This window comes from Ovis canadensis, chromosome 16 (genome assembly GCF_042477335.2).
Source record: "Ovis canadensis isolate MfBH-ARS-UI-01 breed Bighorn chromosome 16, ARS-UI_OviCan_v2, whole genome shotgun sequence".
NCBI classification, from domain to species: Eukaryota; Metazoa; Chordata; class Mammalia; order Artiodactyla; family Bovidae; genus Ovis; species Ovis canadensis.
Window position 1 is genome coordinate 54,084,329 of NC_091260.1, and position 68,674 is coordinate 54,153,002.

General features: G+C 41.1%; 2 long non-coding RNA genes across 2 annotated transcripts; both read left to right on the top strand.

The window, feature by feature from the left end:
* Positions 1-11,064: 11,064 nt before the first annotated feature.
* Positions 11,065-28,275, top strand: LOC138421638 (uncharacterized). The gene is made up of 2 exons (XR_011249567.1): positions 11,065-11,153; positions 26,656-28,275. It is a non-coding gene; the product is annotated as an uncharacterized lncRNA (long non-coding RNA).
* Positions 28,276-38,836: 10,561 nt separating this feature from the next.
* On the top strand, positions 38,837-60,218 carry LOC138421639 (uncharacterized). Its single transcript, XR_011249568.1, has 2 exons — positions 38,837-39,072; positions 59,485-60,218. It is a non-coding gene; the product is annotated as an uncharacterized lncRNA (long non-coding RNA).
* Positions 60,219-68,674: the final 8,456 nt, after the last annotated feature.

The window sequence follows — 68,674 nt, forward strand, 5'->3', positions numbered from 1 at the left end:
GATCCTTCCTTAAAGTTCAAAATTCAGATTTTTTGTGAGAATAAAAGAAAGAGAAATCACATGAATAGTGGTCTAAATTCCTAGGGACTGTCTCTAAATAAATATCACCATTCAGTAGTGATATATTATTAATAGTTTATTTTATTATTTGGATTACATCTCTAGTTTTCATTGCAGTAATTCCTACAGATATGGGATATTTTTCTTTAGTGTTTATGAATTGCTGTATGATGTTTATCTCACAGCTGATCTCAATATATTTTCTTATGGGCAATATAGAATTTGTATTTTCCTTTCCCAACAGGTTGCACAAATATGTGGAGGGATGTAGGGGCTTTCAAAATGTCCGATAGCATGTTTTCATTTTTGTTCCCTTTGGGAGTCTAAATTCATAGCTAAAAGAGATCACAAAGAAATTGCTTATTTATATCTGTCCGTCCTTTTATAAAGACCCTGATGCTGGGAAAGATTGAAGACAAAAGGAGAAGGGGACGGCAGAGGATAAGATGATGGTTAGATACCATTACTGACTCATAGGATATGAATCTGAGCAAACTCCAGAATAGCGAAGGAAGAGGAGCCTGGTGTGCTGCAGTCTATGGTGTCACAGAGTCAGACACAACTTACAACCCTTTTATATTTTAAACTTTCAGATTAGCAAATCAAAAATACATAATAAAATTATTACTATTAATGATCTCACTTTGTGATAGACTTGTCTTTCGTACTGTCAATAATTACCCTACAGTATGGTGCTGCTACAGTATGAGTTACATTCAAATCTTTGAATAAAATATGTTTCTGCTACTCTTCCTTTATACTTTCAGATCTTGGCATTAAAGACATTTCTTAACTCTAGGGTATATGCATATTTTCATGACTATTTTTTCTTTCAGTATTCACCATACCTCTCAGAGTGACTTTGAACTCAGTAAGAAATGGAATTGCTCTCCTTTGGGAAGGATTCAGACTCTAGATGTTAATTCTCTTAAGTCTGCTTTCTTCTACATCACCTGCATCTTCCAGGAATATCCTATGCTTTATATATCTCACATATTAATGGCCAAATAAAAGGACATCGAGTTAGCTCACAAGCCCAAATATCTTTATTCAGCTGAAAAAAAAAATCAGATTTAGAATGAAGCACTGAAAAATATGTTAAATATCATCTCAAGCAGTATGATGACTTCTGCTATTCCTACTCACAGACTCAACTTATTTTTTTAACTGACCCTTCTTGGTGTCTTACTTGCTTATTAGCATATAGTGTTCTCCATATATCATCTCATTTGACTGCAGTACAGTTCTCTAATTTGTAAGGAAAACATAATACAATGTTTAGGGGCCTGGGCTTTGCACTAAAACTGATTACTCTGATTTACCTCTGATTACTTCTGTGAACTTAAGCAAATTAAGTTCACTGAGCTCAGTTTTATCATTGTAAAGTAAGAATAATACTGTCGTTAAGTCACTTCAGTCGTGTTCGACTCTGTGCGACCCCATAGACAGCAGCCCACCAGGCTCTCTCATCCCTGGGATTCTTCAGGCAAGAACACTGGAGTGGGTTGCCATTTCCTTCTCCAATGCATGAAAGTGAAAAGTGAAAGTGAAGTCGCTCAGTCGTATCCGACTCTTAGCGACCCCATGGACTGCAGCCTACCAGGCTCCTCCGTCCATGGGATTTTCCAGGCAAGAGTACTGGAGGGGGCTGCCATTGCCTTAACCCTGAATAACTATTAAGAGAGTTAGATGAAGTAAAATGCATGGATAACAACGGCTACATCTGTTGAAGCTGAGGTTTGGTTATATCTATATGTAAATATTCTCAATATGTACACTGACTTCAAGCAGTGTGACTTTTTCATTTGAACATATTTTGGAACCCTATGCATCTTGGTACCATGAGATTGGCCTCCTGCCTTTTTCTAAGGGTCATATAATATTTCATAGCATAAATGCTCAAATTTGGTTTTGTGTTTATGTTTTTGCTTTTGCTTTTATTTTTGGCTATTCCCCTATGGATGGCCATTTAGGTTGCTTCCAACATCTTTGCTATTACAGCAATATTATGATGAACCTCAAATATATTCCCTCACACATTTGTGATTGCCTTTACTAAGGTAAATGCCAATTTCTGGGCCATATGATATGTGCATTTTTAATTTCAATAGATAATATCAAACTGCTCACCATAAAGACTCTTCAAAAATTCATTTCACTTCATCTTTAACAGTATGTCAAATATCATATAATTATCAAAATTTTAGACTGAATACTCAACAAACTAGGAAGAGAAGGAACATAGCTCAACATACTAAAAACTATTTATGAAAAGACCACAGCTAATATCATAGCTAATTGTGAAAGACTGAAAGCTTTTCCTTTAATAGAGCAAGACAATATGGCCTCTATTCATCATAATATTGGAATTCTTAGCCAGAGCAGTTAGGCATGATAAAGAAATAAAAAACTTCCAAATGGGAAAGGAAGAAGTAAAATTATCTATGTTCAGAGATGACATGATCTTATACATAGAAAACCCCAACAATTTCACAAAAAAATTCTAAAGAGATTCCACACACAAAAATACAATAATCAACAAATACAACAAAGTTTTAGGATACAAAATCAACATGGAAAAATATAGTTGCCTTCCTCTACACTTACAATGAATAATCCAAAAAGGAATTAAGAAAACAGTCCCACTTATGATGGCATCAAAAAGAAGGAAATTCTTAGGAATAAATCTAACCAAAAAAGTGAAAGACATACACTAAAAATTATAAAACATTGCTGAAAAAAGTAAAGAAACACAAATAGAAAAATACCTCATGTTCATGGATTGAAAGATTTAATATTATCAAGATGTCTGTACTACCCAAATTGATTTACAGCCCTATCAAATTCAAGCCCTATCAGAATCTTAGTGACCTTTATTGGAGAATACAAAAATTCATCTTAAAATTCATGTGAATTCTCAAGAGATCCTGAATAGTCAAAACAATTCTGGAAAAGGAAAACAAAGTTGGAGGGCTCACACTTCCTGATTTGAAAATATTATAAAGCTACAATGGGCTTCCCAGGTGGTGCTAGTGGTAAAGAACCCACCCGCCAATGCAGGAGTCGTAAGAGGTACAGTTTCGATCCCTGGGTCAGGAAAAGTCTCTGGAGGAGGGCACAGCAATACACTCCAGTATTCTTGCCTGGAAAATCCCATGGATGAATAAGCCTGGAAGGCTACAGTCCATAGGGTCACAAAGAGTTGGACACGACTGAAGCAACTTAGCATATACACAGACACATAAAGCTACAGTAATTAAAGCAATATGGTACTAACACAAAGACAGACTAGAATAGAATAGCATACAGAACCCAAAAATAAATCCTTGTGTCTGTGATCAAGTGATCTTTAACCAAGGGGGCAAGACCACTCAATGGGGAAAGGGCAGTCTCTTCAACAAATGATACTGGGAAAACTAGACATCCACATCTAAAAGGATGACATTGGACCCTTATCTAAAACCATATACATATGTTAACTCAAAACAGTAAAGACCTAAATATAATACTTAAAATTGTAACTCATAAAAGAAAATAGAGAGGGAAAGCTTCATGGCATTGGACTTGGCAATGATTTCTTGGATATGGCAATGAAAGTGAAGACAACAAAGGCAAAAACAGGCAAATGAGACTACATCAAACCTAAAAACTTTGTTACAATTAACAGTGAAAAAGTAGCCTACAGAATGGAGAAAATATTTGCAAATCATATTAATATATCTAAGTGGCTTATATCCAGAATACATAAAGAACTCCTACAACTCAACCACAAACATCAAATAACCCAGTTCAGAATGGCAATATGAATCCACTTATATGAAATATTCAAAGAAGTTAATATCTCAGGGATAAAAAGTAGAATGGTGGTTGCCTAGGGCTGAGGGAAGGGGAGAATAGGAAGTTATTTAATGGTTATAAAGTTTTAGGTTTGCAAGATGAAAAGTATTCTGAAGGTGGAAGGTGGTCTTGGTTATACAACAATATCAATGTACTTAATACCACTGAAGTATGCACTTTAAAATGGTTGAGAGGATAATTTTTATGCTATGTGTATTTCACCACCCTAATAAAAATTATCAAAGGACTTAAATAGTCATTTCTTCAAAGACCAATGACCAATAAAAACATAAAAAGACTGAAAGATGTTCACATTGTCAGGTAGCATAAACATTTTTTGTTGTTCAATCGCTCAAGTTTTGTCTGACTCTTTGCCACCCCATGAACTGCAGCACACCAGGTTTCCCTATCCTTCACTGTCTCCCAGAGTTTGCTCAAACTTATGTCCACTGAGTCAATGATGACATCCAACCATTTCATCCTCTGTTGTCCCTTTCTCCTCCTGCCCTCAATCTTTCCCAGCCTCAGAGTCTTTCCAATGAGTAGCTCTTCAATCAAGTAGCCAAAGTATTGGATCTTCAGCTTCAGTATCAGTCCTTCCTGTGAATATTCAGGGTTGATTTCTTTTAGGATTGACTGGTTTGGTCGCCTTGCTGTCCAAAGGACACTCAAAAGTCTTCTCCAGCACCACAGTTTGAAACTGTCAATCCTTTGGTGCTCAGACTTCTTTATGGTCCAACTCTCACATCTGTACATTTTTTAGAGGACTTTTAATTAGGATCCCACTGATTTTATTGATTAACTTGAGGAAAATCCACAACTTTATGATACTGAATTATTCCATTCACAAACGTGGTATATAGCTTTTTTTCCAGATCTTCTATCATAGTCTTCAAAAAAGTTTTTTAGTTGTTTTCTGTATAAATTTTCTTGAACACTTATTGTTAGACTTAATCCTAGGCACTGTGGAGTCATTGTTATTAATGAATGAGATCTTTTTTTCTATTATATTTTCTAATTCTTTATGGATGGTACATCAGTTCAGTTCAATCACTCAGTTGTGTCCAGCTCTTTGCGACCCCATTGACTGCAGCATGCCAGGCTTCCCTGTCCATTACCAACTCCCAGAGCCTGCTCAAACCCATGTCCATTGAGTCAGTGATGCCATCCAACCATCTCATCCTCTGTTGTCCTCTTCTCCTCCTGCCTTCAATCTTCCCCAGCATCAGGGTCTTCTCAAATGCATCAGTCCCTCACATCAGGTGGCCAAATTGTTGGAGCTTCAATTTCAGCATCAGTCTTTCCAATGAATATTCAGAACTGATTTTCTTTAGGACTGTCTGGTTTGATCTCCTTGCAGTCCAAGGGACTCTCAACAGTATTCTCCAACACCACAATTCAAAAGCATTAATTCTTTGGCACTCAGCTTTCTTCAAAGTCCAACTCTCACATCCAAGCATGACTACTAGAAAAACCATAGCTTTGACTAGACAGACCTTTGTTGGCAAACTAATGTCTCTGCTTTTTAAAATGCTGTCTAGGTTGATCAAGCTTTTCTTCCAAGGAGCAAGCGTCTCTTAATTTCATGGCTGCAGTCACCGTCTGAAGTGATTTTGGAGCCCAAGAAAATAAAGTCTCTCACTGTTTCCACTGTTTCCCCATCTATTTGCCATGAAGTGATGGGACCAAATGCCATGATCTTAGCTTTTTGAATGTTTAGTTTTAAGCCAGCTTTTTCACTCTCCTCTTTCACTTTCAAGAAGCTCTTTAGTTCCTCTTCACTTTCAGCCATAAGGGTGGTGTCATTTGCATATCTGAGGTTATTGATATTTCTCCTGGCAATCTTCATTCCAGCTTGTGCTTCACCTAGCCCAGCATTTTGCATGATGTACTCTGCATATAAGTTAAATAAGGAAAGTGACAATATACAGCCTTGACGTACTCCTTTCCCAATTTGGGACCAGTCTGTTGTTCCATGTCCAGAGCTAACTGTTGCTTCTTGACCTGCATACATATTTCTCAGGAGGCAGATAAGGTAGTCTGGTATTCCCACCTCTGGAAGAATTTTCCACAGGTTGTTGTGATCCACACAGTCAAAGGTTTTAGCATAATCAATAAAGCAGAAGTAGATATTTTTCTGGAACTCACTTGCTTTTTCGACAATCCAGTGGATGTTGGCAATTTGATCTCTGGTTCCTCTGCCTTTTCTAAATCCAGCTTGAACATCTGGAAGTTCACAGTTCATGTACGGTTGAAGCCTGGTTTGGAGAATTTTGAGCATTACTTTACTAGCGTGTGAGATGAATGCAATTATGTGGTAGTTTGAGCATTCTTTGACATTGCCTTTCTTTGGGATTGGAGTGACCTTTTCCAGTCCTGTGGCCACTGCTGAGTTTTCCAAATTTGCTGGCATATTGAGTGCAGCACTTTCACAGCATCATCTTTCAGGATTTGAAACAGCTCAACTGGAATTCCATCACCTCCACAAGCTTTGTCATAGTGATGCTTCCTAAAGCTGACTTGACTTCACATTCCAGGATGTCTGGCTGTAGATGAGTGATCACACCATCGTGGTATCTGGGTCATGAAGATCTTTTTTGTACAGTTCTTCTGTGTATTCTTGCCACTTCTTCGTAATATCTTCTTCTTCTGTTAGGTCCATATAATTTCGGTCCTTTATTGTGCCCATCTTTGCATGAAATGTTCCCTTGGTATCTCTGATTTTCTTGAAGAGATCTCTAGTCTTTCCCATTCTGTTGTTTTCCTCTATTTCTTTGCATTGATCACTGAAGAAGGCTTTCTTATCTCTTCTTGCTATTCTTTGGAACTCTGCATTCAAATGGGTATATCTTTCCTTTTCTCCTTTGCCTTTCACTTCTCTTCTTTTCTCAACTATTTGTAAGGCCTCCTCAGACAACCATTTTGCCTTTTTGCATTTCTTTTCCTTGGGGATGGTCTTGATCACTGCCTCCTGTAAAATGTCATGAACCTTCACCCATAGTTCTTCATGCACTCCGTCCAATTTGCCTTGATTCATGGACCTAACATTCCAGGTTCCTATGCAATACTGCTCTTTATAGCATTGGTCTTTACTTCCATCACCAGTCACATCCGCAATTGGACGTTGTTTTCACTTCAGCTCCACCTCTTCCTTCTTTCTGGAGTTATTTCTCCACTCTTCTCCAGTACCATATTGGGCACCTACTGACCTGGGGAGTTCATCTTTCAGTGTCCTATCCTTTTACCTTTTTATATTGTTCATGGGGTTCTCTAGGCAAAAATACTGAAGTGGTTTGCCATTCCCTTCTCCAGTGGACCACATTTTGTCAGAACTCTCCACCATGACCTATCCATCTTGGGTGGCCCTACATGGCAAGGCTCATAGTTTCATTGAGTTAGACAAGGCTGTGGTACACGTGATCAGTTTGATTAGTTTTCTCTGATTGTGGTTCTCATTCTGTCTGCCCTCTAATGGATAAGGATAAGAGACTTATGGAAGCTTCCTGATGGGAGAGACTGACTGGGGGAAAGTGGATCTTGTTTTGATGGACGGAGCTATGCTCAGTAAATCTTTAATCCAATTTTCTGTTGATGGGCAGGGCTGGTTCATATTGCTTTTTATGTATTTAACTTGTTTTCTGAGTAATTCACTATATTCCCTTATTAGTTCTAATAATTTGTTTCCCAGATGGACGTTAATACCAAAGGTCTCACACGACAGCAGTCAAGGGGCCAGTAGGCTTCATTCTCATTGGGAGGCTTAACTGAAAAAGTATCTGCTTCCAACCTCACTCAGATTTAGTTCAGTCGCTCAATTATGTCTGATTCTTTGTGACCCCATGAACTGCAGCATGCTAGGCTTCCCTGTCCATCATCAACTCCTGGAGCTTGATCAAACTCATGTCCATCGAGTTGGTGATGCCATCCAACCATCTCATCCTCTGTCGTCCCCTTCTCCTCCTGCCTTCACTCTTTCCCAGCATCAGGGTCTTTTCCAGTGAGTCAGCTCTTCACATCAGGTGGCCAAAGTATTGGAGTTTCAGCTTCAGGCCTTCCAATGAATATTCAGGACTGATGTCCTTCAGGACTGATTGGTTTGATCTCCTTGCAGTCCAAGGGACTCTCAAGAGTCTTCTCCAACACCATTCAAAAGCATCAGTTCTTCGGCGTTCAGCTTTCTTTATAGTCCAACTCTCACATCCATGCATGACTACTGGGAAAACTATAGCTTTGACTAGATGGACCTTTGTCGGAAAAGTAATGTCTCTGCTTTTTAATACACTGTCTAGGTTGATAATAGCTTTTCTTCCAAGGAGCAAGCATCTTTTAATTTCATGGCTGCAATCACCATCTGCAGTGATTTGAGCAAAAAAAATAAAATAAAATAAAGTCAGTCCCTGTTTCAATTGTTTCCCCATCTATTTGCCATGAAGCAATGGGACCAGATGCCATGATCTTAGTTTTCTGAATGTTGAGTTTTAAGCCAGCTTTTTAACTCCCTTCTTTCACTTTCATCAACAGGCTCTTTTAGTTCTTCTCTTTCTGACATAAGGGTGGTGTCACTCAGGTTGGTAGAATTCATCTCCTTGTGGTTGTAGAACTGAGGGTTCAGGTTCCCATTGACTGTCAGGTAAAAGACCCTGAACTCTGAGATGCTGCCTGCAGTTTCTATAGGCTGTCCACACATTTTTTTCTAACATAATCACTCACTTGAATGTCTAGTAAAGATCTGCTAGTAAGACAGAGTCACATATAGTGTAATATAGTTATGGGAGTAACATCTATTCACTTTTACTATATTCTGTTAGTCAGAAACAAATCACAGATCCTGCCTACATCCAAGAGAAGGGAATGACATGACGGCGTGAACACCAAACACCAAGATTATTATAAAAAGGACCACCTTAGTCTCTCTCTACCTTAGCCTGTATCTAGTATCAAATTATTATAATATGTAAATATTTCCTGTTTAGCTTAGAATTTAGATAATATTTTGTAAATATATTAAGTGTATTTAAGGATTATGTGTAGTCAAGTTTGAAATTTTACATTCAATTACCAGATCAAGTTTATTCAAATCTTTTCTATACTTATTCACCTTTTTTGCTTGATCTATGAGTTTTTGAGAGATTCTATAAAGGTGTTTAATTATTAATGTCAATTTACAAAGTTATCATGGTAGTCTTTTTTTTTTTTTGGCTTGTAAGTACTTTTGAGGTCATGTGGTAAAATATAGTTTAGAGTAGCTATATCTTCGTGGTGAGATTATTCCTTCTGTCTGAACTCTCTCCCTCTGTCTCTTTTAATACTCCTAGTCCATGCATTTGCTTTTGCCTGGTGTTAATATTACTACACTAGGTTTTTTATTCCTTTTTGTTACAAGAAAATATGGGTATATTAATTTATTAGCAATTTTATTTCAGTTGTTTTTTTAATCAAAGGTTTATATATTATTCAATGAGTCAAATAGTTCCACCACACTTATTATGAAGCTCTAAGTTCCCCCAACATCCCCACTATCCACATACACTATTTTATGGGTTCAAGAGGCAAATCTTTTCAATTATTTATTATTCAATGGCATCCTCATAATACTACTTCTTGACATTTTTAAATCATAAAAATGAAAATATTTCCCTTCACAAACACAACCACACACCCCATCCCCACCAGTAGAATACACCTTAGTTCCACTTTTCCTAATACAGCTAGACCATAATATTCCTTGAATCAATAATTAATGCCTACATTATTCTGCTAATGTAAATGCCACTTACAACTGAGATATATATTATGCTATCAGGAGCTTTCCTTATTTGGGACTGCTTTTAATTTTTCCTTTCTTTTTTTTTTTTAAGGGAGTCTGTTTATAAGCACACCACTTACTTACAAATGTAAGTGATTATGACAACTGTTTTTATTGCTGTACCCTCCTTGATATTCTCATGGCCTAATAAATAGCTCAACCGTAACACTGATAATATTGTAACATTATTATATAATAAAACATGAACTCCTTGAGACACGGGCTGTGTCTTGTTCATGGAGATATGTCTCCCCTGCCTCCTACTGCCCTCAATACCTAATCAACTGGCACTTATTTAATTCCATTTTTGTTGAAAAGGAGGCAAAATTTTTTGCTTTTAGTAGTTGGAGACAAGCATAGGGAGAGGAGAGTTGAGGGAAACGGTTAGGAAAGAAGTAACACATGAGTGGAGGATAGAGGAGACTTGAGTGCTTCAGTCCATGGGGTCACAAGAGTCAGACATGACTTAGCGACTGAACAACAACACATGAAACTTTTTGAGAAGAATATCCTGAATAGCTGCCTTTAATCAAGAGTTATCTATGAGCTAGGCATCATTTTAGGTGAGGTGTAGATATTATATCATCCCCATGAGGTAGGTATTATTATCACCATTTCACAGATGAGAAAAAGATGTCCAGAGTTAAACAATGTACCCTCCATCTCATGGGCTGAGGTTCAAATCTGATCAAAGCTTGTGTTGTTAAGCCATATCACTACACTGAGGGAGTAGCAACCACAGTTATCTACAGGCATGTCGATTGTTAAAAATTTGAGTGAAACAAGTCCATTCAAATGAAGAGGGAAGAGTGAGGACTATAGCAATTTGAAGCTAGAATTTTGGATTTTTTTTTTTTTTCCGCTGCTGCTAAGTCGCTGCAGTCATATCCGACTCTGTGCGACCCCCATAGATAGCAGCCCACCAGGCTCCGCTGTCCCTGGGATTCTCCAGGCAAGAACACTGGAGTGGGTTGCCATTTCCTTCTCCAATGCATGAAAGGGAAAAGTGAAAGTGAAGTCGCTGTCATATCCGATTCTTCCAGACCCGACCCCATGGACTGCAGCCTACCAGGCTCCTCTGTCCATGGGATTTTCCAGGCAAGAGTACTGGAGTGGGGTGCCATCGCCTTCTCCTTTTTTTCCCATGAGAAGCTGTAATTTTGCCTCCTGAATTGCAAATGTTGTTTACTAGTTTTAATTTAAAATGTAAAGACTCGAGATAAAACATCTGCAAACAGGCTATCAGTTGGCAAATTTTAATGAATTGCCTTCCCCAAAATAAGTTTTGAGCAGCCAGGGGGCAGCAGGAGCGTGTCATGGAGTTTGAAATGGATAGACTGGAAGGCGAGTCTAGCGCACTCGGCAGTTTTGCAGAGAGCAGACGCAGGAAGCCGGGAGGTCCAGCTATCACGTTGCAGAGCAAAGGCCCACAGAGCTGGAGGAGGATGAGGTAAGGCCCCACTGTTGGTGCACATTCCGTCTTCTCCAGGCATCCCTCGGGAGGGCACATTCCTCATGGTCAAGTGGCTGAGCTGTTGACTTAAAAGATTCTTAGAATATTCTGTTCAGTACCCCAGTGGGTTTTTCTTGCCTTGGACACAATATCTTAATAACTAGGCAATGCCTTGGACTGTGGGACCTCCATAATAGTGAATAGGAAGACTTTCATAACTCTGGGCCCCTATGCAGAGTTCCTGGGGCCTGGCAAGTCCCTTTAGGTCCCGTATCTGTTGATGTCTTTTTCCCATCCCAGAGAAGAGTGCTGGTCACACCACCAAGTCACGGGCTAACTCTGCATTCTTTCTCATAAATTTTAGCTTCTGCAGAAAATTGGAAAATTGATTCTTGTTCATATAGAATCTTCAGTTTCTTTTTCAATTAAGTTTTTTTTTTTTTTAAGTTACTTATGGTCACCTCTCGGAAATCTAAATAATCAATAAAGATATCCCTCCATGAATGCAGCAGGCTCCCTGAGATTCTTTAAAGGTTTTGGATTACAACCAGTGGAAAGATGATGATGCAAAGAGAAGCTTTCCACATATACAGATGTAAGAAACAATCAACAGATTGAGATTTGACTGTGAGTTGTGAAAAGAAAGGGTCTAGAGGTGATCATGGAGAAGGAAACAGCCACCCACTCCAGTGTTCTTGCCTGGAGAATCCCATGGACAGCGGAGCCTGGTGGGCTGCCGTCTATGGCGTTGCACAGAGTCAGACACAACTGACACAAATTAGCAGCAGCAGCAGAGGTGATCAACTACTTCTCTCATTAAGGGGCTGGTCACAAAACCCATCTGGACAGTCAGTTGGCAAGTGTATTTCAAAAAATTTCTCTCCTTTTCCTAATATCCTCTCTCCCTACCATCCCCACTCAAAAAAAATACCCCAGCTGAAAATCTTCTTGGTAAAAGGAAAGAGAGAGGAAAAAGTCAGCCTAGGGTAGCAAGGCTATGCATTAGCCAAGCTGGACACAAAGCGAAGATTGAAATTGCTCCTAGAAAAGATGTGAAAAGGTCCTTTACTGTTTACTGCAATATCATTGTGACTTGGTTGTGTTCTAATAGTCCCCTGGGGAAATGATAACTATAGATACAGTGCTCCATGGAGCAATGCTTCTGTTGTTCCCCTACTGCACAAGGCTTCTCAGAGATGGTGCCCTGGAGCTATAACCCTCATTTCTTTGGAACATTCACAATCAACACTAAAGTGCTAGCAGATAAAGATCCCAGAGATATTGTGCTACTTTCTCAATGAAAATAAGTTGAGGCTACGCTAAGTTCCATTGCAGAACAGAGCACAGTATAATACCTTCTTTGATGCATTTTTTCCTTCCACCATGGGCATGTAACATATGAATAGTCCCCAACATATGCGTGCTCTGCTCTTCCTCAGTTCTCTCGGGCCCTCTTCCATCCCATCTTCCTGTTCCGGTGCATAGCAGACAATAACCAGGCAGTGCTCTGTCCCTGCTGCCCCTGTGCATACTCCTACCCCGCGGGCTTACAGCAGCTGCAGCAGCAGTACTTTAATTTTTTTTAATTGGAAGATAAATTGATTTTCAATGTTGTGTTGGTTTCTGTCATATATCAACATGAATCAGCCATAGGTATAACATATGTCCCCTCCCTCAGTACTCTTACTGATGACTGTCTTTTACAGACTCCCCTACTCTCAGCTTCAGCTACATTCTCTCTTTTAATCCTCACACCAATCCTGTTGTTCTTACTTTCAACCACTAAGTGTTTTTTGTTTTTTGTTTTTTGTTTTTGTGTGGGGTGGGTATTTATTTTTTATTGAAATATAGTTGACATAATATATAGGTTTCAGGTGTATAACATAGTGATTCAATTTTTTTTTTTTACTCCTTCAACAAATTCACTTTATTTTTTTATATTTCTATTTTTTTTAATTTTTATTTTATATTGGCTCAGACAGTAAAGAATCTGCCCACAATGCAGAAGACCCAGGTTTTATCCCTAGATTGGGAAGATCCCCTGGAGAAGGGAATGACAACCCACTCCAGTATTCTTGCCTGGCGAATTCTGTGGACAGAGGAGCCTGGTGAGTTGCAGTCCATGGGGTCACAAAGAGTTGGACATTACTGAGAACCTAACACACACAGCCAATTAACAATGTTGTGATAGTTTCAGGTAGACAGTAGAGGTACTCAGCCATATACATACATATATTCATTCTCCCCCAAACTCCTCTCCCACCCAGGCTGCCACACAACATTGAGCAGAGTTCCCTGTGCTATACAGTAGGTCCTTGTTGGTTATCCATTTTAAATATAGCAGAATATACATGTTGATCCCAAACTCCCTAACCATCTCATTCATCCATTCTTCCCTCCTGGCGAGAAGTTCATTCTCTAAGTCTGTGGATCATCAAATGATTTTTATGCTTTACTTTGTTGATAATGGTTTATCAGAATGACTGATTTACAGATACTGAACCATCTTTGCATCCCTGAAATAAATCCTACTTGATAATGGTATATGATGCTTTTGATGTATTGTTGAAATCAGTTTGTTAATATTTTGTTAAGGATTTTTTTCATCTATGTTCATCAGGGACGAATTTCTCTTTTTGTTTGTTTGTGGTGCCTTTGTCTGGTTTTGGTATTAGGGTAATACTGCCTTTATAGAATGAGTTTGGAAATGCTCCTTCTTCACGTCTATATGGCAAAGATTTTGTCATTTTACAGATGAAAAAAAATTAAGTCATAGAAGTAAAGGGAACAATTTGTCCAGAATTACAATTAGTCCAGAATGTAAATACAAGACAATTTAGATTTCAAATCATTGCTCTTCCCATCAGCTTGCACCGGACTATTCACACACTCAGCTCTTCCTTTCTTTTATACATCTCCAGCTCACTCATTAAGCATGTTCTCTTTTTTCAATTAATTTTATTGAAGTTGACTATGTGGATCACAATAAACTGTGGAAAATTCTGAAAGAGATGGGAATACGAGACCACCTAACCTGCCTCTTGAGAAATCTGTATGCAGGTCAGGAAGCAACAGTTAGAACTGGACATGGAACAACAGACTGGTTCCAAATAGGAAAAGAAGTACGTCAAGGCTGTATATTGTCACCCTGCTTATTGAACTTATATGCAGAGTACATCATGAGAAATGCTGGACTGGAAGAAACACAAGCTGGAATCAAGATTGCCGGGAGAAATATCAATCACCTCAGATATGCAGATGACACCACTCTTATGGCAGAAAGTGAAGAGGAGCTTAAAAGCCTCTTGATGAAAGTGAAAGAGGAGAGCAAAAAAGTTGGCTTAAAGCTCAACATTCAGAAAATGAAGATCATGGCATCTGGTCCCATCACTTCATGGGAAATAGATGGGGAAACAGTGGAAATAGTGTCAGACTTTATTTTTTTAGGCTCCAAAATCCCTGCAGATGGTGATTGCAGCCATGAAATTAAAAGACGCTTACTCCTTGGAAGAAAAGTTATGACCAACCTAGATAGTATATTCAAAAGCAGAGACATTACTTTGCCGACTAAGGTCCGTCTAGTCAAGGCTATGGTTTTTCCAGTGGTCATGTATGGATGTGAGAGTTGGACTGTGAAGAAAGCTGAGCGCCGAAGAATTGATGCTTTTGAAGTATGGTGTTGGAGAAGACTCTTGAGAGTCCCTTGGACTGCAAGGAGATCCAACCAGTCCATTCTGAAGGAGATCAGCCCTGGGATTTCTTTGGAAGGAATGATGCTAAAGCTGAAGCTCCAGTACTTTGGCCACCTCATGCGAAGAGTTGACTCATTGGAAAAAACTGTGAAGCTGGGAGGGATTGGGGGCAGGAGGAGAAGGGGATGACCGAGGATGAGATGGCTGGATGGCATCACGGACTCGATGGACGTGAGTCTGAGTGAACTCTGGGAGATGGTGATGAACAGGAAGGCCTGGCGTGCTAAGATTCATGGGGTTGCAAAGAGTCGGACACAACTGAGTGACTGAACTGAACTGAGAGTTGATTTACAATGCCATGTTAATTTCTGCTGTACTGCAAAACTACTCAGTTATATATACATATATATTTTTTCATATTCTTTTCTGCTATAGTTTGTCACAGGATATTGAATATAGTTGCAAGTGCTATACAGTAGGATCTTGTTTATCTATTTGATAAATAATAGCTTGCATCAAGCATGCTGTCTTTTTAAGCCACACTTTCTGTGACCCCTTTCTCTTTGCTTCCTCTTGCCCATTTTCGTGTTAAAAAATCTTTTAAACATGTTAAAAAAAATTTTCCCAATCATTTTTTTCTTGACTTGTTTGATATGTGAAAAAGTAGTAGTAGGCAGGTACCTATCAAATGAAACAAAAGTTGTGCCTTTACAAGTAAAATGTAGACATAATAAGCAACACCACTATTCAAGGATTTAGGAATATCCAAAATTCCTCCAGAATTTCTACAGGAATGTGTATCCATTTTCTCTTTCTCAAATGAAACATTTTTTTTTCCCTTAACCATCAGCAGTAAACAGTGCTATTTTCAGTTTGATCTAGTTTTCACTCTAAAATTGGAATGTTTGGAGTTGAAGAGACTTTTCCAGGCTGACCTGGGAACCCAAACACAAAACATGCTATGGAAAGCCAGGAAAAGGAAGCTCTGATTAAGTCAGGACAACAGTCTCCCCTCTCCCATAACCTTATTCATCAAAGGGTTGTGGCTTATTTTTTTCACGAGGGTAATTATCTCAATGTGTTTATCCTCCTATACCATTCAGTTGCCTGCCTGCTTGATCAATGAATGCATTATTCATATTCCTTCCCTTAGTTTCTTGTTATTCTTCATTATTTCAGTCTCACTGTCAATTGTCCACACAGCATAAAGTGGGTACATGACGTTTTTGGGTAATTGAGAGATGAGATGAGATCCAGGATTTTACTTCTCGTATCTTGACTCATTCCTTAGTTTAGTGTTAGGAAGACATGCTTTGGTGTCCTTAGAAACTACATTTTACCCTAAATATATTTTTATTAAAAGTCTCATTTATTTATAAATTCAGTGTCTACCTTTTGGGCCCTTTCTGTGGTGTGCCAAATGGTCCTTGCTCAGAAATAGAGTCCTGACCTAGGATTTATGAAAACTGGATCTGATTTTGTGTTAAAACCATTTGTGTGACCTTGGGCAATAAAATAATTCTGTAATCCTCCCTACGAGTGAGACACAGTTACTTTCCTCAAAGAGAACTTGGCACCGTGAACTTTCATTTGTTTCAGCCTCTGCCCTCATACTAAAACAGCTTATACTTTATGTGGGGAGATTAAATGCAGACAGAAAAAAAAACGGAGGACAAGTCAATGCAAACTATAATCAAATAAATATTGTCACGTATCTAAGTTCAGTACAGTTCAGTCGCTCAGTCGTGTCCTGCTGGGATCCAGCCCCGGTGGATCCAGGGTGATTCAAAGGTGGGGACAGAGTCGGCGTCCTTGGAAAAATACATATTTAATTACAGATATATAGAGAGATTAGAAACGGATAGTGTATCAGGAAAATTAGTGGAGAAAAAGAGGCTGAATAACTTGGTTTATATGGAATAGCATCCATGCTCCAGATGGGAATTCAGCCAGAGAAATGGGGAGCAAGAAAGAAAAGACATGGGGGAATCAGTCTTTCCAGAAACTGATCCCGATTTCTTTATTTTTAAGTTTGCTTATATACCTTTTGTTACACATAGGGATGAATACAGAGTCACATGGGGGTCAGCAGTCCTGACCTTTATCAAAATCAGGTACTTCACATATATGTATAAAAAAAAGGTCTTAAGGGTTTTACATCATCTTCTGGGCATGAGACCTGCTGACATTTTACGACCCTTTCTTTCTAATAACGAAAAAACTCATTTTTTCCAAGGGTGATTTTTCTTAAACCAGGCACCACCCTCCAAATAAAGTTACATTCCTATAGGGTGAGGGTGTAGTGAGTTACAGTCAAGAAAGGAATTTATTTAACCCAAGGTTAACATGATTAATCTTAAAGGTTAATACTTATTTCTCCTATATGCTTAAAGGTTAATACTTATTTCTCCTATATGCTAGTTATATTCATTATAAGGACAGGGAATATGGAGATTTAGCAGCAAACATCAGCCCAACAAACGAAAATCCTTTCCCCAATGTTCCCCTTAAGATCTATTTAGTCTTAAGATAGTGATAGTTACATTTGTGCATAGGAAGGACACAGTGATTTATAACAAAGTACAGTGATCTATTGCAAAAGAGAAAATCCATTAACTCAAAAAGTCTAGTATTGCTAACCTTAAAAACTACTATATTTCCTTTTCTATATTCCAAATACATTGATTAATATATTCCCAGGTGCCTAAGGATATGGAGGCCTGGCGGCAATCATTGACTCAACAATGAGAAAAGCCCTATGCTAATTAAGATTCTCAAAATACTCCAAAACTCTGTGCTGTTCATGGTTGAGAGGTAGTAAACAATCATGTGCTGTAGTGGCAGGAGTATGGATAATCCTGTCACACAAGCTAGTCTGTCAGCAGAGAGGTTTGACCTGAGACACCCTTGTCACACCCAGGGCAGGGAATTAGCAGCAATTATTGGCACAACAAATGAAAAAACCCTTCACCAATATAATTCCTAACCAACCCACTATACTGACAATTTCCAACTTCCCAAAGGAATTTGCCTTTAGTAAGTCTAAAACATCTTGTGCCTCTCAGGTTGGGAGGCTGTAAACAATCACATGTGGCCGGACGAACCTATACAGGTGGGCTAGATAACCTTCATAGGAGTCCGTAAGCTGAAACACTCTTGTCATGCCCAGGAATTTTTATTGACTTGGAGCTGCACGTTTACTCCTTCTCCGAGAGAAATGGTGATGGGGGAGAGCCCCCTGTAAAGTCAGAGGTGTAGGTGAGAGCATGAAACAGACTCTAGTTTGGGGGGTAGATGCTCGGGAACAGGGGGTTTCCTGAGGCTTGATCACGCCTTTGCGTATGCCAAGCCTTCTTCCTCATGACCTTTGCCATGGGCAGAGTTCCTCACGCTGGCCCCAAGCAGTGTTCAACCTTTGCGACCCCATGGACAGCAGCACACCAGGCCTCCTGGTCCATTACCAACTCCTGGAGTTTACCCAAACTCATGTCCATTGAGTCAGTGATGCCATCCAACCATTGCATCCTCTGTCGTCCCCTTCTCCTCCTGCCTTCAATCTTTCTCAGCATCAGGGTCTTTTCAAATGAGTCAGTTCTTCACATCAGCTGGCCAAAGTATTGGAGTTTCAGCTTCAACATCAGTCCTTCCAATGAACACTCAGGACTGATCTCCTTTAGGATGGACTGGTTGGATCTCCTTGCAGTCCAAGGGACTCTCAAGGGTCGTCTCCATGCCACAGTTCAAAAGCATCAATTCTTTGGTGCTCAGCTTTCTTTATAGTCCAACTTTCACATCCATACATGACTACTGGGAAAACCATAGCCTTTACTAGATGGACCTTTGTTGGCAACGTAATGTCTCTGCTTTTTAATATGCTGTCTAGGTTGGTCATAACTTTCCTTCCAAGGAGTAAGCATGTTTTAATTTCATGGCTGCAATCACCATCTGCAGTGATTTTGGAGCCCCCCAAAACAAAGTCTGACACTGTTTCCACTGTTTCCCCATCTATTTGCCATGAACTGATGGGGCCAGATGTCATGATCTTAGTTTTCTGAATGTTGAGTTTTAAGCCAACTTTTCACTCTCCTTTTTCACTTTCAAGAGGCTCTTTAGTTCTTCTTCACTTTCTGCCATAGGGATGGTGTCATCTGCATATCTGAGGTTATTGATATTTCTCCCAGCAATCCTGATTCCAGCTTGTGCTTCATCCAGCCCAATGTTTCTCATGTATCTAAAAATGCTATCAAAAGTCAGAAAATGGATATTCATGTAGACAAACATTGTTGGCAATGATTTAATGGAGCAGAAGTGGTTAAGATGAGTCTAAGAACATGGATAGGTGTGTTAGTCTGCTCCAGCCATCATAACAAAGCACCATATATACTGGGTAGCTTAAACAACAGGAATTTATTTCTCACAAATCCAGAAGCTAGATCAAGGTGCCAGCTGATTTAGCTCCAGATAAAGTCAATCTTCCTGGCTTGTAGCTTTCTCGATGTGTGCTCACATGACCTTTGCTGGGTGCTTGAGCAAGAACGGAAAGAGAGAGCAAGTTCTCTGTTGTCACTACTTATAAGGACCAGTCCAGTGGGATTATGACCTTTATGAGCTAGTTTAATCTTAATCACTTCTTTAGAGGCGCCTTCTCCAAATATAGCCACACTTCATGCTAGGGTTTCAACATATGAATCTGGCAGGGGGTCACAAACATTCATTCCATAGCAGTAGGATATGACCAAAGAATGTGGGGAAAAGTGATCTGAACCAAGAAAAATAAGGAGTTAGGGAAAGCATATATATATATAAATGACAATTTTTAGAGTTTGATTATAGTTTGCATTGACTTGTTCTCTGGTTTTTGTTATGTGCATTTAATCTCCCCACATAAAGTATGGCATTAATTATTTCTAAACAAATAGCTATTGAGCACTTGCTCAGGGCCATGCACTGTTCCTGGCATATGGGCCACCCTCATGGGGTCACTGAGTGTTGGACACAACTGAGCAGCTTCACTTTCACTTTTCACTTTCATGCATTGGAGAAGGAAATGGCAACCCTCTCCAGTGTTCTTTCCTGGAGAATCCCGGGGACAACAGAGCCAGGTGGGCTGCTGTCTGGAGTCGCACAGAGTCGGACACGACTGAAGTGACTTAGCAGCAGGAGCAGCATGGAGTTATTTCCAGCAAATGGCAACACACATATACATATTAAGGCAATTATTTAGAAATGTTATCAGATGTGAGTACTATGAAGCCAAGAAGAAAGTCAAGCCAGAGATGGGAGTCAAGGGTAGACATGGTGAAGGGGAGAGCTGAGATGTTGCATTAGGGTGGGCAACCTAGGCTTCCTGAAAAGAAGAGCACTGAGCGAAGATGAGGCTGATAGTGAAGCGCATAAGTCAAGGGAAGTGTTCCAGACAGAGGGAAGATAACATGAAAGCCTGAAAAGCAGACAATTCTTGACATTCAAGAAAGAATGAAGACGCCAGTGTGGCCAGAGGGGAGTGAGTGAGGGCAGGGTGTGAGACGGTCAGAACGGGTCTCAGCCACTGAAAGGACTTTGCGAGCCAATGCAGGGTTTGAGCCAACAAGATCCAGCTCTTTCAAGGCTCACTGTAGCTGATGCACCTAGAGTTAGGAGCTGGGAGGCCACTAATTTTTTATTGCATTAACCAGACTGGACATAATGGTGCTTCAGACCAAGGTGGTTGTAAGGCCGTGGGAGCAGTGATCTGATTCTGGATGTATGTTGACAGTGATGCCAAGAGAACTGGCTGTGATTTTGCGTATGATATTTACATACAGCACTAGGCTCATCTCCCTGTAGTCAGAGCACTTCTACCTCCCTACTCCCACTCCACTGCTGTTACTTTGCAGGTGGGAAATGCAGGACTCAGAGAACCTCACTGAGTTATCAGAGGTCTTTGTTAAAGGATTAAGAACCAGAATTGTTTCTGTTTGCAATATAAATATACATGTAAGTTCATCTTACCTTGGTTTAGTGTTCTCTATGCTGTTAAATATGAAAGATCCTCAATCACTTCTTGAAAAAGTGCAGCTCAACTCTCCCTATTTCCCTTTTTTCCATTTATTTTTCTCCCAAGCAGTTGCCAACATCACACATGTACTTGTATATTTATCATCTATCTCCCACACTAGAATATAAGCAGCAGTTTTTCTCACTTGTTCATTGCTGTATCTCTCCAGCCTGGAAAAGTGCCTGGTAGATGTAAATTGGTATTAAATGAATGTGCTCATGCCTGACTGTGTGGAATAAAGAAGGAGCAGGGGTGGAGAAGAGAATGAAAGAAGAGAGGAGGGGAAGGAGAGGAGGAGGAGAAAGAAAAGGAAATTAAGCGACAAAGCTGCTTTAGAAGCACACATTCCTCAGTACTAAGAGACTCAGGAAATTGGTGTCTCGGGGGTAAAAAAACCACCTGTGAATGCAGGAGACACGTGACATGGTGTTCAATCCCTAGGTCAGGAAGATCTGCTGGAGAAGGAAATGGCAACCGATTCCAGTATCCTTTCCTGGGAAATCCCATGGACAAAGGCCCTAGGTGGGCTATAGTTCATGGTGTTGCAGAGTCGAGAACACGACTGAGCACACACACATAGGAAATTCAGATTCTCCAGCTTTTTAGGTCTCGTGTATCCACACACATATACACAAGCAAATAATAGAGTTAAAATTTAAATGTAATAAAAAATAAATGAGAGAATCATTAGTTTTTAAAAAACAAAATTCAGGGACTTCCCTGGTGGTCCAGTAGCTAAGACTCTGCTCTCCCAGTGCAGGGGATCCAGATTTGATGCCTGGTCAGGGAACTAGACCCCACATGCCACAACTAAAAATTCTTGCATGCTGCAACAAAGATAGACGATCTCACATGCCACAGCTAAGACCCAGTGCAACCAAATAAACAGCTTTTTTTTTTTTTTTTTTTTAGTTAGGGTGATAAGCCTTCAAGAAAAAAAAAAAATCTTTAAAAAAAATCAACTTTTTATATATTCTTTTCCCAAAAATGATATTGAGCCTGCACACATTTTCTTTACTCAAGATTTGAAAGCCTGCCAACTTCCACTGGGAAGGAGAAGAAATCTATGGTAAGAGTAGCAAAGCTATGACATAGATTGTTTTTAATGAGTATTGAGCAAATAAGTAAGTGACAACATTCTTCCCAATAATGCTACACTTGTGGTTTATAATTCTAAAGCCCCTCACAGAAGAAAATGTGCTACATGCTTATGTATAAACTGAAAAAGAGCTGAAATTTCAGGTCACAAGGTCACAACTCTGAAAGCTGGCCTTTCCAACCCACAGCGTCTAATTAATCAAAATGCAGTATGGCCAGCAGGCATGGGAGTGATTTTCTGCTACTGAATCAGCATCACTGTCTCTTGCAACTCTTCCCAGATCTGGGCACAGTTTGAATTGTTTGATAACATACTCTTGGAAACAATAAGTAAATATTTTCAATTAAACTATATTTCAGTTCACCACTTACAAATCATTTTTTAATGTATTTTACCCATTCAGTGGACTAAGTGGAGCTCCCTTCACAAGGAGGGAGGCAAATTACTTAAACTCAAGTCTTTCCATGGTCCCTGTGCCCAGTTTCTTCCATTCACCACTTGAGACCTTTCTCCGCCCTTCTCCACTCTCTTCTCCCACTCTGCCCACTGTGCCTGAAAAGCCCTTGGCCTGCAGCAACCAACTCCTGGGATTCTGGCTTCTTACTGGGCCCAGCCAATGTGAAGGAGGCAGGGTGGGCAACAGAGAGTGGGCCCTTCATCTTTATTTCTCCTGCTCCCTTCCTACCAGATCTCAGCGAATGAGCTCTGTCCCTCTAGCCAACATACTTCCTTTCCAGTGAGTGTTAGTGTTGGTTGCTCAGTAGTGTCCAATTCTGTGTGACCCCATGGATTATAGCCCACCAGACTCCTCTGTTCATGGGATTCTCCAGGCAAGAATACTACAGAGGGTTGCCATTCTCTTCTCCAGCAGATCTTTCCAACCCAGGGATAGAATCCAGGTCTCCTGCATTGCAAGTGTATTCCTTACCCCCTGAATTATCCTCTGTATTCCAGACACGGCCTCTTCCCTCTCTCCTTCTGTCCTAGAGATGGTAACATGTCAATAGCCCCAAATATTGCAGTTGTTTTCCTTGAACTTGGCTCTTGCTTTGTAAATAGTCCTTTTATTGAACTCTCCTCAAATCACCTGAATGTGTCCTCTATTTCCTGCTAAGGGCTTCCCTGATGGCTCAGTGGTAAAGAATCTGCCAGCAATGTGGGAGACCTGGGTTCTATCCCTGGGTTGGGAAGATCCCCTGGAGAATGGAATGGCAACCCACTCCAATATTCTTGCCTGGAGAATTCCATGGACAGACCATGGGATCACAAAGAGCTGGACATGACTGAGTGACTTAACACTTTCACTTTTCTGTTTCCTGCTAAAAACCCAGTAATACACACACTTAATAAGTAACAGTAGGACCTGCACCCGGGTCTGTTAACTCCCCAACCAGACCTCTTAACCTGGCCTGTAGTCAAGGCTGTCAGGTGGTGAACCTGACTGCCCCTTTCATCTTCTAACAATGCCTTATCTGCAAACACAGATCCTGTTTCAGCCCTAGGGTTTGGATGCAGGATGAGGCTAGTGGAAACTGAGAAGGAACTGATTATTCTGGAGGAACCACCATTCCCATTCTGTTTCAGGTCAGGGGTGTAAATCAGCCTCACCTGAGATACCCAGGAGGGAAGGATTTCAGAGCCTCAGGCTTTTGCTCTTTCACCACACCAGCCAAGCTCATAAAACTGTGCTCTTCTCTATATGAGGCAAAAGCAAGTAAGACAATTTAATCTGCCTCTGAGGAATCAGAAAGAAGGTAGCTACAGTAGCAGCTGTCAGACACAAAATGGTCTTCTGGTAAACCAGGTATGCAAGCACAGTCCTGTGCTGTGACAGAGTCAAGCTCAGCACTGAAGGAGGCCACTGAGCATGTTCATGCCTGACAGGAGTTTCATTTCTTGATAAGTATCCCTGTCCTGTCAGGTTGGACTGAGAAAGAGCATTACTCCAGACACCTACGTCTTCTCAAGCGTCTATTTAGATGACAGTTTAGATATACTAAGGATGGCTGACTGTGGCCTTTAATTCTGGTTAATAGCTTGATTTTACTTGAACCATGTAAAATTTGTTTGTCAAAATTTTTTTTTTCCTCATTAGACAAAGGCCTCAAGTTAAACGTGCTTGATTTAGACCACTGAAGTGTTAAGTGTTTGTCACTATGAGAAAGAGGCTACACACTTGGGCCCTTCTGTTTCCCTAGACATGCCCTTGAGCTCTCCTCACTGCCTGCAGAAATTTAAAGATAAAATTCCACGTGGAACATTTTGCTCTCTTCCAGGGAGTGAAATGAGAACACCAGGGGAAAGGGAAAGCAGCTTTGGCCAGGGAGGAGCCCTATGAGGGTCAGAGTTGAGAAAAACCTCAGTTCCTCAGTGCTGTTGCTATAGATTTAAAATATATAGCCATGAAGGGTTTTGGCTGATTTCCCAGGGGCATATACACTCCAAATTCCTAGCTCGTCTATCAAGAGCTGTACATTGTTTAATGTTGCTTAAGACAAGCAGGGTGCTGCCAATACGTCCTTCCCTTCAGGGAGTGCTTTTCTCCTTGAATGTTTTCATCTTGGCTTGGTGGAGGCAAAGGCCATAAGAAGGAATCAAGTGCTTTGCTCTGGGTGTCACCACGCCCTGACTGCTTCTCCTGATCCTATACCTCATAACATATAGAAACGAGTCTTTTTATTCATTCTTTCTCTTACTAAGCCTTTAAGGATTATATTTGTTCCAAATACTCAGCTTAGAGGACTTCGGCAAGTGGGAGAGGTCAACAAGTCAACACAAGACTATAATCCAAGCTGATTATTGCTGAGAGATTTAGAACAACATGTTTTGGGGTTATTTTTCAACAATCTTGTCTACAACTAAATTATTAACTCATCTTTGTGATCTGACTTCTTATACTCTTCACAGTGTCCCCAGTATAAAGATGTCTCCTTTAGCTCAGTCCTCTCCAGGAAAGAGCATTATCCTCTATTCTTTCTAATGAATGGGCCTAGAAACTCTAAGTGTATCTTACACAAAGCTGTTTGCTCTATCACAGTTCCATTATGGGCTTCCCTGGTAGCTCAACTAATAAAGAATCCACCTGCAATGCAGGAGACCCCAGTTCAATTCCTGGGTTGGGAAGTTCCCCTGGAGAAGGGATAGGCCACCCACTCCAGTATTCTTGCCTGGAGAATCCCCAAGGACAGAGGAGTCTGGTGGACTACAGTCCATGAGGTCACAAAGAGTCAGACACGACTGACCAACACGGCACAAACCACACCACAGTTTCACTATAGTTGCTGTTTCATAAAGATCATTGGGAGATTTTGACTCTCTTCTCCAAGGTACCATGCCATTCCAAATAGCTAAGAAGCACAAAGGCTTTTGTGCCATGGAATTCATTCAAGAGGAGGGGAGGACTTTTCTCTTGAAGGATTTTATGTAGAATATTGAAGATGTGAACTCAGTCACTGGCCCCTAAGCAAGGGGTTCTTTCAAAACAGGAAGGACTGGCAGCTAAATGTTCTCTTAGTTAAATCCTCTGAAAGTATAAACACAGGAATTCCACTTCCTTATCAATTTACTTATCTCCAACGCCTCTGACTGATAAAGGAGGTGATCTCACATCGTTGATTGAGATGGGTAACTCAAGCTCTCTTGCAACAAGGCTTTATTTGGAATATGTTAGAGGAAAGAAAAAGGAAAGTCAGTGGTTTAGAACAATTATGGAGAAACCACCAATGAAGCTGGCATTTCTTTATTAAAGAGTTGGCTTCAACTGGGCCAGAGATTAATTGACTGGAAGGAGGAATGGCCTCATCAGCTTTCACTCTGATGTCATAAAGCTACTGTTGCTTGCTTCTCCCTCTGTCAAACAAAGGGACTCCACGCTCTTGGCAGGTCCACTTTTTTATTCTCACCACCGAAAGCCCTCATGCATTTAAATGTCAAGACCTCTGAAAAGGTACCTCAGCACTGCTAAACCAGGAAGGACCAGGAAGAGGGAGAGCAAACAGACGCTTATCTGCAGGACCAGAGGAACAAATTGGTCCCTGGCCTGTACCTGAGTGTGCAGTTGAGCCAGGCATCACAAGGACTCTGTCTGGCAGGAGGCCACAGTGCAGCCCTCTGTGGAGCCCTGCACCCTGAAAGAGTTCATTCACTCCACATGGGTGAGCAATTTCCTCCCAAGTGGCTACTCACCAATGGCAGACTCAATTACTGGCAAGATTGATGGGTCTGCCCAGCCTGCAGAATCTACCATAGTTCTCTTTTGTTCTTTGAAGAGAAATCTTCACACACAACAGCTGAAGCTCTGGGACAAATCTCATGTCGAATAATGGAATAATTCCTCTAAATGGAAAAAAAAAAAGGGAAACAAAGGGGCAAATCGCAATAAAGATTGCAGAAAGTGACTCAGGAAGCACTGACTCCCACATCTCCCTCCTACACACACACACACACATACACACACACACACACACACACACACACACACACACTCCAGAAGGGCAATAACTCCTAGGGCCAAGAGTTGAAAACCCTTTCTTACCAGTGTGGGAAAAGCCATCCACTCTGCCCACAGGAATGCCCTGAGCTCTGTGTTCTTTCTCTGTCTTCCTAGCACAGGCTTTCTGCTGCCTGGATCTGAACCTAAGGGGTTTTTTGCTTTTATCTGATTTTATCTAGAATAACTTCTTGGTAAAGCTGAGGAGCAACCCCACATCCAAGGAGCAGTGGCTGTGCAGGCACAGGAGAGCCGAGAGGAGCTACTCCACGTTCAAGGTCAGGAGGGGTGGCAGTGAGGAGATACCCCTCATCCAAGGTAAGGCGCAGTGGCTGCGCTTTGCTGGAGCAGCCGTGAAGAGATATCCCACATCCAAGGTAAGAGAAACCCAAGTAAGATGGTAGATGTTGCGAGAGGGCATCAGAGGGCAGACACACTGAAACCATAATCACAGAAAACTAGTCAATCTAATCACACGGACCACAGCCTTGTCTAACTCAATGAAACTAAGCCATGCCATGTGGGGCCACCCAAGATGGGCGGGTCATGGTGGAGATGCCTGACAGAATGTGGTCCACTGGAGAAGGGAATGGCAAACCACTTCAGTATTCTTGCCTTGAGAACCCCATGAACAGTATGAAAAGGCAAAATGATAGGATACTGAAAGAGGAACTCCCCAGGTCAGTAGGTGCCCAATATGCTACTGGAGATCAGTGGAGAAATAACTCCAGAAAGAATGAAGGGATGGAGCCAAAGCAAAAACAATACCCAGTTGTGGATGGGACTGGTGATAGAAGCAAGATCTGATGCTGTAAAGAGCAATATTGCATAGGAACCTGGAATGTCAGGTCCATGAATCAAGGCAAATTGGAAGTGGTCAAATGAGATGGCAAGGGTGAACTTCGACATTCTAGGAATCAGAGAACTAAAATGGACTGAAATGGGTGAATTTAACTCAGATGACCATTATACATACTACTGCGGGCAGGAATCCCTCAGAAGAAATGGAGTAGCCATCATGGTCAACAGAAGAGTCCGAAATGCAGTACTTGGATGCAATCTCAAAAATGACAGAATGATCTCTGTTCGTCTCCAAGGCAAACCATTCGATACCACAGTACTCCAAGTCTATGCCCCAACCAGTAACGCTGAAGAAGCTGAAGTTGAACGGTTCTATGAAGACCTACAAGAACTACCACCCAAAAAAGATGTCCTTTTCACTATAAGGGACGGGAATGCAAAAGTAGGAAGTCAAGAAACACCTGGAGTAACAGGCAAATTTGGCCTTGGAATGCGGAATGAAGCAGGGCAAAGACTAATAGAGTTTTGCCAAGAAAATGCACTGGTCATAGCAAACACTCTCTTCCAACAACACAAGAGAAGACTCTACACATGGACATCACCAGATGGTCAACACCGAAATCAGACTGATAATATTCTTTGCAAACAAAGATGGAGAAACTCTATACAGTCAGCAAAAACAAGACCGGGAGCTGACTGTGGCTCAGATCATGAACTCTTTATTGCCAAATTCAGACTTAAATTGAAGAAAGTAGGGAAAACCAATAGACCATTCAGGTATGACCTAAATCAAATCCCTCATGATTATACAGTGGAAGTGAGAAATAGATTTAAGGGACTAGATCTGATAGATAGAGTGCCTGATGAACTATGAATGGAGGTTTGTGACACTGTACAGGAGACAGGGATCGAGACCATTCCCATGGAAAAGAAATGCAAAAAAGCAAAATGGCTATCTGGAGAGGCCTTGCAAATACCTGTGAAAAGAAGAGAGGCGAAAAGCAAAGGAGAAAAGGAAAGATATAAGCATCTGAATGCAGAGTTCCAAAGAATAGCAAGGAGAGATAAGAAAGTCTCCTTCAGCAATCAATGTAAAAAAATAGTGGAAAACAACAGAATGGGAAAGACTAGAGATCTCTTCAAGAAAATTAGAGATACCAAGGAAATATTTCATGCAAAGATGGGCTTGATAAAGGACAGAAATGGTATGGACCTAACAGAAACAGAAGATATTAAGAAGAGGTGGCAAGAATACACAGAAGAACTGTACAAAAAAGAGCTTCATGGCCAAGATAATCACAATGGTGTGATCACTCACCTAGAACCAGACATTCTGGCATGTGAAGTCAAGTGGGCCTTAGGAAGCATCACTAAGTACAAAGCTAGTGGAGGTGATGGAATTCCAGTTGAGCTGTTTCAAATCCTGAAAGATGATTCTGTGAAAGTGCTGCACTCAATATGCCAGCAAATTTGGAAAACTCAGCAGTGGCCACAGGACTGGAAAAGGTCAGTGTTCATTCCAATCCCAAAGAAAGGCAATGCCAAAGAATGCTCAAACTACCACACAATTGCACTCATCTCACATGCTAGGAAAGTAATGCTCAAAATTCTCCAAGCCAGGCTTCAGCAATATGTGAACCATGAACATCCAGATGTTCAAGCTGGATTTAGAAAAGGCAGAGGAACCAGAGATCAAATTGCCAACATCCACTGGATCATGGAAAAAGCAAGAGAGTTCCAGAAAAACATCTATTTCTGCTTTATTGACTATGCCAAAGCCTTTGACTGTGTGGAACACAATAAACTGGAAAATTCTGAAAGAGATGGGAATACCAGACCACCTGACCTGCCTCTTGAGAAACCTATATGCAGGTCAGGAAGCAACAGTTAGAACTGGACATTGGAACAACAGACTGGTTCCAAATAGGAAAAGGAGTACGTCAAGGCTGTATATTGTCACCCTGCTTGTTTAACTTGTATGCAGAGTACATCATGAGAAACACTGGACTGGAAGAAGCACAAGGTGGAATCAAGATTGCCAGGAGAAATATCAATCACCTCAGATATGCAGATGACACCACCCTTATGGCAGAAAGTGAAGAGGAGCTAAAAAGCCTCTTGATGAAAGTGAAAGAGGAGAGTGAAAAAGTTGGCTTAAAGCTCAACATTCAGAAAACGAAGATCATGGCATCTGGTCCCATCACTTCATGGGAAATAGATGGGGAAACAATGTCAGAGTTTATTTTGGGGAGCTCCAAAATCACTGCAGGTGGTGTTTGCAGCCATGAAATTAAAAGACGCTTACTCCTTGGAAGGAAAGTTATGACCAACCTAGATAGCATATTCAAAAGCAGAGACATTACTTTACCAACAAAGGTCCATCTGGTTTTTCCAGTAGTAGTGTATGGATGTGAGAGTTGGACTGTGAAGAAAGCTGAGCGCTGAAGAATTGATGCTTTTGAACTGTGGTGTTGGAGAAGACTCTTGAGAGTCCCTTGGACTGCAAGGAGATCCAGCCCTGGGTGTTCTTTGGAAGGAATGATGCTAAAGCTGAAACTCCAGTACTTTGGCCTCCTCATGTGAAGAGTTGACCCATTGGAAAAGACTTTGATGCTGGGAAGGATTGGGGTCAGGAGTAGAAGGGGACAACAAAGGTTGAGATGGATGGATGGCATCACCGACTCGATGGACGTGAGTTTGGGTGAACTCCAGGAGCTGGTGATGGACAGGGAGGCCTGGCGTGCTACAATTCATGGGATCTCAAAGAGTCGGGCACAACTGAGCGACTGAACTGAAAGCTGTATTGGACCCAAAGCCTCCTGAATTTCACCTACTAGCTTTTTTCTTCCAGAGACAGCTAATATAATTTATGGTTCCAGATGCAAAGTGGGTTCCTTGTCCACAAAAGCAGAAGAAAAAGATGTTTCTTCTGTGGTCTCTCTTGCATTCTGTTAAGGTGGGTTGTTTTTTTGTTTTTTTGTTCTTTTTGCATGTGCAACCCTGCAGTTTGAGGTGAATAGAGAGCCGCATAGGTGTCTAGAGCCTCGTCCCACAATATGGGTTGCGAATGCTGACCCCTAAACCTCTCTCCACCACATCCATGCGCCCACCAGAGGTAGAAGACAGAAGCAATAACTGGGCCATCTTAGGGAGTGGGAGGCCCCAAACTTGTCCAACAGAGGTGGCAGGAGATAGGAGCACAAGTAAATCAAGGCTCTAAGCCCCCTGTGGAGGCTCCATGATCCCACTGAACTTCACTTACAAAACACAAATTATAACAGAAAATTAAGGGTTTCAAGATGGCGACCACATGCGGAGAAAAGGGAACCCGCTTAGACTGTTGGTGGGAATGCAAACAGTAGAGCCACTATAGAGAACAGTGTGGAGATTCCTTAAAAAACTGGAAATAGAACTGCCATACAACCCAGAAATCCCACTGCTGGGCATACACACTGAGGAAACCAGAATTGAAAGAGACATGTGTACTCCAGTGTTCATCACAGCACTCTTTACAATAGCCAGGACATGGAAGCAACCTAGATGTCCATTGGCAGACAAATGGATAAGAAAGCTATGGTACGTACACACAATGGAATATTACTCAGCATTAAAAAGAATGCATTTGAATCAGTTCTAATGAGGTGGATGAAACTGGAGCCTATTATACAGAGTGAAGTAAGTCAGAAAGAAAAACACCAATACAGTATATTAATGCATGTATATGCAATTTAGAAAGATGGTAAAAATGACCCTATATGTGAGACGGCAAAAGAGACACAGATGTAAAGAACAGTCTTTTGGACTGTGGGAGAAGGCGAGGGTGGGATGATTTGAGAGAATAGCATTGAGACATGTATATTATCATATGTGAAATAGACGACCAGTCCAGGTTCAATGCATGAGACAGGGTGGTCAGGGATGGCGCACTGGGATGACACTGAGGGATGGGATGGGGAGGGAGGTGGGATGTTCAGGATGGGGACACACATGAGTACATCTACCCTCTGTTTATCTAAATCCATATGTTTAGAGAAGCTTGCAATTTTTAGCTTCACATCTATATTTCCCATATTAGAAGGAAACAGGGCTGGCTTCGTGAGTTGGTGCCCATGGCTGATTCATGTCAATGTATGGCAAAAACCACTACAATATTGTAAAATAATTAGCCTCCAATTAAAGTAAATTAATTAATTTTTAAAAACAAAATAAAATGAAAATACCTAACCAAAACCCTCTGGGGAGCTTGAAGTTGTTTAGAGCATGAGGCACCCATCTCCTTGCTTGGCCCTGCTCCAAACTCCAGTGTTTTGATTTGTTTGGCCTCATGTGCCTCAAACACACACACTTGGGCTACCATCATGACCTCATCTAATCCTAACTATGTCTCCAAAGCCTCTCCTCCTAACACTATCACTTTGTGGAGTTGAGTTTCAATATAAGAATTTTAGCAGGACAGAAACATTCAGTCTGTAGCAACTTGGAATCTAAAATAGTCAAATAGTTTCAAGGAATCTAAAATAGTCAAACTCATAGAAACAAAGAATAAAATGCAGCTTTCAAGGGTCTTAGGGGGAGGAGGAAATTGGGAGATGCTGCTCAAGGGTAAAAAAATTCAGTTATTTTATACAATTTTTGTTGTAATAAATATTAAAGTCCAGAAAGCAAAAAAAAAAAAAAAAAAAAGATGATGACCACAGAGCAGTAAACTCCAAGCCAGAGCCCGCGTGTGAATGCATGATCTTGCGTAACTGCACTGGGCACCAACTCATGAAACCAGCCCTGTTTCCTTCTAATATGGGAAATATAGATGTGAAGCTAAAAATTGCAAGCTTCTCTAAACATATGGATTTGGATAAACAGAGGGTACATGCACTCATGTGTATAGAACTGACTCTCTCCAGTATTGTTCTCTTAAACTAGTTGCTCACGTGTAGGATTACTGAGACAAAGGTAGAAACATTATTGGGCCTCTGGCTGCGTACTGACAGATTACTTTGATGAAGTGTGTGGTGACTTCCAGCAAATCCCATCAATAGGTTGCTTTGGCATGGGGGATGGGGTGGGGATTACTTCTCAATTTTTAAAAACCAACATTTTTTAAATTAAAGCATGCTATTTAGTGATGTCATGCAGCAGACTATTTTAAAATGTCACCCTTCATGTTGATCTTAATGCATCCAGCATAAAAGGAAAGGAGAGAGGAAAAACAAGAGAAAAAAACAAAAGGGATAGAAAAATGAAACCTCATCAGGAAAGTATCTTACCTCCAGTCATCATTGCAAAATGTTGTAGTTGGATCTATCACTTGTTATTGTAATCGGGCAAATGCATCTGGTCTCATACCTTCATTATCAGTATTCATCCTAAGTCCTGTCTCACTTGCTGCTTTTACTGTGGTTATTTTTATGTATTTTTATCCCCCCATCTTTTCACCCTCAAAAAAATTATAAGCCCCCTGGATTTTCTGCTGTTCTGCATGATCCCACAATGCTTGGCACAGTGACAGGTACATAGTTGTCACCAGACTTTCTGAAAGGGTCAGGAAAATTCAAACAGCTTATGTAAGTTGAAGTCCCCCACCCTAACCTCTCATCCTCATGTGTAGCTATTTCTTAATTTATGAGTTTTAGGCAGAATTATATCATAGTCATGAATGAAAAGATAAAGATTCAAATTCAGAAATATATATATACACAGAAACACACAAGAGAATGACATTTTATGAAACTGAAATACTTGCAGTATTCAGAGCACACAATAGTGGCATTTTTACCAAAATTGCTTCCTAATTAATATCTAAATTTAGGAAATTTAATATGTCATGAAGAAGAGCTTTTAATTGGCAGATAAAACTATGAATATATTCTGACTCTTGCGACCTGTAGCCTGTGGACTGTAGCCTGCCAGGCTCCTCTGTCCATGGGATTCTCCAGGCAAGAATACTGGAGTGGGTTGCCATTTCCTTCTCCAGTGGATCTTCCCAATCAAGGGATCGAACCCAGGTCTCCCGCATTGTAAGCAGATGCTTTTACCATCTGAGCCACCAGGGAAGTCTATGAATATATTAAAAGTTTATAAATACAGTATACATTAAAAAGTTATAAATATTATGTTGAAGCTAACAGAAAATTAAGTTAAACATATGTATGTAAAAATATTTTAAATTGAAATGCTTCCCTTTCTGTTTTTCTTAAACCAGAGTTGAAACCAGCAATAATAAATGTAGACAACTGAATATAAGACACTATACAAATGGAGAAAAAATGTTTTTAAGGCGATTCACCAAACAGTGCAGTTACTACATACAAGTGTCCTGGCCATTTTGAAACTCTGAATATAAATATTGATGTAAATACAGTATAGACAGATATAAAGATATATTATGGATAATTGAAAGGATTATCATCACTGTGTTCTCTGAAAACAGGAGGTAATGTAAAAATACTAACACAAGGTTTATTGAACACTTTTCGTGTGAAAGGTTTGCTAGATTATTTAATTCTTCCAACAATCCTAAGGAAATAGAGACTGTTACCTGCTGTTTTGCAGAGGAGGAAACTGAGACTCAAGAAAGTGAACTAAGGGACTTCCCTGAAAGTCCGTTGGTTGAGACTCTGCCTTCCAATGCAGGGGGTGTGGGTTCAATCCTTGGTTGGGGAGCTAATATCCCATGTGCCTTGTGGCCAAAAAGCAAAACAAAAAGAAAAGCTCATAAAATAGAAGCAATATTATAACAAAAATTCAATGAAGATTTTAAGAAAATAGTCCACATTAAAAAAGAAACAAAAACTTTAAGTGAACTAAGCTAGTAAGCAGGGGAACCAGAACATGAACCCAAGCAACCAAGTCTTGCTTTAGCATCTACATTTGTCTACCTTGCATGGATTCACTATCCTTAAAGCTTGGACCATGCCTCCAACTGCTTCTTAACTTGGAAGCTGACTCGTGGGGCTTGCTAGATTTAGCACATTAAAAATAGAGCATATTCAGTTGAAATTGAACTTCAGATAAGCAATGAAATTTTTTTTGTACAAGTATGTTCCATTGTTCAGGACATACTTATATCAAAAATGACTCATTGTTTACTTAAAATTCAAATGTAACGTGGTGTCCTATATTTTATCTGGCAATCCTACCAGCTTGCCATCTCCCAGGACCTCTGAGTAACCATCACAGTTTCTGAAATGACAGCAATGTGGCTTTTTGAGAAAGATAGAAGAGAAATTATAGGTTAAAGTTGGCATCAGGGATAAGGACAGACCCTGTTTCCATAGACAAAATCCCCACTTAATAGCAGCCAGAATGAGCATCCCTCTTAAGCCTGCAGATTGGGTCAAATAGCCTCATTGAACCTGTCCTCTCCTAGACCCTGTAAAGCTTAATCAATGTTTACAGAATGAGGGCCTTCTGACCTTCAGACTTCTTACCTTGTAAATAATGATAATTTTTCACTGTGTTGTTTTGAAGGTCAAGTGAGGTTGTGTATGTAAACATTTACTATAAAGGATGTTTTGAGACTCATGTTTTCGGACATATGAAATTAAGAGGTTATGTCATTTTTTTTTCCAAGAACCAAGAATAAATACTGTTAATCCAAACCACTTTCAGTGAACATGTAAACCAGGAAGCCTAGTATTTAAACAGATTAAGATAAAAACTAACATACTTGAAAGCGTATTTTTTAAAAAGGCAGATTTAAATTCTGAAATCAGCTGTACAAATGACTTGGGATCTGCTCAAGCAGTTATGTACAAGCAAAAATAGCCCTTTTAATTCTTTATTTCCATTATAACAGAGTCAACTATTTTTAAATAATATGCTATCAAAAGCAAGTAATATTAATAAACATCATCGTTTGTTTCTTTTTACCTGAAGAGTTACCAAAACACAATTACATACAACAAAGATTTCATTAAAGATGCTAGCCAAGAGTAACATGGAAAGTTCAGTTCAGCCGCTCAGTCATGTCTGCCTCTGCGACCCCAGGGATGTAGCATGCCAGGCTTCCCTGTCAATCACCAGCTCCCAAAGCTTGCTCACACTCATGTCCATTGAGTCGATGACTGGCATCAACATGGGAAGAGGAAAAGTAAATATGTTACACATATACAAGGTGATAGTGAGACAAGGAATTTTGAATGAATATTTTAATTTACCAACTTTTTTCAGATTTTTGCTCAAGTTCTTATCTTTTAGAAAAGTCTTAGTTTTAAAGAAATCTCCTCCATCTTACAAATGGGGATTTCAACTCTGTTCTGCCCAGAAGGAAACATATTTATTAAAAAAAAAAAAAAAAACTATGAAGAAAAGTTAGTTGAACAGAAATCTCAAATATTCAAGTTGGGTTGATCAGCAGAAACAATTTGTTCCTCCAGATTCCTTTGTAGGCCACCATACCTCAGTCTGACCAGGGTTAGTCTATGTGAAATCTAACTTCTTGCACTAGAGATTTCTGAAAGAGTTCTTAAGGAACTCTAGGGAGTTTGAGGAGAAATGATGAGAAATGGCTGAAGCCTGTGGACCAGAATGTAGTCCTGTGGCTTCAAGAAGTATGCAACTGAGGAGATAGGGTTGTAAGAAAAAGAACAGAGACCTTGCAAGGCAGGAAAATCTGAATTCTTGCCCTACCTCCACTGCTAACTTGCTGTGTGATGCTGGGCATATCACTCAATCCTTCTGAGCCTCCATTTTCCTATCTTCAAAATGGAGATGGTAACACCTCACAGGGGTGTTCTGAGGAGGAAATGAGATCAAAAACATACCTTTTAAAGTTGGATGGTTGTTATAAACACCATTCTTGCAATACTCATAAGGGAGTAGAACCTAAAGCCTAGCTGCTCAGGAAAGAGGGGGTTCCGTGAAGGGAAATATAAGAAGCAGAATTCAAAACTTTCTACAGTTGAGTACATATGGGTACAAAGAAACCAAGGATGGAAAGGTGACACAGAGGGCAGAAAAAGAATGATAGTTCCCGAAATTTCTGATGTTAACTGGGATGTACCTGCGTGCATGCATGCTCAGTTACTTCAGTCGTGTCCAGCTCTTTGTGACCCTATGGACTGTAGCCCACCAACCTCCTCTGTCCATGAGATTCTCCAGACGAGAATACTGGAGAGGGTGCCATGCCCTCCTCTGAGGGCTCTTCCAGACTCAGGGATCAAACCCAAGTCTCTTTCCTCTCCTGTATTGGCAGGCAGGTTCTTTACCACTCGTGCCACCTGGGGGCCTGTTAACTAGGACATAGACCTGGATATTATTGTAAAGACTTCCAATGTCTGTGCACTCAACACTGAAGTCAACATACGTGTAGCTGGTCTCACAAGATCTCTTCACACAATTATACCCCCATTTGTGCTGTGCCTGAGAGTTGAGTGGAAACAACCCAAGACAGGAGCAGTGACTCAGGAGAGAAGAAAGGCCATGGGTTTGAAGGAGAAATATATGATTGGATGTGATAGAGGAAACTTTCCCTAGTGTCAACCAAACCAGATAGATGCATTCTGCCTGCATGAGTTCACATTTTGCAACGGCTCCAAATTGGAAACAGTTGGCAGACAGGAAATCAAGTCAAATCAAATCAAATCAAATTATGTGTTCAGTCTTGCTCTTTCCTCTGCTGCCCTGCAGGTAAGAATGAGGAATGAATGAGATACCAGGTACTGATGCCCCAAATTCAGTGGATGTGTTAAAGTTCATCAGTGTGATTTACTTGAAGTCCCCTCCTCCATTTGGCTTAGGGTGAAAGAGAGTATTCTCTGCCCACTACCCCAGGACAGGGGTTATCCCCATCATGCAAAAGTCTTCTCCAGGGATGTGCTTCTGCTAATCTTGTCAATCTCCTCATTAATCCATAGCATTTTCAATATATATATATATAACCTCTTATATAGCAAATTTGGATCACTCACTTTGCAAGTCCAGCAAAAACGGTCTGATAGCCTTACTTTAGAATATAGGCATTCACATCTATTGTTTCATTCTTGATTTTATGATCCTCTAGGAAAACTGAGACATCAAGAAAATTCTCAGTTAACATCCCACTTCATTAGTATATTGACGGAAAAATTTAAAGGAATATGCACAGAGCCATGTATAGTGATTTTCAAGGAAGTGGAGGTAATCAAAAGAGACTTTAACTTTCTGCATGACAGTTCTACTAAGTTCAGATTTGGAGGTGTATGTCTAACTTTTGCAATATGAAAAAAGTCATTAATATAAATGTCCCCAAGTTCTTAGGTCAAGATATTCACAGGGAAAGTTGAATTAAATATAAAGTCCAAGGAGATGATGGACTCTGGTTTCAAGGCATGATTAAGCTGTAGATTCAAAAGATGACATCAGCTCCCTGCCCTCTCTCCCTCCAAAGTTTGGCTTTGCCTTCCTCTGAGTTGGCTCCATGCCCAGGCAGACTATCTCTGTGTGGAAACAAATGGGCCTCCCAGAAGTTTCGAGTTCAGCTGTGAGCGCCAGGAATACCGGGTTTCTTGGTGCTCACCAAGTTGGGAATAGGGGGAGTCTCTCCTTCATAGAACTCATGTTCATCTCCCCCACCCCCAGGGTTCTCAGTAGTCCTGCTGGGACCTCTGGACCTATCGTTATGTCCAGGGAGTAGAGCACTTTGATTAGCCAGCCTGAGTGAAGTGGCTACCAAGTGATAAGATGTTATAGACTTTATGGTCTTCTTAAACTCAAGAACACCAGTAACTGAGATGAAATTGAATTGACTTGCTCATCCCATAAGGTTACTACCCTTGCTGAACCAGAGATTCAAATTAGTAGTAACCACTTTACTTATATTATTTGATTTGATTTCAGGAAACCCTTTGATGTAGGGCAGTGGTTCTCAAAGTATGGTCTCCACAATGGTAGCATCCCCTGAAAACTTGCTAGAAACGCATGTCCTTGGGTTCCCCCCAAGACTTACTGGGCCAGCAATCTGTGTTTCAGCAAGTTCTCCAGCTGCTTCTGATGCATACTAAAGTCTGGGGACCACTGATGTAGGAGACATTACCACTAAAGAATTTATTATATGATATCAGATATGGGATCTTTGAGGTCCCTTATAGCTAAAATGTCTATAATATATTCTTCACAGTTATCAAAGGTTTGGTATTCAGAGAAGCTTAACCCAGGCACACCTTGGATACAGTGAGATTCCATGTCAGATGCTAGTCCTCTGACTGAAGCTAAAGCCAGAAGCAAATGGCCCACCCAGACCTTTCCCCAATGCCACTCCATCCTATGAAAAACAATGAAAGGCATAGCCAAGTCAAGGACACCATCAGAAAGCAATCAGCAAAACAGGCAGAAGAGACAAGAGCTTTAAACTTGAGATGCTTTCATCAAAACATCATGTTCCTTCTCTCTGCTTCACCCAGCAGTTTCTGACGGAAGTGAAATCCTTCTCTCGGCTTCCAAGAAAGATTTATGACTGAAAAAGAACAGATTTTACCTGGCAGTGGGTGCATGCAAGGTTTGTTCTCCTTCATGGCAGGCCCAATTGCTCTTTATTTTGCAGATGCTAATATTAGACTCAGTTAATCATTGCACATTCCTTTTATTAGGTGAGGAGCTACATTCTTGAAACCACTCTCAGGAAAACAATCCTTCCTTTCCAGACCACCCTGAGTTGTAGACTTGGGTTTTCGGCAGCAGGAGCACCACTGGGCCATGTGGCAGACGTCTGGGCAACCCAGAGACATCTGTTCCTCAGCCTCAACCCTTTGCAAGTGGTTCGGGAACTTCCTCTTTTCTTGTTCATTTGGCCCAAGGTTGCTCCTTCTACAAACATCCAGAAGGTATTAGTACCACCAGAATATCAGACTTTATTGCCTCTTTCCTTATGGGCAAACTGGCCTGTGATGAGGGCAAGCCTGTTGGCATAGGATATATTCAATCTACTTTATTTGAAGGCCCTAATTCAGACAAGTTACAACCATCTGAGTTTTGTGCAAAAGCTAAAATAGTTTGGTTAGCTCTCAGTGAATATGTCTTGATTCTAAAAGTCATTTCTAAGTTGATTATTGGCAAATTAGGAGTCAATTTGCCCTAGAAACATTGTGGTTAGATTCTGAGCCAACCCCCAGAATGCTTCCTTAACTCATTTTGTGCCTGGAGTGTAGCAGTCCATTAAGAGCACCATGAAATCTCATCACCACGTTCAACACTGCTTTTGAAATAAAAACATGGCAAGTTCCAACTCAGGACATCAGGAAGCAGTTGCTGGGACTCTCCTGTTCCACCATGGTAGTCTGTGGGACTCTCAGCAGTAAGGTGGGGATCCCAAAAAGCAGAAATGGGATCCCACAGGGAGACTTGGGGTGATGGCAGCAACAGAAGCTTTGGGCTTCAGGCAGCGGCAGACATCCATTATTTCACATGATGGTCCCCATCCTTGCTGAATAAAACAGTGGAGGAAATGGAGATTCAGGAAACAGGAGGAGGGAAAGGTGGCCTCTCACAGAAGCGGTGATGCCCCGCAGGGAGATCAGCCTCTGGCTTGGCCTCCAAAACAGGAAATACTTCAGAGTCCTGAATTAGGAAGTGGTCCATATGATGACCACAGCAGAACAAAAGAGCATGCTAACAATAAGGTCCTACTTCACACACACATACACACACACACACACCCCAAAAAAAAGATTTATAACTGGCAGATCAATTCAAAATATAAATGCTTCACTACGCTTGAAACTAATTCATCCCCTTAAATCTTTTAGCACCTACTTCTCTGCCCACCCCAAGTTTCCATGATCAGACCTCACCCAGTGACGATTTACTGAGTACTTGCTCTGTGCCAAGACCAACCTCATGTATCTACTATTAGTTTGCACAACCTGCAGAACATTTGCTGTGCCTTGAATATAGACTCATTTGCCTCGTTTTTTTCCCACATAACACCTTCGGGGCCTTCTCCTCTCCTTTGTTCTTTCTTTTACCCCCCTAAATTCACTCCATCTGACCATCTCTCCTAGGGAGACTTGTGGATTCTGCTCATTAAGAATCCCACTCCTTGTCATACCCCAGATGGAGAAGATCCTCTCTGCTCCCCAAACAAGGAAGCAGACCTCAGTCCCCGCTGCAGCCTGATGGTGAAGCAAGACAAACAAAGCCTGCCTCTGTTTCTGTCTGGATTCTCTTCTATAGGCTCTAACCACACTTACTTCTTTATACTCGCTTTCTTTTCCTTCCTTCCATTTTTTCCCTTGTATCCTTTTCTTTCCCTTCTCTCTCATTCTTCCTTCCTTCCTTCCTTTCAGCCTTTATCCTTGGAATCCATGCATTCTGCTAAGCGGTGTTGGGGAGTGGGTGAAACGTTACGAGTACACACATCCAATTACATACAGAAGCGATGCGGAGGTTAGGCTCCAAGTGATGAAAATAAGAATCCAGAATTACATTCCCAAAATAATCCTACTTGAAAGACTCCTTACAGGCATTCATGGAAGTTTCCAGCCTCTTAGAGTTCGTTTACATTTCATAGCTTTTACTTAATTTTCTTCAACTGTCTCTCCAAACATACTTCTTGGGTTCATAAATCATTTCCAGTGAAACTTGGATCATTTCTGATATAATTTCTATAACTTTGCTAGAATCTGAGACAATTCATTTCTTTTTTTAAATTTTTATTTCATATTGGAGTATCATTGATTAGCAGTATTGTATTAGTTTCAGATGCACAGTAAAGTGATTCAGTAATGCATATACATGTATCTATTCTTCTTCAAATTCTTTTCCCATTTAGGTTATTACAGAGTTTTGAGCAGAGTTCCCTGTGTGACCATTCATTTCTAAGTGAAAGTGAAAGTTGCTCAGTCACGTCCAACTCTTTGCAACCCCATGGGCTATACAGTCCATGGAATTCTCCAGGCCAAAATACTGGAGTGGTAGTCTTTCCCTTCTCCAGGGGATCTTCCCAACCCAGGGATCAAACCCAGGTCTCCTGCATTCCAGGCAGTTTCTTTACCAGCTGAGCCACAAGGGAAGCCCAAGAATACTGGAGTGGGTAGCCTATCCCTTATCCAGGGGATCTTCCTGGCCCAGGAATCAAATTGGGGTCTCCTACATTGGCAACTCACTCCAGCACTCTTGCCTGGAAAACCCCATGGACGGAGGAGCCTGGTAGGCTGCAGTCCATGGGATCACTAAGAGTTGAACACGACTGAGCAACTTCACTTTCACTTTTCACTTTCATTCATTGGAGAAGGAAATGGCAACCCACTCCAGTGTTCTTGCCTGGAGAATCCCAGGGACGGGGGAGCCTGGTGGGCTGCCGTCTATGGGATCGCACAGAGTCAGACACGACTGAAGCGACTTAACAGCAACAGCAGCAGCATTGCAGGCAAATTCTTTACCAACTGAGCTACCAGGGAAGCCCTATTTCTAAGCAAACCTCTACTTAAAAGGTTGTCTTTTCCATCTCTCAGTCAGCATTGTCAGCAGCGATCATCCTGCCTCTTGATAATCATGATGGTCTGAATCTCCTTAAAATATTAATAGTGGTCCCTGCAACCCTGCTTGCTACTTTTAATTTCATTGCTTCTATATAAGCATTTATTCATTAAACTATAAACAAATCTGTTCGAATTGCATGGGGCCAAATGTGAGAGAAATGCTGTAACATGCTATATTCCCAGCCCTCTCCAATCTTGTCCTTATAAGTTAAAAAAAAAAAGTCTTTCATACTGAAATTTAGATAACAGGTAAGACTTAAAGACAGCATAGACCTAGAGAGCATATTACAAGGCAAAGTCTTCACTTTGCTGACAAAATTCCGTATATTCAAATAATTTTTCCATTTGTCATGTATGGATGTGAGAGTTGGATCATAATGAAGGCTGAGTACTGAAGAATTGATGTTTTCGAATTGTGGTGCTGGAGAAGACTCTGGAGAGTCCCTTGGACTGCAAGAACATCAAACCAGTCAATCCTTAAGGAAATAAACCCCGAATACTCATTGCTAAAAGAATGCTAAATGATGCTAAAGCTGGAGCTCCAATACTTTGGCCACCTGATGCTAAGAGCTCACTGATTGGAAAACACTCTGATGCTGAGAAAGATTGAAGGCAAAAGAAGAGGGCAGCAGAAGATGAGATGGTTAGATAGCATCACCTACTCAGTGGGCATGAACTTGAACAAACTCTAGGAGATAGATAGTGGAGGACAGGGAAGCCTGATGTGCCACAGTCCATGGAATCATGAAGAGTCAGACACAATTTAGTGAGTGAACATTAACAAAGCTTAGCAGTGACTTTTTCCAGTATATGGAATTTTCACTGGGGCCAATGTAAGGTGGAATTTCTGGAAGGGAGCATCCAGGTATGTTCTGAAGCTCATGAAATATTAATATTATAACATTAAGGTAACCACTTACTGCCCTGGTCTGAGGGCTCTGAGAAATCAGATGAATTGCTCACCACCATGGCTCCTTGGTGGCTCAGACAGTAAAGAGACTGTCTGCAATGCAGGGGATCCAGGTTCGATCTCTGCGGTGGTAAGATCCCCTGGAGAAGGGCATGGCAACCCACTCCAGTATTCTTGCCTGGAGAATTCCATGGACAGAGGAGCCTGGCAGGCTACAGTTCATGGGGTCGCAAAGAGTCAAACACAACTGAGTGACTAACCCTGCTTCCTGAAATTCCAGGGTTTTCTTTTTATAATTTTTATTGGAGTACAGTTGACTTACAATGTGGTATTAGTTTCAGGTGTACAGCAAAGTGAATCAGTTTTATGTGTGTATGTGTGTGTTTCCATTCTTTTTCAGATTCTTTTCCCATACAGGTTATTACAGAATATTGAGTTGAGTGCTCTATGCCCAATATATTGTATAGTAGGTCCTTATTAGCTATCTATTTTGTATATGGTAAAGTGTATGTGTTAATCCCAGTCTCCTAATTTATCACTTTCCCCATGTTTCCCCTTTGGTAACTATAAATTTGATTTTGAGGTCTCTAAGTCTATGTTTTACAAATAAGTTCACTTGTATCATTTTTATTAAATTCTATGTATAGGTGATATCATGTGATATCTGTCTTTCTCTGTCTGACTTACTTCACTTAGAATGATAATCTCTAGGTCCACTCATGTTGCTGAAAGAGGCATTATTTTGTTCTTTTTTATGACTGAGTTAGTATTCTATCTTATATAGGTACCACATCTTCTTTATCCATTCCTCTGCTGATAGACATTTAGGTTACTTCCTAAATGTCTTGGCTATTGTAAATACTGCTGCAATGAACACTGGGGTGCATGTGTCTTTTTGAAGTATGATTTTCTCTGGATATGTGCCCAGGAGTGGGATTGCTAGATCATATGGTAGCTCTATTTTTAGTTTTAAAAGGAACATCCATACTGTTCTCCATAATGGTTGTACCAGTTTACATTCCTACCAACAGTGTAGGGTGGTTCCTTTTCCTCCACACCCTCTCCAACATTTACTGTTTGTAGATTTTATGATGATGACCAGTCTTACCAGTGTGAGGTGGTACCTCATTGTAGTCTCAATTTGCATTTTTCTCCCTTGGACTGCAAGGATATCCAACCAGTCCATTCTAAAGGAGATCAGCCCTGAGTGTTCTTTGGAAGGAATGATGCTAAAGCTGAAATTCCAGTTCTTTGGCCACCTCATGCGAAGAGTTGACTCATTGGAAAAGACTCTGATGCTGGGAGGGATTGGGGGCAGGAGGAGAAGGGGACGACACAGGATGAGATGGCTGGATGGTATCACCGACTCAATGGATGTGAGTCTGGGTGAACTCCGGGAGTTGGTGATGGACAGGGAGGCCTGGTGTGCTGCGATTCATGGGGTTTCGAAGAGTCGGACATGACTGAGCGACTGAACTGAACTGAACTGAACTGAACAATTAGTGATGTTGAATCCATGTGATTTTTAGCCATCTGTATGTCTTCTTTGGAGATATGTCTGTTTAGATCTTCTGCCCAGTTTTTGATTGGGTTATTTGTCTTTTTTTATATTAAGCTGCATGAGCTCTTTGTATATTTTGGAGATTAATACCTTGTCAGTTGCTTCACTTGCAAATATTTCCTCCCATTCTGAGGTCAATACCACTGATGAACATAGATGCAAAAATTCTCAACAAAATACTAGCTAACCCAATCCAACAGTACATTAAAAAGATAATACCCATGATCAAGTAGGACTTATCCCAGGAATGCAAAGATTCTTCAACATGCATAATTTGATACACTACATCAACAAATTAAAGAATACAAAAAGATTATCTCAATAGGTCCAGAAAAAGCTTGTGACAAAATTCAACACCCATTTATGATAAAAAAAAAAACTCTCCAGAAAGTGGGTAGAAGGAACCTACCTCAACATAAGAAAGACCATGTATGACAAACCTACAGCTAAAATGATTCTCAACAGAGAAAAGCAGAAAGAATTTCCTCTAAAATCAGAAATAAAACCAATGTGCCCACTCTCACCTCCATTATTCTATACAGTTTTGAAAGTCCCAGCCATGGAAATCAGAGAAGAAAAAGAAATTAAAGGGATTCAAGTTGGAAATGGCAACCCACTCCAGTACTCTTGCCTGGAAAATCCCATGGACAGAGGAGCCTGGTAGGCTGCAGTCCATGGGGTCGCTAAGAGTTGGACATGACTGAGTGACTTTACTTTCACTTTTCACTTTCATGCATCCAAGAAGGAAATGGCAACCCACTCCAGTATTTCTGCCTGGAGAATCCCAGGAACAGAGGAGCCTAGTGGGCTGCCGTCTATGGGGTCAAACAGAATCGGACATGACTGAAGCGACTTAGCAGCAGTAGCAGCAAGTTGGAAAAGAAGTAAAACGTCACTGTTTGCAGATAACATGATTCTATACATAGAAAATCCTAAAGATGCTACCAGAAAACTACTAGAGCTCTTCAGTGAATGTGGTAAAGTTTCAGGATACAAAATTAATACAAAAAGATCTCTTGCATTTATAAACACTAACAACAAAGGATCAGAAAGAAAAATGGAGGAAACAATCTTATTTACCATCACAACAAAAATAATAAAATACCTAGGAATAAACCTACATAAGGAGACAAAAGGATCTGTACTCAGAAAACTATAAGATGATGATGAAAGAAATCAAAGATGACACAAACAGATGGAGAGATATACCACGTTCTTGGATTGAAGAATCAATATTGTCAAAATAACCATACTATTCAAAGAAATCTACAGATTCAATGCAATCCCTATCAAATTACCAGTGGCATTTTTTTCATGGAACTAGAACAAAAAAAAAATTGCAATTTGTATGGAAACATAAAAGACCTCTTTTACTAGGGCTTCCCTAGTGGCTCAGATGGTAAAGAATCTGCCTATAATGCAGGAGACCCAGGTTCAATCCCTGGGTTGAGAAGACCCCTGGAGAAGAGAATGGCAACCCACTCCAGTATCCTGGGTAGAAAATCCCATGGACAGAAGAGCCTGGTGGGCCACAGTCTGGGGTCACAAAGAGTTGGACATGATTGAGCAACTAACACAGACATAAAAGACCTCAAATAGCCAAAGCAATCTTGAGAAAGTAAAATGGAGATGGGAGGAATCAAATGCCTGAACTTCAGACTATACTGCAAAGCTACAGTAATCCAAACAGTATGGTGTTGTCACCAAAACCAAAATATAGATCAATGGAGCAGGATAGAAAGTCCAGAGATAACCCCACACACCTGTGGTCAGCTATTCTATGACAAAAGAGGTGAGAGTATACAGTGGAGAAAAGATAGTCTCTTCAACAAGTTGTGCTGGGGAAACTGGATAGCTATATGTAAAAGAATGAAATAAAAACACTCCCTAATACCATATACAAAAATAAACTCAAAATGGATTAAAGACCTAAATGTAAGGATGAATATTGTAAAACTCTTAGAGGAAAACATAGGCAGCACACACTCTGACATAAATCACAGCAATATCTTTTTTCATCTACCTCTTTTGTTGTTGCTGTCCAATCACTAAATCATGTCAGACTCACTGTGACCCCATGAACTGTAGCATGCCAGGCTTCCCTGTCCTTCACTATCTCTGGGAGTTTGGTCAAACACATGTCCATTGAGTTGATGATACCATCCAACCATCTCATCCTCTGCCATACCCTTCTCCTCTGTCTTTCAATCTTTCCCACTATCATGGTCTTTTCCAATGAGTCTGCTCTTCACATCAGGTGGCCAAAGTATTGGAGTCTCAGCTTTAGCATCAGTCCTTCCAATGAATATGAGTCATCTCCTAGAGTAATGAAAATAGAAACAAAGATAAACAAATGCGACTTAAATTAAACTTAAAAAGGGTTTGCACAGCAAAGGAAATGGTAAACAAAATAGAGTTTCACTTTTTAAATGATCAGAATGTAGTTAGGAGGCAGCCTGAGCCATAAAGACCACCTACAACAGGGAATTCCACCACAAGAGAGACAGTCACTCCACCTTCAGCCCTTCCGAAAAACACACAAAGCCATGCTCCTCCTTAAGTCACCTGGGAGAACAAAGTCTCTCTTCTGGAAGTCTAGCCAAGGAAAAGAATGTTTTGTTAACCACACTCGTTATCAATTTTGCCAAAGAATTGAGGGTGGGAGGATTGTGGTTTTTGTTTTGGGGTGAGTTTTGGTTTTTAGGGGTGGGTTGTTCATTTGTTTGAGGGGGTTTGCATCTGAGTGGTACAGATTCTGGGCAAGTTACATCACATAAGCAACCAGTTTACAATTCTGGATAGTTTCCCTGGAGCAGAAATTCTCAAACCTGTCCTCTGAGTTTCGGGTGGGGTCTATATCACCTTATACCTAATAGACTTGGCATTTTCAGTCATCCTCTTATCCTGGTGAAATGGAATTTTCCATATGTCTCTTCAGAGCTCAGAAAGCTTTTCTGAAAAAGAAAATTTCTATAGCCTATTATTTTCAGGTGCATTTACCCTAAAATGGACAAATGATTTAAAACTCTTCTGTGCATTCTTCTCCCATCACCTGGTGCTGTGGACCCAAGAGATCTCCTTGCCTTTGCTTTTGTGAACAGGGGAATGCTCTATGATACTAACTTCCTCAAGATTAGTTATCCAGTGACCTTATTTAATTTAAAGAGACCCCACTGGTTTTTTGCCTTCCACAAATGGAAATATCCAGTAGGAAATCCACATTTACTCTTGTGGATGGCAGATATGCACTATTGACTCTAATCCTCAACGTCTCTTAGAAACACTGAGTCAAGTTTTCATCTCTTATAATGATCCCTGGGGAAATCTCAGGCAAAAATCATTTGCTTAGGTAGGCAGGAAACAATTGTTAGTATTTCATTTTGTTTCATTTCCTGAGAGGACTTGGAAAAACTGAGAGACTTCCGCTCCTCTGATAGAGGACATAGGAAAAAAATCAAAATATTCTGCTTAGAATCCACAACAAGCCAAGATTGTCCCAATTCTAAGAAAAAGCCAAGAACTCATTCAGATGAAATAAAATTGTACATTGTAGAGAGTAAACTTCGGAGAAGGCAATGGCACCCCACTCCAGTACTCTTGCCTAGAAAATCCCATGGACAGAGGAGCCTGGTGGGCTGCAGTACATGGGGTCGCTAAGAGTCGAACACGACTGAGCAACTTCACTTTCACTTTTCACTTTCATGCATTGGAGAAGGAAATGGCAACCCACTCCAGTGTTCTTGCCTGGAGAATCCCAGGGATGGGGGAGCCTAGTGGGCTGCCGTCTATGGGGTCACACGGAGTCGGACATGACTGGAGTGACTCAGCAGCAGCAGCAGCAGCAGCAGAGGGTAAACTTAAGACAGCATTTTTCAAACTTTTGTTTTTACTGTACCTCACAGTAAAAATATAACTTTTTATCATTTACATTCACATATATATTTGCCTGAAATATATTTAGTTAAACATGCTGCTGCTGCTGCTAAGTCGCTTCAGTCGTGTCCGACTCTGTGCTACCCCATAGACGGCAGCCCACCAGGCTCCGCCGACCCTGGGATTCTCCAGGCAAGAACACTGAAGTGGGTTGCCATTCCCTTCTCCAGTGCATGAAAGTGAAAAGTGAAAGTGAAGTCGCTCAGTCGTGCCTGACCCTTAGTGACCCCATGGACTGCAGCCTTCCAGGCTCCTCCATCCATGGGATTTTCCAGGCAAGAGTACTGGAGTGGGGTGCCATTGCTTTCTCCGTTTGTTAAACATAGCTTACCTTTATTACATGCTATGAACTCTGATATTCATCTCTTGTATTCCACTGTATTCAATTACATTTCATTCTTTTAAAAATTCTAGCTGTGACTCACAAAATTGATTTCCCAATCCACCACTCTCACAGTGTGAAAAAAACTGTTAGGGTAGGGGATAAAGAAGTCAATCCTTGTCACAAATCCTCTAAGTCCTCTCACTTCTGTTGGAGATGTTCAGAATTTCCCACTGAGAATGTCATTGCTGTTTAGTCGCTAAGCTGCAACTAAACAACAAGCTGTTCAGCTCTTAGTGACCCCATGGACTGTAGCCCGCCAGGCTTCTCTGTCCATGGAATTCTCCAGACCAGAATACTGGAGTGGGTTGCCATTTCTTTTTCCAGGGGATCTTCCTGACCCAGGGATCAAATTTGCATTTCCTGCATTGCAGCCACCCTGGAAGCCCTTGAGGATAAAATAGTCTCCTAAATTAAAATGTAAATGAACACTGTATGGATAAGAGGTTAAATCTGGTCCATCATGTACACCTTTATGATTCTGAGTCTATTCCATTACATCACCCCACATCCATCATATCACACAGTAGAGAAAGGTCAGGTAGGATAAGGGAGGAGGAGGGAGTGAGGTCGTGAACGCTCCAAGGAAAGAGTGGGTAAAGGGCTTCTTCTGAGGAGTGTAGGGCACCTTGGTGACCCTAAATCTTTGCACTCTCCCCATATGAAGTGGGGATGAACCAGGCTGAAGACCTCCAGTATACCTGGAATTCCCTGACTGCCCTCCTCCTCCCCAGCATGTATCTTGGGGCAAGAACGGGAAGTGCAGAGGGAACTTCCTCAGGCTGTGGAGCAACCCAGGAGCAGAAGCTCTCACCTCCCTGCCCCCAGCCCCACCTCCTTCCCTTAGCCCCACTCTTTCTCCCTCTGGGACTGCTCGTCCCATTCCTCTCCACCTTGTTCATCTTTTCCAATAAGAAGGTTCCAACTCTACCAGCCCTTCTCTGGGCCCCAGGAGCACTTCCTGACAGTACCGCTCCTCTGCCCTTTGAAAGCGACATGTGCATACATCTGTCAGAGCACTGCGTACAAGGCAGCACCGCTGTTCAATCGGTTGCCTTGGTTGTTGAGATGTGTGAGCTCCGGGAGGCTCCTACGGCCATCTCTAGTACCCAGCCCAGTGATCACACTATCTGCTCATTCGAGTATTCTTCAATTCAGTTAACAGACATTAATATAGTGTTAGCACTCTAAGTAGTGCAGTGATGAGCTGCTTTGTAGAACTCATTGTCTATTTGGTGATATTGTCTATTCATTAATGAATAAATATTTGCAGAATAAATGAAGGGTTGAAGGAGCAAATAAATGAACCCAATACTGCCTCACGTTGTTATCCCACTGCTTCATCATATACCCCCATCCATCCAGGACAGCTTTACCTATGAGGAAGTCCTGATGTTGAATCAAAGCCTATTACCCTGAAGCTTCTATGTACTAGTCCATAAAGAATCGGAGCAGCTAACGACAGCTACCATGTTCCTGTGCCGTCTCCTCTCCAGTCTGAACATCTTCAGTGTTTTCAGGGGCTCCTTGAGGCAACTACATGAGGAATAGCATGGAATGGTTTAAGTTGCCCCACCAATCTTCTTGCTTCCCTCAAAATGCCCTCTGTTTGATCTATAACCTATTCTGAGCACAACCCCCATAATAGAACCCTCGCCTCCAGGTATACTGACCTCAGCACCTGAAACTCCACATCCACAGGCCCAGCCTCCTGCCACATCAGCTTCACTGAAAAAAACACGTTCTCTCTCTGACTTAATATTAACAACATTGACCACACACTTATGCTTGGACTATAGGGGGCTATTTATCCAGAAACTCCCTTTACTTCTTGAAATTTGGGAATTTAAATGGCTCTTTTGAGAACTGCCCTTTTTAAATATGACTCCGTTTCCGTGGTTACAGGACAGACCTTACCAGGTTTTCTATCAGAAAGCTTCCACAGAATTTTTCTGAGCCTCTCTCAAGTCCAATACCAAAAGTCAGAAGATTTTTAAGCATTTCAGGGCCATGACCCTGCTCAACACAAAAGGATGGTCTGTAGTGAGAGACAAAAACCCAAAGGAGAGGGCCACCCAAAGAGAAGCCAAGACTAGAATGTAGAGAGCCCTAGAGTTCTCGTGTCCCTTGCCCCATTTATTCCTGAAACCCAGCTGCCTCCCTTCCTTCCTTCAGTTTGGTTGTTCTTGGAGTCTGAGAGCCGATAAATTCCCTCTCTGCCCTTTTGCCTAATTCCAACTGGGCTTCTGTAAGTTGCAACCAGAAAATTCCTGACTAATACAACCCCTAATTTTTTCTTCCTGAGTGTTGCCGTGTAGCTCCTAAACCAAATATTCGCATCCTGTACTTATGTATTTTTGAATTCAAAGGCAGGATCTTACATTTACTGCTGTGGAACATCATCTGGTTTTATGTGATTCATAATTCTAGTGTAGCCGGTCACAAATTTGCACACACTACCTTCAGTTGTGCTAAGAAAATGCAGCTTTTGTAAATTTTTGGTAACAGCTAGTCACCCTCATAAGACCCTGCTGGGTAGCAAGAAAAAAAAATAAATTTTCCGGTAATGATGTCTCATTAAAAAAGATTTTTAAGCCAGAAGAAACTGACTCGGTTCTTTTGAGTAAATTTTTAGTCCTTGGGGGCACTCCAGTCCCTTTTCTCCCAGATGCCCACTGGCTGAAGGAATCATGAGACTTTATGATGATGGAAAAGCGGCCCCAAGTCCACATGGCACTCTCTGGTTCCCACTGGTCCATACCAAGGAGCAGCTTGTCTACAATGTCATCCCTGAGAGATCAATTGCCCCAACTGAGCCTGGAGTTACCACACTGGCATTCCCAGCCGGATCGGTAGCCATTTGCCTCTGGTCACAAACTTGCCGTTTGCTGTTGTCAAATAAAAACAAATCCAGACTTAGTAAGAGGAAACTTTATCTGAAAGGATTGTTGCAAAAGGGGGAAGGGCTATTGCAGGAGAAGGAGCTGTTGCAATAGGAAGACTTCTTGACCATAAGTCTGCAAGCCTCTCAAGAGTTCAGCAAGAATTTTTCTTTTACAGGCAGGAGTAAACAAGGCTAAAAAGAACTGGATGACACGGTGGTGTGGGGGAATAGCCGAGCAGAGAATGTTATTATACCCTGAGGCCAACCTATTCTCAGGAGGGGTTGTTTGCTGGCTTAGGCTGAGGGCTGGCCAACATTCAGAGACCTGAAGGAAAGAGAGAATCTGAACTCCAACTAAAGGTTGCTTAACAAGTTATTTTGTTCCAATTGATCTGTAGACACAGGCAGTTTAGCTGATCCTTTATGAGGCAAAATGAGACTGTGGAGAGTGTGTCTAGTCTTGTTGCAGGTAAACCAAGTTGCCTCAGAGTCTTTTGGGGGACTTCCCCAGAGGTCAAGTGGCTAAGACTCTGCTCCCAGTGAAGGGGCCCAGGTTCAATCTCTGGACAGGGAATTAGGCCCCACATGCCACAGCTAAAAAACAACAATAGTCTTTGCTAGGTCCTAGGAGGGAGGGTGTTTCTTTGCAGTGATCCCTTTCCTAGAACACAAAAGGATAGGAGATTTCTTATACTTCACTTGTTTTTCAGGATCACAGGGCTTCAGTTCAGTTCAGTCCAGTCGCTCAGTTGTGTCCGACTCTGCGACCCCATGAATCGCAGCACGCCAGGCCTCCCTGTCCATCACCATCTCCCGGAGTTCACTCAGACTCACGTCCATCGAGTCCGTGATGCCATCCAGCCTTCTCATCCTTGGTCGACCCCTTCTCCTCCTGCCCCCCAATCCCTCCCAGCATCAGAGTCTTTTCCAATGAGTCAACTCTTCACATGAGGTGGTCAAGTACTGGAGCTTCAGCTTTAGCATCAGTCTTTCCAAAGAAATCCCAGGGTTGATCTCCTTCAGAATGGACTGGTTGGATCTCCTTGCAGTCCAAGGGACTCTCAAGAGTCTTCTCCAACACCGCACTTCAAAAGCATCAATTCTTCGGCGCTCAGCCTTCTTCACAGTCCAACTCTCACATCCATACATGACCACTGGAAAAACCATAGCCTTGGCTAGACGGACCTTAGTCAGCAAAGTAATGTCTCTGCTTTTGAATATACTATCTAGGTTGGTCATAACTTTTCTTCCAAGGAGTAAGCATCTTTTAATTTCATGGCTGCAGTCACCATCTGCAGTGATTTTGGAGCCCCCCAAAAAATAAAGTCTGACACTGTTTCTACTGTTTCACAGGGCTTAGGTGAGGTCTAACATTGTCACTGTGAACTTTTGTTCTAAGCCTTCTCAGCTGATCCATGTGCCCTCTTTGGGGCATGGGAGAATGTCTGGGCTCTGAAAATGACCCAAACGGATTATAGGAGACCAGTGTGGTGTGTCTGATCCTTCGGTCAGCCTCTCTGTCAGGGTTACACCACATTAAGAATTATGGCTGCCCAGCCCATTGCGAGGCCAGTTCCAGAATTCTGCAAGTTACCTCAGGCTTGTTGTTGTTCAGTCACTAAGTCTCTTTGCAAACCCGTGGACTGGAGCATGCCAGGCTTCCCTGTCCTTCACCATCTCCCAGAATTTGCTCAAACCCGTGTCCATTGAGTCAGTGATGCCATCCAACCATCTCATCCTCTGTTGCCCCCTTCTCCTCCTGCCTTCAATCCTCCTTAGCATCAGGCCCTTTCCAATGAGTCAGCTGTTCACATCAGGTGGCCAAAGTATTGGAGCTTCATCTAAGGAAACTGGTTGATCACCCCAATATGACTAGGTTTCTGTATACTTATCTGGATATTTGTGCAGCCCTTGAATTTTGGGCTTTGAATATAGTCCCCAAGGTCCTGACATCGGACCTCTGTATCCTATTCTAGCTCTTTCCTCCTTCCCACAGCCCTCTGAGGTTGCAAGGGATGAGCTCTCCTTCCTTCCTTAATGGAAGAAGCTTCCGAGATCTCATACCAAAGTTCCCTCTGCCCTGTTACTTATAATAAAACTCAATGATCTGATACCAAAGCTTGAAGAGGAACAACCGAACTCCTAGTTATACATCCAAGAGGAATAAAACCTATGTCCATGCAAAAGTCTGTTCAGCAATGTTCAAGCTGGTTTATCCATAATAGCCAAAAAGCAGAAACAACCCAAATGTCCATCAGTTGAGGAATGGATAAGTCAAATGTGGCCTGTCTTACAAAGGAATATTAGTTGGCAATGAAAATGAATGAACTGCTGACCCATGTTACTGCATGGGTAAACCTTGACTACTATGCTAAGTGGAAGAATCCAGTAACAAAAGACCACATGTTCTATCATTTCTTTTATATGTAAGTCCAAGATAGGCAAACCTTTAGGGACAAAAGTAGGGTTGCCAGGAGCTGGGGGAGACAGGGGGTGCCTGCAAACAGTATAGGGTTTCTTATTAAAGTAATGAAAATGTTCTTGGGAGCTAAAGAATCTTAGACAATCTATTCTCCCTCACCAAAGCCCCTTTCAAAATATTGTCAATCTGTAAACTCAAAACTTTCATTTTGGAATTTATAAAATCAGCATCACTTCTGTCCTTGCACCCCTGCTTCAAAAATTCTAATTTTCCCCAAAGCAAATGGTATCTCTAGAGTAACAGGAGGTCACATACCAGGAAATTCAAATACCGAAACTATGTTAAAATAAATGAAAAATACTATTCCCATTATACTAGCATCAAAATAAAAATGGGCCATAATTGTGTCAAATTATTTGCTCACGCTCATCTCTTTCACCCATAAATTTGAAAAGCTTATCTTTTGTATCTTCATGGGGTCATTTGTAAAAAGAATAAAATCATTGAATGAGATAAAGGATGGAGTTTGGAGACACACCACAGAAACATGTTTTCGAGTTGACAGTGATCCACAGTGAAAATATTGTTCATGTGGAATTTATTCCTATACCAGCCCAAGCAAATCATTTGGGGTTGTAGTGGACAGACAGTAAAGTGAACCCCACAACATTCCTCTTCTGATATTCAAACCCTTGTATAATCCTCTCCCACTGAATTTGGGCACTACTTGTGAGTTGCTTCTAAGTATTAGAATACGGCAATGATGACGCAATGTCTCCACTTGATTGTTAAATTATATAAGACTCTAGCTTGCTACAGACTTCCTCCCTTCCTGGCTTTGAAGAGGTAAGTGGCCGTGATAGAAAGGCCACATATCAAAGGGGTGAAGATGGACTCTAGGAGCTGAGGATAGCCTCTATGCAATAGTCAGAAGGCACGTAGGGCCTCAGTCTCACAGTCACAAGGAAAAAAATTCTACCAACAATTTAAGAGAGTTCAAAAGAGGCTATTTCTCTAGTCAGGCCTCCAGATGAGAATACAACCTGCCCAATACTTTGATTATTACAGCATGAAGCCAGAGAATCCAGCTAAACCTTGATATATATTCTTGACCCACAGAAATAGTAAGATACAAATAGCATTTTTTATATATATGTGTATTTATATACATAAATAGTGACAAGGTAAATGTATATTGTTTTAAGATACTATGATGAGATTTGTCACAGCACAGAAAGCTAATATAGGGTCATATAGTGAGGGAACCAGAGGCTTCCCAGGTGGTAAAGAATCTGCCTGCCAATATAGGAGACGCGAGGGACTTGGGTTTGATCCCTGAGTCGGGAAGACCCCCTGGAGTAGGAAATGACAACCCACTTCAGTATTCTTGCCTAGAAAATTACATGGACTGAGAAGCCTGGCAGAAAACAGTCCATGGGGTCGCAAAGAGACAAACATGACTGAGTTTGCAACTGACTGGCTCAATGAGTAAAGGAACAAACTACCCAGACATGTGCCTTTATTCTGATCTCTGCTTCAAAATATATTGCCTTTTTGGTCTGGTGGCTGAATCAGAACTCAGGAGAGTTAAGATCCTATTAAGTTGTGACCAACAATTTCTTTCCTTTCCCTTTGCCTCATTTTCCTCATTTGTAAAATGAAGACATCATAGTGGGTGAACTCTAAGGAACGTTTCAGCTCATTTTTTATGTCCTATGGCCTCCAAAGAAAAACGTACCCTTGAAATGCATTTGAAATGAAGTGAAGCAGAAAAGGATGAAGTTTGGGAATAACGGAACAGAAATGAGCAAATATTGAGGACTAAAAGGAAATTTAGCTCAGAATAGAAGTTTTAAAAACCCATATACTGATGGCTCCGTAGAAATCAATGAAATGCCCCCAACCAATTGCAAACATGATGCTGGCACATGCAGCCACGTGGGCAATGGGATTAATACTTCCCATCTTGTTTCTATGAGCCTCATTCCAAAGACATCCATTATTTGGGAGTTTTGTTGTTGTTGTTGTTTTAATCTAGATCAAATCTTTTCTAGTGAAAGAAAAAAGAACTTACCTATACCCCAACTCTGAGAAACTTGGCGTGAGAATCCTCTTCGTGTTCTCCACCTCTAATAACAGGCATCGCTCAATTATTAGACCACTGTCATGACTTCTGGTTAGTCGGAAGAGCAGAGCCAATGTTCCTAGAAGTAAACCAGAGCAACAGGCTCATGTGAAATAGTTTTGTGGGTCTCCATTTTCTAATGCTACATAAAGAAAGGCTTTGAATAGTGCTGGATTCTGGGAAGAACCATGGTGAGTATTTTCTAAGATTTCAAAGCCAATGGAGGATAAAACTGAGAACATAAATTCTAAAACCATCATAAGCTGAATGTTGGAAAAAGAGAAGCAAGTGTTCTTTTCAGTGTGGAAGAAAAAAAAAAAAAGCCCTGCTCATTAGGGCCTTAGAATGAATCTACTCTTACAAGTCTAATCCATGAATAAACTAAGAAATAGAACTTTGCTGAAAAATTCCTCATGGATTTACAAGTTGCTATAAGTCCCCAAGGGGTAGGATTTGAGCTATGAAGTTGCCTGAGGTACACAAATCTGTACAGTGTAGTAAGAATTTGGAAGCTGACATCTGTCCACAACAAAGACACTACTGATACCAAAAACCAGCCCTATCTGGCTTTCTGTCCCCTGTGTTAAATAGCACTTAGTGTGAGTTTAAGAGTAACTTAATGGTTGCTGGCTTAATAAAGAGGGAATTTTGAGGGGCTGTTGGATGTGTGAAAGCAGAAGAGCCAATCTAGATTTCTTAAAAACCCAGGACTTTAAATCATTTAGTTTAATTTTTATCTTACATTTGTCATGTAATTGGACTAGTGATTTTCAAAATTCTCAACTATCTATTAACATATAGGTAAAACCAGAAAACAAATATACTTCTTTTCCTCTTATCAAATGAAATAATACTATTAAAGAGCCCAGCAGTAGAAGGGATCAATAAATATAAGTTTCCAACAAGGATCTACTGTATAGCACAGGAAACTATATTCAATATCTTGTAATAACCCGTAATGGCAAAGAATCTAAAAAATTATATATATATACATATACATATATATACACACACACATATATGTATCTGAAGCACTTTGCTGTGTATCTGAAACTAACACAATATTGTAAATTAACCATACTTTAATTTTTTAAGTTAAATTTCTTAATTTAAAAATAAAAATAAACGTATGTGTCATCTTCCATTCTGCACTTTATTCAAATGTCCCATAATAATGGATCAATTGTTTGCCAACTCTTAGATTTTATAATGAATTTAGCTGAATGTTAAATGTGCTGCTTTGGATGGACATCAGTTAAAAACATAGTCACAAGGCAAAACTATAGTAAGACAAAGCTGAAAATATTGACTCAGATTGCAGATTATATCAGTCTCTGATGCTCCAGCCATTTGTGAAGCCTGCTTTGGTCAAATGCAACATCCCTTTCTTCCTCATTTGAGAAAGGATCTCATTTGGAAGACTGCAAGAGATAGGAAAATGAGAAATTTGGGGGGGTATAAGATTGCCATGGTCAAAGTAAAGATTATTTTATCTCTTATATATCTTGATAATTAGACTGAATCAAAAATCAGGAAGCCAATAATTTGTAGTGATCTTATCATCTTAAACAGACAGCGAGCTGCATGCTCATCAGAGGGAAGACCTCAGGGAAATGTTTCATGACCCTAAGATCTCTTCAGAATGGGGTTTTTCTTTTGTGAATCTTTGAGTTTATTCAGACTTTCTAGTTCATGTTCAAGAATTCAATTTTTTAAATGTTAGCAGTTTTACCCAGTATATTAAATTATGTGCTAAATACATATTTGCCAAAAAATGTATTGGTGTCCAACTGCATTCAAAATGTCTTACTGATTAGGTACAGCAGTTTGGGGAGATAGATAAGGAAATAAATAAGACATAATTCTTGGCCTCTAAGAATAACTAGCCCTGCTTGGAGAAATGAGACATAGTCATGTACAATCACAATACATAGTGAGGTATGCTGTAAGAAAAGGACAGATAATATTCAGTGTGAGTCTGAAGACAGAAGGATTATTGGGGATTGACAAGAGTTAAAAAAAATATTCAACAGTATTTTTCATTGATTTCACATTATGGAGAAATCAAGATTTATCTTAGAATCAAGGATCTCAGAAATAAGAAAATTCTGAGAAATCATCAAGCAATCCTACCCTGTGGGTTCTTAAGTAGAAACCCATGGACTGACTTTAGGGTATTTGGACCCTCTATACTGCCTCTCATTCTCTGTCTCCTTTGAAGACTCATCCTCTCCTGTCCTTAAATATTGAAGTTCCTCAAATATTCATCTCAGCCCCTTTCATCCATACCCAAGACTTCAATAGCTATAAATATCAATAATTCTTAAATTTATCTCTCTAATCAAAATCTCATCTCTAAGTTCCATTATCTCACTGCCTACTAGGCATCTCCAGCAGGAAAATGCAGCATTTTCAAGCTGTATCTCATAATCTTCCCCCTTAAGCCTGGTTCTCCTTAATATTTAGACACTGTATTCCTCCTTGGGCTTTCCCAGTGGCTCAGTGGTAAAGAATCCGCCTGTAATTCAGGAGACATGGGTTTGATCTCTGGGTCAGGAAAATCCCCTGGAGAAGGGCACGGCAACCCACTCCAGTATTCTTGCCTGGAGAATCCCATGGACAAAGGATCTGGCAGGCTATAGTCCACAGGATCACAAAGAGTAGGATATGACTTAAGCGACTTGGCACACATTCTTCCTTAAACTCTTACAACCCTGTCTCCACACACTGAAATTAGATCATCTTTTTTCAGCTCGTGGCTGACCCTGTCACACTTTTCCTGAGATCCTTTAACAGCTTCCCATTGTTCATTCATTAAACACCAAACCCTATACAAGGCTTCATGACTTGAGATGCTTTTGGCTGCAAATAACAGAGAACACCCACTCAACTAGCTTAAATAATAATAATATCACCTAACAAGAAGAAGTCCTTATAATGGTGGCCCCAGATGGATCATCAGCTTCTTCAAGGACCCAATTTTCTTCCATCTTTCTTTTCTGCCATTGAATTTCTTTTTAAGGTTTCTGATTTATGTTCACCATTGTTTTAGTCATAAGGGAAAAATTTTCTTCTCATGTCAACCTCTCATTGAATTTTTATTTAAAGTGTCTTCATTTTATGTTTTAATTACAGTGAGGGCATTTTTGAAAGGCATTTTCAAGTGTGAATAAGTAGGATCCGTGGGATACATTGCTTCCCAAGGTGCATATTTTTGAGAACTACCACCCTGGTCACATAAGCAAAAAGTGTCATGGTCCCAGATTAACTTATCTATAAAGTCCCAGCTGCCAGTGAGTTTCAAGGTCAGAAGCATTCAGCTGTACTTGACTGAAATGTCAAATAGTGTTGGGTCAAGCATAGGTTGGCACACTGTGTTTCCTTCAGGCTATCTCCCAATAAGATAAAATATTCATTGATTGTAACTCATAAGTTCTCCCCTTGCCATATATTTTGTTGTGTTGAATGGGTACAGAGCTGTAACTAAAGAGATAATAAGGAAATAAAGGGGAATGTAAAAGGTATAATTTCTCATTTCAGAGCCATGCTTTGGAGAGAGTAACACCAGGCAGAAAACACCATGAGATGCCCTCCTTGGAAATGGCATGATGCTGACAGGAACCAGCTTGCCAAGCTAAATCACCAGGTTCTAATCCAATATCAACTGCAAATGAGATTTGATGAACAGAAAGTCTTTTGCAGGAAAAATGCTATGTTGCTTATAGTCATTACTTAAAGGCAGCCAAGGCAACCTTTGTGACCTCCAAAAAGAAGCCAACAATCCCAGACTAAGGAGAGAGAGCAAGAATGGAAATCAGAAGGTAATGGACTCCTATGGTTCTAGTCTAGTCCAAGCATAAAAAAACACATGGCACAAGAAAAGCAGAGGCCAATATGAAAAGGTCTTTCCATCATTAGGAAAACACACAGGAGGCTTGTAAGGAGAGCTCTGTAAAACTTATGTAATGAACCTAGGTGGAATTTGGTGGTGAACATTAATTGAGTGATAATTTTGGATGGAAAGCAAACATGAACTTTCTAGATGTTTTTACTCTTGATCAGAAAACTCTTAATTTGTAGCAACTTCTTTGAATTTTGAAGATTATTTGAATCCCCATCACCACTGAAAACTGAACTGAACAACTGGAGGTTGACTGATGGGATACTTTCAAAACATCCATAATTCCAGGAACTTTATGAAGAAATATAAGAAAGACTTTGCTACCTCACATCCATTAGGATACCTACTGTCAAAAAAAAAAAAAAACAGAAAATAACAAGTGTTGGCAGGGTTGTGGAGAATTTGGAACCCTTGTACCCTATTGGTGGGAATAGGCAGCTGCTATGGAAAATAGTACAGAGCTTCCTTGAAAAATTAAAAATAGAACTACCATGTGACCCAGGAATCCCACTTCTGTGAATATATCCAAAAGAATTGAAAGCAGGATCTCAAAGAGATATTTGCATCCACATTTATATCAGCAATATTAGCAATAGCCAACCCAGATGTTCACTGACAGATGAAAGTAAAAACAAAATGTGATATATTCCCACAGTGGAATATTATTGAGCCTTAAAGAAGAAATTCTGACACATACTAAAACATGGATGAACCTTGAGGACATTATGCTAAGTGAAATTAGCCAGTCCCCAAAAGGTAAAAATACTGTATGATTCCATTTATATGAGACATCTAGTAGTCAAATTCATAGAAATAGAAAGAAGAATGGTGGTTACCAGGGCCTATGGGGAGGTGGACAAGGGCAATTGTTGTTTCATGGGTATAGAATTAAGATTAAGAAGATTTTTATCTGGAAAGATAAAAAATGTTCTGGAGATCTATTTCACAACAACATGAATTTGTTTAACACTGCTGAATTGTATTCTTAAAGTGGCTTAGATGGTAAATTTTATGTGGTGTGTTTTTTTTACCACCACCACAACAAAAAGACATTACCATTCCCTTCATTGACAATTAACTTCAGGAGAGATTGGATGAGAGGTTTCCTCACAGGTAAGAGGAAGATGGAAGGGGGAAAGAATATGGAGAATTTTAAGGGCCCTAGACTTGTCCTTCCCAGTAACTTGGGTACTATTGAGGCTGCAGAGAATGAATGAAGAGAGAGCACAAACAGTAACCTTGGATATAAAGGGGATTGAAAAGGCTTATGCAAGACCTCCTATCTGCTAACTTCAGGTCTCCTCAATTCTGAATCTCTTGGTAGATCTTCATCTTTTGATGCCACAGACCCACTCCCTCCGTCCTCCTTAGAATTCGTACTGCCTGAACTGTCAAAGCAGGGTCTTCATATGCTGTGCCCCTGTCTGTGCTGGGGAGAAGACTCAGAGAAAGTGCTGCATCCTGGGAGCTAGAACATGGGAGCGGGTTGGGACTCAGGCGAGCATTCTAAGGATGGAATAACATGGTTCTTTAGCTTGGAGCAAGGTGATGGTTCAAAACATTCAGGCACAGGATAACCAAAAAATGAAAAGAAGGCCAGCCAATGGTTCAGAGTCTAAGAAACAGGGACCAGTAGTCTGGTCTGTAGGCATGAATAGGAGCCTCCCTTCCCCAGGTGGGAAGTGTGACCAACAGATGTAGTCTAGGCAGCAGACACAGAAGCCCTGCACAAAATGTAACTGACGCCTCTGTCAGAAAGCTCCTCTCAGGAGTAATACAGACTACCCATTGCAGAAATTGACCTCGCCTTGAAGACCTTGATTTGGGACTTCATGGTGTCTGACACTTTCTACTAAAGGTAAGAAAGCACATCCATTGTTGATCTCTTTCAGTTCCCTTTACATTAGATTTCATAGACTTCACTTCTGGTAGTACAGAAGATAGGATTACCTGGAGACTTCCTGCTGCAGAACAGTTAGAAATGCTGGATAACGCTAAAAAAATCAAATGCATACCTGAGCTCGCCAAAAGAACTCAGCAGAGAGCTCCAGAGGCTCAAAATGCGTAAGGAATGGAATGAACACTGGATCAGTAGAAGCATGAACCCTGGTACAAAGAGGGTAGGGATTTGCCAGTTTACAGAAACCAGGATTTGGGTTTTCGCCATACAGGAACAGAGAATGAAAGTTTCTGAGAAAATGTGCCATGACTTGGTGTCTCTCTAGTGACCTTGGGTGACTTGTAGCCTTCTGGTCAGAACTAGTGCCCAGATCTTTCTTCCCATTGACTAGTTCTTAGGAAGGACAGGGTGAAATTTCTTCAGTGGGTCTTCTGGTTATGTTTATCTTTGTCAAAAGGCAGAGGGCATTGAAGCTAATCAGTACAACTTAAAAAACCCTAGAGACCCTCCGAGTCCTCTAGCTCTGGGCATTTAGTCTCTCAGGAGCTGTTAGCTCCTTATTGTCTCACCCAGGTTCACAAAGTTGATGGTTACGTCTTTCCCTCTTCCTGCCTGCCCCACTACCAGGCTCCTAGCACCTAGAATCTGTAGCCCAGAGGGTCCTGAGTCCAGAGCCTACTCTGCCTTAAAATGAATAGTCAAGACTAGAATGTTCTTTCTGAAAATTACACAATTATTCCTTTTAGAAGGAGGGAGTCTGTCTGCTTTTAAAGCCAAATGTGACGTGTTTCCTTTAAAAAGTCTCCATAGCGACAATTTTGGTCATGGCCCCCTCAAGTCTGGAACAAGCATCTACGAGAAATATTGGAGGCCTCAGGACATGGCACCAAGCTGTCAGGTCAGGAAACCAGTAAGGCACCTTGGAAGGAAAAAAGGGGCACACAGTTACAGTAAAAACAGAGTTCCTTATCGGTGATGTTCACTCTCCTCAAACAAGGAATTCCGTGTTTCCCTGAGAAGGTAAACATGAGGTATTAGCCCTGAGATGACTCACTGAAACGCACCCAGAGTAGCTGTATGTTCACTGGGAGACCCCCGTTGGCAGTGCAGGCTGTAAATTATGGTCATTCCTAAGAGGTAACAAGAGAGGTTCTGTCAGCTGTGCGATTACTTTGTTTTGGCAGGACACTTTGGAGTCAAGAAAACATTGGCTGGAGTTCAAGGCCAAGATTTTGGATCAGCTGCCACCATAATTTTTCAGAAATGTGATGACTGTTCCTCAAGAAATAGTTTCCTAAGTAGGCTGCAGGAATGCCTCCTGTACATGTTCGAATGGGATTTAAAGAATGAAGCCCTCGGGGACTGACCAGTAAAAGTGAGTTACCATGGGCTTCTCTAGCAAAGAGTAAGGAGCCAAGATCACATCAGGGATCTCCTCCCCAAATAGAGTGAAAGAATTAGAGAGCGATTTTCATTGAGGTGAGCCCTGCCTGCACGCTCTATCTTCTACATGATATGTAAGAACAGCGATAGAAAGTCTACCGAGGTTACTCAGATAGATTTCTCTTTGACTTCTGTGTTATACTAGCAGTGTAACCTTCCGAGACTTCCCCATATCCTGGTTGTATGTGATAATAGTAAAGAAGAGAACCGTGAACATCTAAATGGCCCCGTGCCTGCAGAGGGTACTGGATTGCGCTCACTCTTTCATGCCTATTCATAGTCCTTCATTTGTGCAGCAGAAACCATCACTCATACTTGAAACTTCAGGGGATCATTGCAATCTGAATACCCAAATGTGAGTCCATGGCTTGGCTTGGCACGAAGAACATTCCCTGTTCTTTTTTATTTAGCATAACATTGCATCTATGTGAACACTCTATTAACACTGTACATTGAGCTCATCAACAGGAACATTTACAATGTACTTGAGTTCCTAAAATAGAAAAGGAGGTCAAGTTTGGATGGTTGGAGGTTGGGTATGAAACTGAGAGTCGAAAACTGCATCAGAAATACCATTATGGAAGCATAGATGTGATGCCTGTGGAGGACTAAGCATTTGTGAGGGAAGAGAGAGGAAAATGTCAGTCTTTTGAGGCAGTAGCTAGGCCATGCAGATAATAACCGGGAAATTGACTTATTATGTTACTGTATTCATTTTTTGACTTTATGAGGGTATATTAAAAACACTGTTTGCTCTCTAAGAGATTAAAAAAAGATGGTAGCCAGTCTCGGAGTTCATGTCATTCACACAAATGGTTTCCAAGATGGAGGCTGATACTGGGTTCCTCATTCTGTTTAGGAAATTGTATCCATTACTCTGGGCTTCCCCAGTGGCTCAGCGGTAAAGAATCCGCCTGCAGTGCAGGAGCCACAGGAGACATTGGTTCAATCCCTAGGTCAGGAAGATCCCCAGGAGGAGAGCAGGGCAACCCACTCCAATATTCTTGCCTGGAGAATCCCATGGACAGAAGACCCTGGTGGGCTACAGTCCATGGGGTTGCAAAGAGTTGGACACCACTGGAGTGACTTAGCATGCATGCATGCGTTCATTACTCTGTGGAAGCCCTGAAAATTTTCTTTGCTCTACTATGAGTGTTCTTAGATAGCTTCTACACCATGAAATTAAAAGACTTACTTCTTGGAAGGAAAGTTATGACCAACCTAGAGAGCATATTAAAAAGCAGAGACATTACTTTGCCAACAAAGGTCCGTCTAGTCAAGGCTATGGTTTTTCGTCATGTATGGATGTGAGTGTTGGACTATAAAGAAAGCTGAGCGCAGAAGAATTGATGCTTTTAAACTGTGGTGTTGGAGAAGACTCTTGAGAGTCCCTTGGACTGCAAGGAGATCCAACTAGTCCATCCTGAAGGGAATCAGTCTTGCGTGTTCACTGGAAGGACTGATGCTGAGGCTGAAACTCTAATACTTTGGCTCCCTGATGCGAAGAGCTGACTCATTGGAAAAGACTCTGATGCTGGGAAAGATTGAAGGCAGGAGGAGAAGGGAACAACAGAGGATGAGATGGCTGGATGGCATCACTGACTCAATGGACATGGGTTTGGGTGGACTCCAGGAGTTGGTGATGGACAGGGAGGCCTGGCTTCCTGTGGTTCATGGGGTCGCAAAGAGTTGGACACGACAGAGCAACTGAACTGAACTGAACTGAACTGAACTAAACACTGTAATATCAGTTCTGAAAATGTCACAAGAGATAATGATGCACAAATGATATGGACTGCTTCTTTGGAAGGCCTACTATATTTCAATTGTTTTGACTTAAATTTTTATTTTCTATATTTTTTATCATGTTCCCAACTTTACCACATGTGCTATGTGATGTGTGGGAGTGGGTGTACATTTAAAGAAGTGGGAGGGGGGCAGCTAAAAAGTTCAACAGCAAAGTCTCCAATTATCAAATTCCCACTAAGTCTCACCCTTTTGTGTCATTCTCCCCATTGTTGTTGTTGTTCAGGCACTTGGTCGTATCTGACTCTTTGCAACCCTGCAAACTGTAGCCCACCAGGCTTCTCTGTGTGTGGGATTTCCCAGCAAGAATACGGGAGTGGGTTGCCATTTCCTACTCCAGGGGATTTTTTCCAACCCAGGGTTAGAATCTGTGTCTCCTGCATTGCCAGGTAGATTCTTCACCACTGAGCCACCAGGGAAGCCCAAGATTTTAAATAGAAGGCTTGCTGCTGCTGCTAAGTCGCTTCAGTCGTGTCCGACTCTGTGTGACCCCATAGACAGCAGCCCACCAGGCTCCCCCATCCCTGGGATTCTCCAGGCAAGAACACAGAAGTGGGCTGCCATTTCCTTCTCCAATGCATGAAAGTGAAAAGTGAAAGGGAAGTCGCTCAGTCATGTCTGATTCTTAGCGACCCCATGGACTGCAGCCCACCAGGCTCCTCTGTCCATGGGATTTTCCAGGCAAGAGTACTGGAGTGGGGCGCCATTGCCTTCTCCAAATAGAAGGTTTACATGATCAAATTTATGTTTTCAAAAGATTACTGTGATAGCAGGAGAAAGAGTTGGAGGGGATCCAAAAAAGAGTCATCATCGATGCCAGAAGTCCAGAAAGTAAGCTGTTGCATTAATAGGTGAGAAATGATGGCAACCACTCTGGCCACCGATGATGTCTAATGACTTGAGCTGGTGTTAGTGCAGACAGAGAAGTGACCATTTCAATAGATGCTTCAAAGACAAGATGAAGATTTGGTGATTGACTGAACTGGTGGAGTACTGGGGAGATGAGAAAGAGTGGGTTTTTGTTTTTTTTTGGTAAAAGAGCGGTATTAAGGGCACTGATCCCATCATAGGGGCTATACCCTCATGCTCTCATTTAATCCTGATTCCCTCTCAAAACTCCCATCTCTTTTGTCATTCAGTCTCTAAGTCATGTCTGACTCTCCTACTCTTTGCAACCCCGCGGACTGCAGCACACCAGGCTCCTCTGTCCTCCACTATCTCCCAGAGTTTGCTCAAACTCATGTTCAATGAGTCGCTGATGCTATACAGCCATCTCATCCTCGGTCACCCCCTTCTTCTCCTGTCCTCAATCTTTCCCAGCATCAGTTTTTTTTCCAATGAGTCAGCTCTTTGCATCAGGTTGCCAAAGTATTGGACTTCAGCTTCAGCAACAATCCTCCAATTTGCAATGCATACACAACCTCACCAAAATTCTGAGGGACAATTGGGAATCTTAGCTGAGATCACAAAAATGTATTCATATTTTAAGGATTTCCATTAAAAGAATCAAAATATTTGATCTCCCAGTAGACCCTCAGGGCAGAACACTCACCAGGGCTGTTATTAAGCGGGGAAATTCATCCTAACATTCAAGGTTCTTTTTAGGGCATGGGATGTCTTTCATCTGCTAGTGTAAAAAGTAAAATAGACTTTTGAAACTCTGGTTTCTAGATCTGAGTTTACTGTTTAGTTACTTTACAAGCAGCTTCTATAGTAAGACAGATCACTACTGATCAGCTTATCATAATAAAAACAATCAGGATAGTGACAATCATGCAACAATATGTCCCCTTCACTCCACTTTCTGTATCCTTCCAAACCATCATATTGAAACCTCTAAGCCTTTTTCAACTTAGCTGCTCTAAGTTCAGCATTGGAGAATGGTTTGGAGAAACAGCTATGAAACCTTTGAAGAAAAGAGCTTCAGTCTGAGAGGTTTGTTTTGCCAACAGTTTTGGTTTCAAGATAACTTCTTAATCCCAACTAGTCAGAATGTGAGGGATCACTCAAAGGAAGGCAAAGAAGAACTATCAGGACTGCGTTGGGACACAGGTTTTGTGTAGCCCTTAAAAGAATCAGCCAGTGAAGATTTACTCAATGGATATCTTTAAGCTCCTAGGATGCAAAAAGGAGATGAGGGGAGGCTGGCCCAGAAGATAAGATTTAGTCTCACACTGTGTGTGTGTGTGCTCAGTCACTCAGTCTTGTCTGACGTTTTGTGACCCTAAGGACTATAGCCCACCAAGCTCCTCTGTCCATGGAATTCTCCAGGCAAGAATACTGGAGTGGGTTGCCATTCCCTTCTCCAGGGGATCTTCCTGACCCAGGGATCAAACCTGAGCCTCTTGTATTGCAGGCAGATTCTTTACCATCTGAGCCACCAGGCAAGGTCCATGCCAAAAGACCCCATGGTCTCAGTTTACGCCAGGCTTCACCCCAAGAACCCAAGAACTTGAGATGTTAAATAAGGCTGCCTCATGAATATAGTAGCAGCTTTGATTTATTGAGCTTCTGGTCATATCAGGTGCCACGTGAACCCAATGAAGTGGTTATTGTTCTCCTGATTGTACAAAGGAGGAAACTGAGGCTTGGGAAGGGCTCACAGCTAGTGAGTTTGCTGGGCCCCACAGTTAGTAATAGAAAAGCAGGAGTTTAAGCTCTAGATTCCTCCTTGTGGGAGACCATTTAAGAATATCCCAGTTTTAAAAAATTTCACAAAGCAGAAACATTATGTATTGAATATTAACATTGCAAAACCACACGGAATCTTTTGGGGTAATAATTCCCCTGGGACGGGAAATCTTTTATTTCAGAGTCACCTAGTACTTGACAAAGATGGTAAAGGAAGAGAAACAAATCCAAGTGTCAGAGAATTCTTTGAAGACCAGCAACTTGGAAGTTATGATGCTGAAAAGATAAGTAAGGTGGCAGCAGAAGGGATGCTCCATGCAGTTGCCCGATTAGCTGTACAGGCGGAGTTTGCAAGCCCCAAGAAAACTGGGTGTAAGAAAATCAAGAGTGCAGGGATCCGGCAAGCTGGAGAGCATTTGTCCCGTCTCAAAACACTCAAATTTCTTTATTTTTCCCTGTCTAAACATTGACTGGCCAAACACATCTGTAGACCACCCATTCATAACCCGTCACAGAATAGGGTGGAGCTCAGCCTAGTGAGGGTGGATGAGGGAGCTTACTGAGCACCTGGGATGTAAACTCTAAGTGAAGGATGCATGGACCTGGTTAGAAAGCAAAGCGTTTTCCAGGTGGGAGGAACAGTGGGAATAAAACACTGCTGGCAGGAAAGCGCAAGGAATGTTTAGTAGATGACAAATAAATCAATTTGAGCAAGTCAATTTCAGCACCATTCCACTGAACAAGAGGTAATAGAGACTAAAGGGGGACGGCTGGGCCACCAGGCACAGAATATGCAATCGACCTCTGAGGATGGGAGTTATTATAGGTTATCAAAGAGGACAGGAGTGTTATCACAGCAGTATTTTAGGGAGACTGCCAGGGTAATGGTGAGAAAAATGAGTTAAAAGAAAGAAATCAGAAGAGTTAGAAGGCTTCTCCCTGCTCATGTGGGGTGAGGTTATAAAGGCCTTGTTTCAAGGCAGTAGAAACAAAGAAGAGGTAGGGAATTTGATTGAACATGGAAGGTAATGAAGAGGGCTACTGATGGA